Below are 72,089 nucleotides of genomic sequence, written 5' to 3'. Positions count from 1 at the left end.
TCGGATTTGCACTAAACCTGACCTCGGATAAATTTCTGTAATGAGAGGCTACATCCAAGAGAAAGGTCCGACCTCGGATCCCCACGTTACAGGTCTCGGATCCTAATGTGCAGTGAAGATAAAAATGAAGAAAAATGAGATCTAAGAGGTATTTTGAGCGATCTGACCTCAAATCTTGCCTCGGATCCCCAATTGCTGCTCTGCAGCTTGTGCTCCGTTCACACAAGCTTTCTAACCAATTTATCTGCAAGAAATCTAGCTAGAATTGAGGAAGCAAGTATATAGAATTCAAGAAGCATCTTTTGGTGATTCGAAGGAGCAATTTACATCAACTTTAACAACTCACCTTGATCTTGAATTTCTCTATAAATAGCAGCCTTGGAGGACATTTTCGTAACTTTTGGAAGGATACAGGAAATCACTAAAAATGTAGTCTTCACTAGTTTTTCTTAGTTCATTAGTTAGAGTAGATTAGTATAGTTAGTGTAGTTTATCCTTCTTGTATTTGTAGCTAGATTTGGACAAAGATTGAGGAACAAAGATGGAGAGATTGGTCTCATGTGACAAGGGTGATATCTCTTCTACTACTTTCTCTCTTGTATTGGATTTCATGTTTAGTTATAATACAAGTTTGGCTTTGTGTTTCTATTATGTTTACTAATTATAATTGTTGTAACTTTCTTAAGTAAAATGGTAAGTTTGAACAATTCACCTATTTACCATTTTATTTGTAAAGCTGATAATTTTTTAATAAAAACTTACCATTATTTGAGTTAAACTTACTAATTATAAAGTAGTAAGTTTCGTTGGAGAAGTAGTAACGTTCAGTATTTAAAGAGTAAATCTCATATCACACTTATAACTTACCAATTTTATTACCAAAGTTACCATATTACCACATGATGTTACTTTGAATATTGGAAACCTGAATCAATAGTTGTGCAATTGTCGCTAAATATACCAATCTTGGATGTAGGAACCACTATTAACTGGTTGTACTAGTATTTTAATTTAAATAATTCACAAGTTATGATGACGATCAGCACTATAGCATATCCGGAAATAATACTGTGTCCAGGGTGCTGATGGCGCGGGGCAAAGCCCCCATGCTGGTTGGGAAGGGAGGGCAGTGGAGGAAGGGTTAAAAAAAATAAAAAATGTATAACCATACAAATGACTTTTATCTTTTTAAAATTAGTAAATAATCATAGATCCACTGCAGTTGAAAAACTTGGTAAGGCTTGCACAGTGGGATATAATTAAGAAAAGCACCAAGGTTCCTTGCAGTCTTGCGAAGTGGATAAACATCCAAATCTAAGTGTTTTAATCCCCAAAACTGATTACACGCATAGAAATGATACGGTAGACTACTTTTTAATAGCTCACACACTGAGACGGATTGTCACGCCCCGAGCCCGCGCGTGCCCGTCACATGACATCCGCCGTACTCCCAAGTCCCACTCAGGAATACAAGGCTACATTAACTAATTAAACTTGACAATACTAAATAATTTAAACAGATAAAGTGCGGTTCGAATTACATATAAAAGGAAGTCTACGAATATTCAAGGCGTTCGTACATTTATTCTCCAATTGAAACAGTGGAAACAAAAGTAAATAGGATAACACTAGAAGTAGCTAGCCTGCCAACTTCTATGCACCTAAACTAATAAAAGTCATCCTCAGGGTCTTCTATGCAAACCAATTCATACTCTTCCGAATCTGCAAAAATGATAAGAAGTGGGTTGAGCGACACATCGCTCAGTAGGTAATATTTACCCCTCTGTTGGACCATGCACTCTTAATTTTATAGGTACACAAATATATAATTACAACTTAAATCATTTGCATATCATTCACATCCGTAATTTTGAAAGTAACGTTACTTATAAAGCAATCAGTAGTAAAGAATGACAAGCAATTTAAAAACATTTTATTGATAGTTGTACATAAGAAATCGTAAAGTCATAACTCATTTCGTCTCAAGTCACAAATCTCTTCATATCCACTCATAAATCGCTTCATTTCAGTTCATAAGTCTCATTTCAAATCAGTTCATAAATTCATTTCATACCGGCTCATAAATCATTCTTTCAGATCAGCTCATAACAAGTACATGTAATGACCGGCTACTGAGTACTCAGCCTAGAGATTAAACCCCTACTAGGTGGGCGACCAATAAGTTTCATGACTACCGATTGGTCTCATTCATATTTGGGTCAATTGGCCGGACTCTATACCAGGCTACCATGACGATAAGACAGGACTATAGCCCCTACCGTCTATTCCATGACCATTCTGAGCTTTACTGGTCAAAACTCATTTCGTATTTCATATACATAATTCCTTGCTTTCATAAAAGATTCAGCTCATTTTGTATATAAGAACATATCAAAACGTTTCAAATACGTCACATGGTCCATCTTTGTATAGTAAAATACAGCTTTCATAAATACCCAAGTAAAACATTTAATCAAACACATTTCGAGTCCACATAGCCAAGTAGGATTGAAAACGAGAGTTTCATTTACACATTTGAAAATCTCAGAAGGGTAAGTATCGCCTACCTCTGTTTGGCTGCTTGAGTGGAACTACCTTAGATCCTTGTATCGTACCTATCAAATGCATGAGTTCCCTAATTAGTTGTTACTTCCTATAGATGCATAAATATACAACCTCTAAGTAAGCATAAGATTCATACCTAGACCATTAAATGGACCCTAATAGCACCTCCCTCAAATTGGACGATTTCTATTTTTGAAAAGTTTCCTAATTTGGAAAGTTTCCCTTTTTGTAACGTTTCTTAATTTAAAAGAAAATAGTTACTCATAAGCATGTTTATTATCTTGACTGTTATCTTACTATACATATTAATAATTATTTATTATTATATTATTATCGTCCTTGTCGTCGCTACTTTATTTTATTACCACTTATATATATCTATTAATTAGTTATTATTACCTTTCACTTTATTTCTACCTTTGTGCGTGTGTAGGTGTTATTATTATTTATGTATATATAAACCTATATATATATTGTCTTGTTATTATAGTTATTGTCTTAACCTATTACACTTGTATTTGTATTTATATTTTCGTTTACATCCTTAATTTGTTTCATCCATATTATTATTACTATTATTATTATTTTAAGCATTTCGTTCCACAATCTAAAGCTTATCTTACATTGTACAACTTAATCTAATAAGGCTAGGTTAAAATGTTTTAGATTTCTATTTAAGTACTTTAGATTTAATTAATAAAGTAATATTTTACATGACTAACCCTCAATTCTAACAATTATATTAGATTGGGTCTTGAGTTTTAATATTCACAATATACTATAAAAATGGACTAGTTATATTTAAAATCTATTTATTAAATATTTACTAAATTTTTATACTATAGTTTGGTCCAAGTTTAAATTGCTCCCTTTCAACTTATTTATTTTTGTTTATTGTTATCATTATTTTTCATTTTATTTTATTTATTATTATTATTATTATTATCATTTTTTTTAATTTCTGGTGGGGCCCATGGTCGGCCAAATGGTCGCCAGACTCTATTTCCCTCGGCCAACCGTAATTGCTCCATTGTCGCCAGCACTTGCTAGCGACATCATCTCAATTTTTTTTTTTTTTTTTTTTTTAGTTTTGGTCTTGGGCCAACCTTGAAATTCCTTCCTTTGCCGTCAGCAACGGGGGCTCTTTTCCCCCTTGTTTTTTTTTTTTTTGCTTTTCCTCTTTTGTTGCGTTGCTTCTGCAACGCCTAGCAACAACAGGGCAGCAGCAGCCGCTGCTCTTTCCTCCTTTTTTTTTTTTCCTCTTTTAACAGATTGGGAAATCTATTCATCCCAAGATTATAGTCTATCACCCTATTCCTACTAATCCAAACATGAATCCTCCTAATCTCTTATAGAAACGCATATATCAACATGTATATAACAATAATATATATTCATAAAATATTTAGGATAAATAATTCGATTACTAGAATTTAAAGGAGAGGTTTCATGTGAATTTGGGACTTACATATTTAGGTGCCTAGTTGACGGATCGATTGATGGTGACGCCTTTTTCTCCTTTTCACCTCTCTGACGGCTCTTGCTCTAGGGAGGCAAACAAAAGAAAGGTAAGACTAGGGTTATCTCTCTGTCTAGGGTTTTAATAAAATCCTAAACCTAACCCTACTTATATTAGAACCCCTTATCCCATCCTATAGTTACTTTATTTATTTATTTTTTTTACATAGTAACTTTATCTTTTTAACTAATTGAGAAAATAAAATAATAAGGATAAAATAATAAAATTGGTGCCAAAAGTCGTGGGTTTCACACGGATACATTCACATACCTTTTAGTAGTTAAAACATTCAGTATAAAACTGAAAATTTCAAACATATTTATACTTTGAGTGCACCAGAAGATGAATTCCAATTAAGTAAATTCTGTTGTATGTGCGTTTTGAGTTAGTGCACATGCATTAAACAATTTAATTCTGATATTTTTGAATGTCGCATCAATACTCACCCTTTCCTGTACTTTTCAAACAACAATCAACGAATTCTTTCCACTTTGTGCGCTAAGGTATCTGCACAGATTGGAATATGTTCTCACTTAATGGTCATAATTCCAAGTGAAATTATGAAGGATGGAATACTTGCACAGATGAACGAATTGTTTCGAATTAAAGAGTGTGAAGTTCAAGTAAGTTAAAGATTTTGACTTTTATAGTCATTGCAGGCAGCCTGCACTGGTTCTCTATCTGATTTGATGTTAGAATTGATTGTATCATTAGTCATCGTAATAAATTTTTGTAAATTATTTAACTTTTCATTGAGTTCTTGCATGAACTCTATATGGTATTAAAATTGGCTTTTAATATTTGACGAAAACCCTTAATTTTATGAGTAAATCTTATATACATTGACAGTTTATATACCATCATCATTTGATTCATGATATGTGTAAAAATTAAATTTCAAATTCAAATTTTACATAGTTATCATTCATCCAACGCTAATAGAATAGGAAAGATTAATCCTAATTTTATTTGTTTTTCTTATGGATATGTCATCATGGTCACATCAAATAAAATTCATCCAAAACGTCAGGTCATCATGCATCTATCCTAAGGGCAATTATTATCGTTCTGCATTTGTTCAAATACAGTAATAATAGAAGAAAACTTTTTATTCTTGACGCTGACGTATGACGGGCGTCATCGATCGAAAGACTTCTCCAAAACATCCAAGACTTTGACATGTATTTTCTTTGCTCTAGGATGAGATTGTTAAGCAACAACTAGAAAGCATAAGCTTGCTTAGTGGATTGCTTTGGACATCTTGGTTGCCATAGGTCAAAGCCACCATGGAGAATATGCTTCTATTGCATTTCATTGCACAATAATTATTAGGCCAGACAATAGAAATCTTCTCATTTGCACTGTCATGAGCTGGAAAGAATGAGCTTGTTTTTCTCCAGGATGAAATGAAAAGAAGTTGAAGTGTATGCTCATTGCTTAGTCTCTGATGTGCTAAGATTTGTCCCATAGGAAAGAAAAACTTCAGTTAGGTCTATTCTTGTAGTATATCCCTTGATGTGCTATTGACTTCTTAGATGCCCATAACAAACATGATCGGTGGAGTTCCTGCCACATTATCTCACAGCCTTAATATTGATGGTCCCTGACCCCTCTAGGTATATATGGTCCTTTAGTTTTTGAAGGAAGAAGGCTCTTTAAAACTGCCCTTCATGGATGACAGTCTTTGCACCAGAAGAAGCGCGTCTGATCCTCAGCCCCCTTAAGGAGCCCCTTACCAAGCCTCACTCTAAAAATTTGACATTTGCAAACAATTTTTTTTTTCATAATAGGAGTAGTGATTTTTTAGAATTCCAAGTCAAATAAATCACAATTATTTGAGAGTGAATTTTCTGGAATTCCAAGTCAATCACAGATATTCAAATATAAAACAAAAGGTGTAAAGAGTAATGGAAAACATCAGATGTTGAGTTGAGAATAATTCTAATTATGGATTTACGGTTTATAGATTTTTGTTTGATGTGATTTCTCGTTGGTTGAATCATTGATACATTGACCGGGTTTCATAATAGGGCAAATTCCACTTTACCCCCCTGTGGTTTAGCGTTTTTTCACATAACCCCCTATGATTTCAAAAGCTATACATAACCCCCTTATAGTTTGGATTAAAGTGTCAAAGTAACGGAAATAGTCACTCGTAACGGCGTCACCTAAAATGTCAAAAATACCCTTATGTAAGGTTGAAATTTATGTATTAATCAAGGGGAGTTATGTGTATATTTTGAAAATCATAAGGGGGTTATATGGTAAAGTATTAAACCATAAGGGGGTTATATGGTGAAATATAAAAATCATAGGGGGTTAATGTGTCATGTATTTATAAGGGTAATTTCGACATTTTTAGAAGTTCCATTACGAGTGACTATTTCCGTTACTTTGACACTTTAATCCAAACCATGAGGGGGTTATGTATAGCTTTTGAAACCATAGGGGGGTTATGTAAAAAAAGGGTAAACCACAGGGGTAAAATGTAATTTACCCTTCATAATATTCAAGAGAGGGGAATGGCCAAATAGGTTTTGGAATAGAATTGAGTTAATAAAATCACATGAGTTGTTACATGTGTCAAATTTTTAGGGTGAGATTCAGTAAGAAGACTCCTTAAGGGGCTGAGGATCAGATGCGTAGAAGAAGTTTTATGATAGAAGATTGAGGAGAACTTTAGCGGCACCTAGGGATAGGATTGCACATCTACGTTAAAAAGGTTTTTTTTTTTTTGGGTTTAGTGGGGTGGTGGAATATATAAGGAACAGAGAAGTTTCAAAGATCAAAATAAAAGAAAGGATTAATATCCTGATTAAATACTATACTCTGTCTCTTAATTAGATAAATTAAAATTTCTTTTAATTCATTATTGATTCCACGAATCAATCAGCTCATACTTATAGATCAAGATTAGCATCTAACAATGCATCATGTCGACCCAAGTAATGCGAAAAGTTAAGTGGATGACTTCACCTTTCAGTGAACAATTACCATGTAATTAATATCCTTTTACTACACTTATTTCACATTAATCTTGGAATAAGTTATGCCCATTCCATTAATCAATTAACTCATACTTATAGATCAAGATTGACATTTAACAATGTATCATAACCACCCAAGTAACGAGAAAAGTCAAGTGGATAACTTCACCATTCAGTAAACATTTACCGTATAATTAATATCTTTTTACCACATTTATTTCACATTAATCTTGGAATAATTTATGCACATTCCATGATGTGATTAATGCTCATTTCTTGTACCAAATTATAACTCCAATGAAGCAGTACTTAGAAACACACTCTAAGAATCTTCCACTTAACGTTAAGAATTCCGAGTTATACTTTACAAGCGGTCAGACATGAGATGACCTCTCTTTTTATAAGAAATGGTAAATCTTCATATTCACTACCTTTTCGTACTTCAAGTATATACCCATTTGTTAATGATATGAGCATCATATAACAAACAAAGTGTATCTGTCCATACTCAAAATACCATGATAACCTTGAGTCTAAGGATCACTTACACAAACGTTACTTAAAAATTAATCCTTTGGCACTTAAAGAATATCTCTATACGGATCAATTTAGTAAAATTAATCATTCTATCAAGCATCCATATACTAGTTTAGGTGTCTCGCACACCATAGTAGATGAGGTATAGCACTTTTCATATTGAAGTGGTATAGTATATGTTAGTTTAATTGTATTAACATTACCCTTTCTTGGTAATACTTTAACTAGAAATATTTAAAAATAAACTTTATTTATAATCGAATGAATCTCACCATCATATATTTTATGATTTCATTGATAGATTTATTTTAAGAGGTTTATCATGCAAATATAAGTATATTTGCAATCAATATGATAAAGATGTCATTTATTATAATATAAATAATTCAAGTGCGTATTAAACTTTAGAGGTTGAATGACTTTGGGGCATATACACTTTAATCGCATCAAAATATATATACTATTCGTAAGATTACATGAAAACGCGTTTAATGGTAAATATTTCAGCCAGCCATGATCGTGAATTATTATTACTGTTAGGTTCTCTTGCCTAGTCCCGTGCTATAGGCTGAAATTCTTGGCACATGTCCTCATTTAGAACTACTAGTTTTTAAGCCCTGACTCCATGCGTCAGGTAGCTGAGACTCATTATTTTGTTGTTATATTTGTTTTTTTTTTCTTTGTTAGATATAGTAGTCATGTCACATGTGTGTGTGTGTGGTTTTTCCTAATTGCACAAATAAACATGACTTTAAAATCAGGTTATCTTACATTCTTAATATAGCATTAATCAGTAAGTAATGCCTAAAATTAAGCAAAACTAAAAGGCATGATTTTTTAACATTCTTAATGTAGCATTAATCAGTAAGTAATGCCTAAAATTAGGTAGAACTAAAAGGCGTATGGCTATACATGTCTCCTAATCAGGATTTCATATTGGATCCTATTCTTTTTGTTGCAATTCAGATGATTGTTTGATTGATAGATTAAAAGTGTTCAAGAATAACGGGAGCAACAATGGTTTCTTTGGACAGGACATCATTTATTGAAAATGAGTCTGGACTCTCAATATTGAACAATTTTAACTTGCAAGGGTGAATATGCATATTTTCTTATTTTTCTTTCGTTCTTCCCTTTTTTAGGCTGTCTATCTCTCTTTTTCTTTTTTCTTTTTTCTTTTTTTTTGGAGATTTTGATGATTTTGGTTTTGATAATTTGTATGGGAGGCAACACTTTATGTGGTAAGTACGAGGAGCATGGAAGAAGCTTTTTGAATTTTCACTAAGATAATGGCTTAGATATATACAATATCTAATAATTTTTTGAGCTTAAAATTTTTCTTTTCTACTTTCTAGGTTCTTTGGATTTATGATTCTTACTTATTTGATGTTTCTTTCTCTTACTTGGTTGATGATTTTTTTTTGGGTAATCTGTATCATAAGCTGCAAAATTATAGGTTATTTTGTGTTCTTAAATCATGTGCTAAAATAGGTGAGTTTCTCTTTTATTTTTCTTTTTAAATAAAAGTGGTATTCAAAATCAAGAGATAGTTGAAAACTTTAAATGGTGAATTCCAAATCAACTTGCGTTTAAGGATAGGTTAGAATAAAATGCTAAGAAATAACCGGTGGAACTATTCTACCAAATGGGGTAATAAACTCGTGTTTAAGGTTAGAAAATATGTATTTATTGAATCATTTTTTCATGCTCGAAAAGAAAAGAGTTGGGTCTACTGTAAAAGTTCAAAAACTATAATCCATTTGTTAAATTATACTTTTTTATGAAGAAAGTTTATTCTTTTGCAAAAAAGAAAAAAAAATGTTTACATGGGACCCTTATGTATATATATTTTCAAAACAGAAAGACCCTCTAACCATTTTAACTGAAGAAACAACCGGGTAGCAGCTTGCAGCAAAGTGCAAGGTTACATCGCCCACTCACCACTGATCTTAATTTGTGAAGCGGTCTTAATTTCCATGCAATAGACTTCGCAAGCGGAGTTAATTTAATTTTTTTTGTTAGTAAGAGGAGTTAATTTTAATTTGATGGTGCAAATTTGAATGTAATATGTTTCGTACAATGGGACAGTTAACCAGAAGCCAGCCTAATATTTACGAATTTTGCTCGCAAAAGGAAACCACACCTGAAGAAGGAAAGTAAACGTTTTCTTGCCCCACCAACAATACCAAATGCCCTCAAAGTTGGTGAAAATTACTGGATAACCGGTCCACTCACCACTCCAAGAGAGCCAGCGGACAGAAGCAAAATGCCAGCAGAGCCACTGCCACCCATCACCAAAAGACCAAAAAGCCTCTCAAGCTCACAAAAATAACGGCATAACCGGTCCATTCTGCACTGTTCACAAGCGATTCGTGCTTTATATATGTAAGATTAATAGGTAGGCGCCATTTTTTAGTTTTGAATCCTCCATCTCATTTTTGGTTTCAGTTGTTACCCCACTTTTCTATTGTTCAATTTTTTGTTTTAATCTCTATCTTGATTTTTTTTATCATGTTTAATTTTTCTTGCAACTCTATTTTGGTATATAATGGATATACCGGGTAATATACTCAGGCATGGCAAGAAAATAAAGGCAAAACAGAGACTGAAACCAGATATGGGATGAGGATTCAGAGCACATTTTCCGTCACTCGAAAATTGTATGAATATGAGAAGACATGACAAGACTTAGCAGGTACCAAACCTGCAAATGTTTCAATTATTTTGCAGCACTAACGTTCCCCGGCCCCAGTGGTCAGCCACAAAACCCACTTACCAGTTGGCTAGAAAGGCAAAAGAAGAATGGTAATGCAATTGTTAGTGAGAAACAAGGTAGCAGAGTTGACTGTTCCTGCAAAACCTACTCCCCAAGAATTGGCAAGAAATAAGACCACTTTCTGATATAGACGATCAAAAGTTCCACAGATTTCTTTTACCCATGACTATGTTTTTTTTTTTTTGGCTATAATCAATTCATGGATTAATTTGTGTCCACCAAAATAACACTCTTAACAGATGGTGTTTTGTAGGCATGACAGTCACAAAAATAACTTGATGTCTTGCTCCAAAAACCAACTAAAATTTTTTAAGTACACATCATGTTGGGCCGCGCTCCTCAAGAATCGTCAATCGCAATTATTTGAAATAATACTGAGTTTGTTTGGATAAGAGTTTATTTGAGATATTTACTGTAACGCTTTTTGTGATGTGATGTATGTGAGATAAAAAGGTGATTGAGAAGATAAAAAGATGATTGGGATTTGTGAAAATAAATTTTGCAAATCAAATTATCTTTGTCCAAACAAACTCACTGTGTCTGTTGGGGGCTTATGGCCAAAGGACTTTGCCCCCGCCTGCTGGTCGGGAGGGGGGTGGGCGGCGCCGTGGAGGAAGGGATAAAAAAATAAAAATATATAACCACACAAATGACTTTTATCTTTTTAAAATTACTAAATAATCATGGATCCACTGCAGTTGAAAAACTTGGTAAGGCTCACACACTGGGATATAACTAAGAAAAGCACCAAGGTTCCTTGCAGTCTTACGAAATCTAAGTGTTTTAATCCCCAAAACTCATTAAACACATAGAAGTAATATGTTAGAATACTTTTAATAGCTCACACACTGGGAAGGATACATTCAAATACTTTTTAGTAGTTCAAACATTCAGTATAAAACTGAAACTTTCAAACTTATTTATACTTTGAGTGCACCAGAAGATGAATTCCAACCATTAACTAAATTCTGGTGTATATGCGTTTTGAATTAGTGCACATGCATTAAAGAACTCAATTCTGATATTTTTGAATGTTGCATCAAGCCCATTTCCTGTACTTTTCAAACAACAATCAACGAATTCTTTCCACGTTCTGATCTAAGGTATCTGCACAGATTGAAATATGTTCTCACTTAAAGTTTTTTTTTTTTTTTTTGGTTTGGGAGGTGGTGGCATAGGTAAGGAACAGAGATGAATTAATATCCTGATTAAATACTATACTCTGTCTCAGAATCTATTCTTTTAGTCACGTGAAAATTTGTCCACACCTTTCAATAAATCTGTGTTAAAAGGATTGATTTTAGACCCATGATATAGTCACAAATATAGACGTAGTGAAGCAATAAGATCAGTAGCCAACAAGCTTTTAATAGAGTTTGGAGCTAGGACAAGCAAAAACTTTGTAGCCTGATTGCATCTTAAGAGCCTTAGTTTTTTATGGAAGAAGGCTTCTTAAAACTGCCCTTTATGGATTACAGTTTTTGCACCAGAAGAAGTTATAAGGTAGAAGATTGAGGAAAACTTTGGCGGCCACTAGAGATAGGATTGCACGTCTACATAAATCCCCATGAATAGTTAGAGATTTTAGAGATAAACGACAAAGGAATTTAGAGATTTTTTTTGTGTGTTGGGGAGGGGGAGGAGACAGATAAGGAAAAGAGAAGTTACAAATGTCAAAATAAAAGAAAGGATTAATATTGTGAATAAATACTGTCCTGTCGCAGAATCTATTCTTTTAACACTTTAATCACATAGAAATTTTGTCCACACCTTTCAATAAATCTGTGTCAACTAGTTTTCCTTAACCATATCCCCACGAATCTATATAGTGACTCATCATCTTGATATTCTGTTTAGCACAAAGACAATTGAAGTGATCTGCTTTTGATTAAATGGGACTTCCATTGCAATAATTAGTAGTTCAAAACAGTAACAATTTCACTCCCATTTCAAGCAAAGACTACTTGTAAAAAGTAAGTAATAATTCCTTTTATGCTTCTCTGCTATATAATTAGTCATCCACATTGTCCGTTTTCAAGTGTGGTTATCAACAAGGGTTAGGGCATTGTGTCAACAAAGAGAGCCGGAGGCCCCATGTCAGCTCCAACAACCAAGACTGAACCAAAGAGAAACCCCCCTGAAAGAGTCCCATACTCGAAGCCTCCCTTCACCATTGGTGATATCAAGAAAGCCATCCCCCCTCACTGCTTTAAGAGATCGCTTCTTCGCTCATTCGCCTATCTTGTTCATGACATGACCTTTGTCTCTCTATTCTACTACATTGCTACAACTTTTTTCCATCTCCTTCCTTCTCCATACAACTACCTTGCCTGGCCTGTTTATTGGTTTTTTCAGGGCTGTGTTTGCACTGGAGTTTGGGTCATCGCTCACGAATGCGGGCACCATGCATTCATCGACTACCAATGGGTGGATCACACAGTTGGTTTTATCCTCCATTCCGCACTTATGGTCCCCTACTTCTCGTGGAAGTACAGCCCCCGCCGCCACCACTCCAAATACTGCATCACTCGAACATGATGAAGTCTTTGTGCCGAAGCCAAAATCCAAAATAGAATGGTACTACAAGTACCTGAGCAACCCTCCAGGCAGAGCCATCACTCTCATGATTACGCTTGCATTGGGTTGGCCCTTGTACTTGGCCATCAATGCTTCAGGCAGACAATATGATCGTTTCGCATGCCATTATGATCCTTATAGTCCAATCTATAATGCTCGCGAGAGGCTTCCAATCTACATTTCTGATGTTGGTGTCTTTGTAACAACTTATCTGCTCTATCGTGTAGCACTCGCAAAAGGGCTAGCATGGCTTATATGCATCTACGGGCTACCGTTGCTCATTCTAAATGGCTTCACTGTTTTCATCACGTATCTACAGCACACTCACCCTTCATTGCCACACTATGATTCATCAGAGTGGGATTGGCTGAGGGGCGCGTTGGCAACAGTTGATAGAGATTATGGTGTCTTGAACAACGTTTTCCATAACATCACAAACACACATGTGCCTCATCATCTCTTTTCAGCAATGCCACATTATCATGCAGTGGAGGCAACTGAAGCAATGAAGCCAATTCTGGGGGAGTATTATCATTTTGATGGCACTCCTGTCTACAAGGCAATGTGGAGGGAGGCAAGAGAGTGTCTTTATGTTGAGCCAGATGATGGAAGCAAGGGTGTTTTTTGGTACAATAATAAGTTTTGATGGGATTATCTGATCCTGATCAGCTAATAGTGTGAACTGTTATTAGTGAAGGTGCATCTTTGGTGCCTTCTTTTGCTCTGGTGAAATGCATGTCTAAGTTTATGTAAAATTACCTTGTGCTAATAAACTCAGAAGTCATAGCCTACGTTTCTTGTAACTCGTATGCTTTTTGTTTATCTGTAGAAAAAGAATCAAAACTAGTCCATTTCACATACCAACAAGTCTCTTAATTATATTGCTTATTCATGAATAGGTTCCATAGGTTGGATCCGCAGTGGCAAGGTCATGACAATGAGAAAAAAGTCAGTTTCGGTCGGTTTGCTTCTTAGATAAAATTAGACTAATTAGACTAAGAAAAATAATAAGTATTCAAAGCATTCATGTTATGAATCTAAGTATGTTTAGACAGTTAAACAAAATTCCCATTCCTCACACGGTTTTGCAACTGGTTTTAAATTACTTGAGTAATCTGAAATCATCTCTAATTTATTAGATGCTCCTAGAAAACAGATTTTTTACTTTTCTTTTGTATCTAAACACTTTCAGAAGCAATCGAGTTAAGAAAAATCTCTGTCAAATTCTCAACATCAGGAGTACTTCTACCATAATTTTGCGTTGTCATTCTTTGTAAACTCAATGGATGTGTCCCGCATTCCTTTCTTAAAGTTTCTAGTTCCTAATTTAATTTTGAATGGTGATGGCAACAAATGCAAAAAATATTTAATAGTTGTTAGTTGTTACAACACTGATTTTCCCATAATAAAGCTAATAAATTCCATTTGCAACTCTTTACCACCACAAACTCTCCAAACGTATGCTGGAATATCTGATTCTAACTCTCAAAAGAATATTAATTTGGCTTAGCCCTTCAAGTCCACAAGGTAGAGGATTTTTTTTCCCCTTTTGTGGTATAAGAAAAAGATTCTTACAACTAGGAAGTTCTATACCCAACTGGAATGAAACAAAGAAATTTCTATATGTATTTGGAATGTTACTTTTGAAAGAATATGAGATTTAACTTCCTTTGAGGTTTATGACAATTGCAAAAAGTGTCCTTTATTTAAAAAATTACACCTACCTCCCCTCATAGCATAAAATGACATAAATAACCTTCATGAATTGCTCAATTTAACATCTCCGTGAAGTGAAGTAATGTATTTGTAGTATTAAAGTTGACAAATCATTAAAGAAAAGAGAAAATTAAACAAAGAAGAGCAAGAGTAATAGATTCTATCTTGTTCTAACCACCCAAATCACCTCATTCCAATCTTACTTAATACTATAGTTGATAAGTGACTAATTTACGTAATAAGTGTATGATATTTTATATTATTTTTAGTCACTTTAGTTATATTATTGGAAGAAATGAATCATTTTGGTTATAATTGGTGAAAAATGCTTTTAAGTGATTAAATGAGGTTTTTATCACTTTTTAGTGGGATTTTGTGTATTTTGACAGTTTTGACACATTTTCGTATTTCGGCTATAACTTGAGCTACAATGATCGGATTGGGATGATTCTTGAACCCATTTGAAGATAAGAGATAGATCTACAACTTTGGTGAAGACATCTGAATCCAGTTTGAAGGTTTTCTAGGTCAAAAAGCCGAAGTACAGAGTCAATTGCTATTGGTCGAAACTGGAACAAGGCATGGAGCAGGCAAGGGTATTCCAGTCATATCTCAGCCTACACAGATCCAAATGAAGTGATTCTTGATGCATTGGAAAGATAACTCAAAAGGCTACAACTTTCGTGTTTTAGACATGAGCTGGTTCAGCCTCTAACATCAAGAAAAGATCAGTTGAACTTGGGACAAAAATAGAGCAAGTGATCCACACTCGAATCCACTATTCATCCGAACCCTCGGCTGTTTCTGGGATAGTGGAACCGAGCTCGGATCCATACGGATCCGAGGTACTGTAGCAGCTCGGATCACTGTAGCAGCCCAGATTTACTGTAGCAATCCGGCCTGAATTTGGCCGGATTTGTGGCCGGATTCCTGGCCGAATTATGGTCAGAGAAGTCTGCTTTTTACGCGGAAAACTCAATTTCACCTCCACCAACTCACATGCGTTGCTAGACATGTGAGAAACATTACCAGCTGTAAGGAGAAAGTGTAAAGCTTCATTCCTTGACCACCTTTCATCATTAAATAGCCAAATTCATTGCAAGAGGAAGAGAAGGGAGTCCATAGCAGAGATACAGCAAGAGAGAGAGACATACGGGAGAAGCTTGGAAGAGCAGAAATGTAGTTTTTCCATTCTCTTAGTATTAGTTTAGCTTAGTATAGAGTAGTATAGTTCATCCATTCTTGTTTATTATCTAGATTAGGATGAAGATGGAGGATGAAGAAGGCAAGGAAGAAAGCACATGTGACAAGGGTTGTATTCCTTCCAAACTCTTTATCTTTTGTATTTGATTCCAAGTTTAGTTAATATACAAGTTCTGGATTTTGTGTGTAATATGTGTATCTAAAGTTTAAGCCTTGGGTTTGGTTGAACTTTCTATAATTGTTAGTGTTTATTATTTGGTTATTTGACTGCTATGATTTGAGCAAGTTATTTAGCACTTTGGCTTCTTAAATCATGATTAATCTGGTACCATTGATTGTGATTATCTAAGGTGTTGTTTCTGCAATGAAAATTGAGATTTAACACTAGTTCAAGAAGTGCTAAACATAGGGAGTACACTCATGAAAGTAGAGGTGCACTTATGTGGTTTTTAGTGATTCATTTCATGTAATTTCATTGAAGAAATGAACTTGTAGCTAATTTCATAACCATGAAAATAGGTATGGATTAGTTATGAGTATAGTTGATTCACTACGAAAGTAGGTTTCACATGTTTAAGGAAATTACACTATAACTAGCCTAGATGTAGTACTAAATGATCCAAATATAGCATTTGCATGAGTAGTTAGGGATACCACAACCTAAGGAGCTTTTATTTGTTATTTTGTATAATTTCAGTAGGTTAAATTTGTTATAATTCATTGATAGTCTAAATAATAGAGAAGCTTTAGTAATACCGGTAATTGTTCACTCTTCCCTATGGGATCGACCCGATATATACCCTAAACTACTAGTTGATCTGTATACTTGCAGTGAACGGGTGTAATTCGGTATTTTTTAACTTGCACGTATGTAAAATACCCGTCAAGTTTTTGGCGCCGTTGCCGGGAAAGATTTGGCAATATCGGTGTGAAGAGTAACTTTATTAGTTTAGACATATTATTAGTTATACTGTGACTGTTATTTTCTGTTATTTTTGTATTATATGTGTATGTGTTTTATCACCTATTCTTCTTACTAATCTTGCTTTTAAGTTGTTTAAAAGCAATTTTAGGTAATGAGGAGGGTAGGTCAATTTGGAGGACAATGCTTGAGAAATGGAAGATTGGCAATGGATGGTTACCAAGTGCAAAGCTCCTTCAATAGAGGTAACCAAGAAATTACTAGAGGTATGTCTTATGAAGATGGTTTGAAGTGTTTAACGGAAAAATTTGATGTAATCATGTTACAAGTTCAAATGGACACAATTATGCATGAAATTGAGCAAGGGAGGAATTTTAATGCTTTTAATTCTTATCATATGATTTGTGACTTGTGTGGAGGTTATCATGCAACTAATACATGTATGCAAGCACAAAATGTGGATTACTAAGATGAATTAGAGCATTACAATCCTTGTTTTGATCAATATAGTGCTAATTGGAGCAATTCTCCTGCTTATGGTTGGGATAATCAATTTACTTATAGTAATTCTTCATATTTTTATGATTACCAATCTGAATGTGTCCAATATGAATCAAAACCATCTTGGGAGTTGGCAATAGAAAAAGTAGCTAATGATTCTGACGGGTATTTTACATACGTGCAAGCTAAAAAATACCGAATTACACCCGTTCACTTCAAGTATACAGATCAACTAGTAGTTTAGGGTATATATCGGGTCGATCCCACAAGGAAGAGTGAACAATTACCGGTATTACTAAAGCTTCTCTATTATTTAGACTATCAATAAATTATAACAAGTAAAATCTACTGAACTTATGCAAGAAAATAACAAATAAAAGCTCCTTAGGTTGTGGTATCCCTAACTACTCATGCAAGTGCTACATTTGGATCATTGAATACTACATTTAGGCTAGTTATGGTGTAATTTCCTTAAACATGTGAAACCTACTTTCGTAGTGAATCAACTATACTCATAACTAATCCATACCTATTTTCATGGTTATGAAATTAGCTACAAGTTCATTTCTTCAATGAAATTACATGAAATGAATCACTAAAAACCACATAAGTGCACCTCTACTTTCGTGAGTGTACTCCCTATGTTTAGCACCTCTTGAACTAGTGTTAAATCTCAATTTTCATTGCAGAAACAACACCTTAGATAATCACAATCAATGGTACCAGATTAATCATGATTTAAAGAGCCAAAGTGCTAAATAACTTGCTTAAATCATAGCAGTCAAATAACCAAAGAATAAACACTCACAATCATAGAAAGTTCAACCAAACCCAAGGTATAAACTTTAAAGACACATATTAAACACAAAATCCAGAACTTGTATATTAGCTAAACTTGGAATCAAGTACAAAAGATAAAGAGTTTGGAAGGAATACAACCCTTGTCACATGAGCTTTCTTCCTTGCCTTCTTCATCCTCCATCTTCATCCTAATCTAGATAATAAACAAGAATGGAAAAGCTACACTACTCTATACTAAGCTAAACTAACACTAGGAAGATGAAAGAGCTACATTTCTGCAGCTTCAAGCTTTCTCCCGTAGCTCACTCTCTATTTTTCTGCTATGAACTCCAATCTCTCCTATCTCTTCTTGGATCCCCTTCAATCTTGCAATCTTGGCTATTTTATGATGAAATATGGTCAAGAAATGAGGCCTCCACCTTCCTTTTACAGCTGGAGATGTTTCTCACATGTCTAGCATCCCATGTGAGTTGGTGGAGGTGAAATTGAGTTTTCCGCGTAAAAAGCAGACCTCTCTGACCACAATCCGGCCAGAAATCCGGCCACAAATCCGGCCAAATTCCGGCCGGATTGCTACAGTGACCATTTGGTCACTTCTGGTTCAATTTCCAGCTCTGCTCCGATTTTGACTCAACTTCAACTGAACTTTTCTTGATGATAAAAGCTGATTTAGCTCTTGACCAAAACATAAATCTTGTAGCCCTTTGAGTTAGCTTTCCAATGCATCAAGAATCACCTCATTTGGATGTGTGTAGGTTGAGAAATGACCGAAATACCCTTACCTGCTCAATGCCCTGTTCCAGTTTCGACCAGTAGAAATTTGCTATTGTAATTCGGCATTTTGATCCGGAAAACCTTCAAACTGGATTTAGATGTCTTCACCAAAGTTGTAGATCTATCTCTTATCTTCAAATTGGTTCAAGAATCATCTTAATCCGATCACTGTAGCTCAAGTTATAGCCGAAATACGAAAATGTGTCAAAACTGTCAAAATACACAAAATCCAAGTAAAAAGTGATAAAAACCTCATTTAATCACTTAAAAGCATTTTTCACCAATTATAGCCAAAATGATTCATATTCTTCCAATAATATAACCAAAGTGACTAAAAATAATATAAAATATCATACAATTATTACGTAAATTAGTCACTTATCAAACTCCCCCACACTTAAATCATTGCTTGTCCTCAAGCAATCCACACATAATCAAATGCAATGATTCAAGAGGTGAAACAATATATGCACTTTGTCCAATTTAATTCCTCAAGACTTGGAAAATAATCATTATACAATTATTCAATTTACACTAAATACTCATAATATCAAGTAAAGGAAAGATAATTATACCCTAAATTCAACAAGTTAAACTTAATCTCTTACCCTAACTTAATTTTACAAATAAGTAAATCACATAGTCAATTTATAGCCTTCCTCCTCCTTATAATCATCTTTTTCTCAAAATTCTATAACTAAGAGGGATTTATTCACACAAATTTTACTTAAATAGTGAGAATGCCTTTTTACGCGAAAATCGACACTTTTAGGTGAAGATCCCCGGTTACTCAACATTTCACTTATTCAAGTTGCTAATGCATACTCTTAATTCAAGTACCTTTTTACGCGAATGTCGACATTTGTAGATGCCAACCCCCGGTTACTCGGTAGGTGAATCATTGGAGTAGAACAATTTTTATTTACTTTCTTTTCTTTTCTTTTTTTTTCTTTTTTTTTTCTTTATTTTTCCCTCATAGAAAAAAAAATATATATAGAAATAATCAAAGGAGGAGTATAACCTTTTATCAACTATATCAATCACTTATTTATAAAATTAAGTAAAGAGAAGAAATTTCATTAAACATGTAAAATTATAGGCGTAATTTTCCTCACTTTACCGAATATACTTTCTAAAATGTAAAAATCCTAATTGCATAATAACCATTTCCAAGTTAAATGAGGACTAAACTTTTCAAAATACATATAACATTTCAACAATTGGAAGAATTAAACACTTAAGGTTGGAATACTTTGGCCCTTTTTGAAATAAAAATGAAAAAATTGAAGAACTTTTGGGCCATAGCGAAATATTGGACATGATGTTAGAAAAATTTTGACGGAGTTTCCCCATATAAATGGAAGAAAACTCCCTGCCAACAAACCCAATTTCAATCAAATTATCCACATGGCAAATAATTCAAACACAATTCCAACATTTCTAAGCATTTAAATCCACAAAATATCATCACCTAGCAAGTAAATGCAAGTTCAATATTTTCCTCCCCCACACTTAAACTTCACATTGTCCTCAATGTGAGAAAAAGAAAATAAATAGAGTAAAAGAAAATACTGCTCAATTGAACTTGCGCAATCCGAATCCATGTCCAAGTGATGAATTTCCAACCGTATTTGAAAAAGAATGGAGAGTTCACTTATTGCACCCTGAAAAAGACAAAATCAAAACAAATAAATTTCTTAAAAATAAAAGGTTGCAATCAACAAAATCATGCAATTCAAGGAAAAAGGAAAAATGATCAAGCATGTGGAACCATACAATGTTCAAGGGATAAAAACATGAAATGAGCTAATCTTTGCTAATCAAATATATGCATTAGTATCCAAAGCAAAGGGAAGCTAATTTCACACCAAAAAATCCACAATCATGAACAAAATAAGTTCCATATATACATTTTGTCATCAATGATCAAATCCCCGCAAGTACAAAAGTAATCTCAAAATGGAGACAAACACACCAAACCAAAATATAGATGACCTTCTTGAGAATTCATGAAATACTAAAAACCATTGAACCACAAGGATTATAAGTGCATTTATGAATTTCATCAATTAAGGTCATCTTCAATTCACCTCTTCTTTTAGAATTACCTAAGAATTTACGAAATTATTCAACCAAGCACCTTTTCATTCATTAGGTAATCTAAATTACTCACATGAATATCATAAACTCCCACAAAACTAATTAAAATGCTACATTGGCCACTTAATATGCAACTTGATCACTAAGCCAAATTAAGCATAAAATTAGCAAAATTTCACCAAATAATGACAAACTCATGAGTTAAACATCACCAATAATCATCAATAAGCTCAATAAGCACAATGTAAAGCACCAAACTTCACAAAATGAAAAAAATTCGAAATTGCCCAAAAATAGAAAAAAAATAAAAATTGGCAAAATTCAAATAACAACATTTGGTGAAGATTTGTTACCTCAAACTTGTTGGTTGATGATTATGGATGCCAATGGTGATGAAACCCCCAAAAATTTCACTCCAATTCGGCCTCAAATGAAGAGTTCAAAAATTTGAAACCCTTGTTCTTGCTAAGCTAAAATCCGAATTTAGACTTGTTTTTGAAGAATTTTTAGCTATGAAATCATCTCTCAAGTAAAAGGGGAGTGTTTTGGTATAGTTGGTTTGAAGATTGGATGGTGAAAAGAGTGAGTTTAGTGAGTAGTGTGTGTTTGAGGTGTTAGTGTGTGAGTTGGGTTGAAGAAGAAGGAAGAAAAATTGTGAGGAATCCGTGAAATGGATTCATCTTACGCTGGTTACTGTTCACAATCCGGCCAGAAATTGGAGGGATTCGTGGAGGGATTCTGGGCAAAAAAAAAAAAAAAATTTTTGTTTTTTTTTTTTTTTTTTTTTTACTGTTGCATATCCGGCCAGTTTTTGGCCGGATTTCCGGCCGGATTATTGGCCGGATTTGCTACAGTGGATTTTTTTTTAATTAATTAATTTTTTTTTTTTTTTTTACAATCCGGCCAATTTCAGGCCGGATATTCGGCCGGATTCTGTCCAGAATGCTCGAAAAATTTTTCTTTTTTCCCCTGACTATCCGGCCTTCAATCCGGCCAACATTTGGCCGGATTTATGGCCGGATTTACTGCAGAAAAAGCTGTTTTCTGCAGTTTTTCCTCCAAATTTGCTTGGCCAACCTTCCACATTCAACCTACTTCATGTTCTTTGAATGAAATTCAAATTTAACATGATCATGCATGAATATAACTTAAACATGAAACACCTTAAATGCATGAAATGCAGCAATTGAACATGAAAACTCCCTTTTTGCCTTAATATAAACACCTTTGCAATTGAGATCATTTGCATGAACTCTTGTCATTGCCACCTACAAAACACACAAAAACATTAATCGAAGAACTAAAACTTACTAAAAACAAGAAATCGTTGGGTTGCCTCCCAATAAGCGCTTCTTTAAAGTCAATAGCTTGACTATTTCACCTCATTTTTCAAGGAGGCTTAGTTAACGAATAATCCACCATTTTTGGACGTGGTGGATCATTAAAAGGTGACTTTATAACAAAAGCCACAAGATCTAATGATGTGAGAAATAGAAATGACTTACCTATTCCAAGTGTTTCATAGATATTACCTTGAATATGCACCACTTGAGAATTCACCAAAGGAAATGTCATGAGAGTATCTTGGGCAGGAGTACCTTTAAAACCTGTACTTTTTATGCACTCCTCAAGAGGGGTGAAAATTGAGCCATTAAAACTCACCTCTTGAGGTTCAAAGTTAGTTCCAAAAATATTATCATGTGAAATGGATATTTGCTCATTAAAACACTCTTGAGATTCATCATTTTCATCAAAATGCAACCCATTTTCACATACAACATTTCCACCATTCATGCTAGGATCATTTTGCAAATTATTAGAAGAAATAACTTCACACAATACATTCAATTGCTCATGTATATCACCAAAGTGAGAAGCTAATTCATCTAACCTTTCCTCAATCCTATCAAAACGGTCAGAGGTTGCATTTGCTAGCTTTTCTATGGCTAAATCAAATTGATTAGAAAAATTTTCTACAGCTAGCTCCCAAGATGCATTAGAATCATTAGCTAATGGTTCACTTTCTAACTCCCAAGGCAGAGGTGCATTAGCTAACTTCTCTATTGCCAACTCCCAAGATGGTTTTGATTCATATTGGACACTTTCAGGTTGGTGATCATAAAAATATGAATTATCACTATAAGTACATTGATTATTCCAACCATAAGCAGGAGAATTGCTCCAATTAGCACTATATTGATCAAAACAAGGATTGTAATGCTCTAATTCATCATAATAATCCACATTTTGTGCTTGCATACAAGTATTAGTAGCATGATAACCTCCACACAAGTCACAAATCATATGATAAGAATTAAAAGTATTAACATTCCTCCCTTGCTCAATTTCATGCATAATTGTGTCCATTTGAACTTGTAACATGATTACATCAAATTTTGCCTTTAAGCACTTCAAACCATTTTCAAAAGACATACCTTCAGTAATTTCTTGGTTACCTCTGTTGAAGGAGCTTTGCACTTGGTAATCATCCGTTGCCAATCTTCCACTTCTCAAGCATTGTCCTCCAAATTGACCTACCCTTCTCATTACCTAAAATTGCTTTTAACCAACTTAAGAGCAAAATTAGTAAGAAGAATAGGTGATAAAACACATACACACATAAAACACAAAAATAACAGAAAATAACATTCACACTATAACTAATGAAATGTCTAAACTAATAAAGTTGCTCTTCACACCGATATTGCCAAATCTTCCCCGGCAGCGGCGCCAAAAACTTGACGGGTATTTTACATACGTGCAAGCTAAAAAATACCGAATTACACCCGTTCACTGCAAGTATACAGATCAACTAGTAGTTTAGGGTATATATCGGGTCGATCCCACAAGGAAGAGTGAACAATTACCGGTATTACTAAAGCTTCTCTATTATTTAGACTATCAATAAATTATAACAAGTAAAATCTACTGAACTTATGCAAGAAAATAACAAATAAAAGCTCCTTAGGTTGTGGTATCCCTAACTACTCATGCAAGTGCTACATTTGGATCATTGAATACTACATTTAGGCTAGTTATGGTGTAATTTCCTTAAACATGTGAAACCTACTTTCGTAGTGAATCAACTATACTCATAACTAATCCATACCTATTTTCATGGTTATGAAATTAGCTACAAGTTCATTTCTTCAATGAAATTACATGAAATGAATCACTAAAAACCACATAAGTGCACCTCTACTTTCGTGAGTGTACTCCCTATGTTTAGCACCTCTTGAACTAGTGTTAAATCTCAATTTTCATTGCAGAAACAACACCTTAGATAATCACAATCAATGGTACCAGATTAATCATGATTTAAAGAGCCAAAGTGCTAAATAACTTGCTTAAATCATAGCAGTCAAATAACCAAAGAATAAACACTCACAATCATAGAAAGTTCAACCAAACCCAAGGTATAAACTTTAAAGACACATATTAAACACAAAATCCAGAACTTGTATATTAGCTAAACTTGGAATCAAGTACAAAAGATAAAGAGTTTGGAAGGAATACAACCCTTGTCACATGAGCTTTCTTCCTTGCCTTCTTCATCCTCCATCTTCATCCTAATCTAGATAATAAACAAGAATGGAAAAGCTACACTACTCTATACTAAGCTAAACTAACACTAGGAAGATGAAAGAGCTACATTTCTGCAGCTTCAAGCTTTCTCCCGTAGCTCACTCTCTATTTTTCTGCTATGAACTCCAATCTCTCCTATCTCTTCTTGGATCCCCTTCAATCTTGCAATCTTGGCTATTTTATGATGAAATATGGTCAAGAAATGAGGCCTCCACCTTCCTTTTACAGCTGGAGATGTTTCTCACATGTCTAGCATCCCATGTGAGTTGGTGGAGGTGAAATTGAGTTTTCCGCGTAAAAAGCAGACCTCTCTGACCACAATCCGGCCAGAAATCCGGCCACAAATCCGGCCAAATTCCGGCCGGATTGCTACAGTGACCATTTGGTCACTTCTGGTTCAATTTCCAGCTCTGCTCCGATTTTGACTCAACTTCAACTGAACTTTTCTTGATGATAAAAGCTGATTTAGCTCTTGACCAAAACATAAATCTTGTAGCCCTTTGAGTTAGCTTTCCAATGCATCAAGAATCACCTCATTTGGATGTGTGTAGGTTGAGAAATGACCGAAATACCCTTACCTGCTCAATGCCCTGTTCCAGTTTCGACCAGTAGAAATTTGCTATTGTAATTCGGCATTTTGATCCGGAAAACCTTCAAACTGGATTTAGATGTCTTCACCAAAGTTGTAGATCTATCTCTTATCTTCAAATTGGTTCAAGAATCATCTTAATCCGATCACTGTAGCTCAAGTTATAGCCGAAATACGAAAATGTGTCAAAACTGTCAAAATACACAAAATCCAAGTAAAAAGTGATAAAAACCTCATTTAATCACTTAAAAGCATTTTTCACCAATTATAGCCAAAATGATTCATATTCTTCCAATAATATAACCAAAGTGACTAAAAATAATATAAAATATCATACAATTATTACGTAAATTAGTCACTTATCAAACTCCCCCACACTTAAATCATTGCTTGTCCTCAAGCAATCCACACATAATCAAATGCAATGATTCAAGAGGTGAAACAATATATGCACTTTGTCCAATTTAATTCCTCAAGACTTGGAAAATAATCATTATACAATTATTCAATTTACACTAAATACTCATAATATCAAGTAAAGGAAAGATAATTATACCCTAAATTCAACAAGTTAAACTTAATCTCTTACCCTAACTTAATTTTACAAATAAGTAAATCACATAGTCAATTTATAGCCTTCCTCCTCCTTATAATCATCTTTTTCTCAAAATTCTATAACTAAGAGGGATTTATTCACACAAATTTTACTTAAATAGTGAGAATGCCTTTTTACGCGAAAATCGACACTTTTAGGTGAAGATCCCCGGTTACTCAACATTTCACTTATTCAAGTTGCTAATGCATACTCTTAATTCAAGTACCTTTTTACGCGAATGTCGACATTTGTAGATGCCAACCCCCGGTTACTCGGTAGGTGAATCATTGGAGTAGAACAATTTTTATTTACTTTCTTTTCTTTTCTTTTTTTTTCTTTTTTTTTTCTTTATTTTTCCCTCATAGAAAAAAATATATATATAGAAATAATCAAAGGAGGAGTATAACCTTTTATCAACTATATCAATCACTTATTTATAAAATTAAGTAAAGAGAAGAAATTTCATTAAACATGTAAAATTATAGGCGTAATTTTCCTCACTTTACCGAATATACTTTCTAAAATGTAAAAATCCTAATTGCATAATAACCATTTCCAAGTTAAATGAGGACTAAACTTTTCAAAATACATATAACATTTCAACAATTGGAAGAATTAAACACTTAAGGTTGGAATACTTTGGCCCTTTTTGAAATAAAAATGAAAAAATTGAAGAACTTTTGGGCCATAGCGAAATATTGGACATGATGTTAGAAAAATTTTGACGGAGTTTCCCCATATAAATGGAAGAAAACTCCCTGCCAACAAACCCAATTTCAATCAAATTATCCACATGGCAAATAATTCAAACACAATTCCAACATTTCTAAGCATTTAAATCCACAAAATATCATCACCTAGCAAGTAAATGCAAGTTCAATATTTTCCTCCCCCACACTTAAACTTCACATTGTCCTCAATGTGAGAAAAAGAAAATAAATAGAGTAAAAGAAAATACTGCTCAATTGAACTTGCGCAATCCGAATCCATGTCCAAGTGATGAATTTCCAACCGTATTTGAAAAAGAATGGAGAGTTCACTTATTGCACCCTGAAAAAGACAAAATCAAAACAAATAAATTTCTTAAAAATAAAAGGTTGCAATCAACAAAATCATGCAATTCAAGGAAAAAGGAAAAATGATCAAGCATGTGGAACCATACAATGTTCAAGGGATAAAAACATGAAATGAGCTAATCTTTGCTAATCAAATATATGCATTAGTATCCAAAGCAAAGGGAAGCTAATTTCACACCAAAAAATCCACAATCATGAACAAAATAAGTTCCATATATACATTTTGTCATCAATGATCAAATCCCCGCAAGTACAAAAGTAATCTCAAAATGGAGACAAACACACCAAACCAAAATATAGATGACCTTCTTGAGAATTCATGAAATACTAAAAACCATTGAACCACAAGGATTATAAGTGCATTTATGAATTTCATCAATTAAGGTCATCTTCAATTCACCTCTTCTTTTAGAATTACCTAAGAATTTACGAAATTATTCAACCAAGCACCTTTTCATTCATTAGGTAATCTAAATTACTCACATGAATATCATAAACTCCCACAAAACTAATTAAAATGCTACATTGGCCACTTAATATGCAACTTGATCACTAAGCCAAATTAAGCATAAAATTAGCAAAATTTCACCAAATAATGACAAACTCATGAGTTAAACATCACCAATAATCATCAATAAGCTCAATAAGCACAATGTAAAGCACCAAACTTCACAAAATGAAAAAAATTCGAAATTGCCCAAAAATAGAAAAAAAATAAAAATTGGCAAAATTCAAATAACAACATTTGGTGAAGATTTGTTACCTCAAACTTGTTGGTTGATGATTATGGATGCCAATGGTGATGAAACCCCCAAAAATTTCACTCCAATTCGGCCTCAAATGAAGAGTTCGAAAATTTGAAACCCTTGTTCTTGCTAAGCTAAAATCCGAATTTAGACTTGTTTTTGAAGAATTTTTAGCTATGAAATCATCTCTCAAGTAAAAGGGGAGTGTTTTGGTATAGTTGGTTTGAAGATTGGATGGTGAAAAGAGTGAGTTTAGTGAGTAGTGTGTGTTTGAGGTGTTAGTGTGTGAGTTGGGTTGAAGAAGAAGGAAGAAAAATTGTGAGGAATCCGTGAAATGGATTCATCTTACGCTGGTTACTGTTCACAATCCGGCCAGAAATTGGAGGGATTCGTGGAGGGATTCTGGGCAAAAAAAAAAAAAAAATTTTTGTTTTTTTTTTTTTTTTTTTTTTACTGTTGCATATCCGGCCAGTTTTTGGCCGGATTTCCGGCCGGATTATTGGCCGGATTTGCTACAGTGGATTTTTTTTTAATTAATTAATTTTTTTTTTTTTTTTTTACAATCCGGCCAATTTCAGGCCGGATATTCGGCCGGATTCTGTCCAGAATGCTCGAAAAATTTTTCTTTTTTCCCCTGACTATCCGGCCTTCAATCCGGCCAACATTTGGCCGGATTTATGGCCGGATTTACTGCAGAAAAAGCTGTTTTCTGCAGTTTTTCCTCCAAATTTGCTTGGCCAACCTTCCACATTCAACCTACTTCATGTTCTTTGAATGAAATTCAAATTTAACATGATCATGCATGAATATAACTTAAACATGAAACACCTTAAATGCATGAAATGCAGCAATTGAACATGAAAACTCCCTTTTTGCCTTAATATAAACACCTTTGCAATTGAGATCATTTGCATGAACTCTTGTCATTGCCACCTACAAAACACACAAAAACATTAATCGAAGAACTAAAACTTACTAAAAACAAGAAATCGTTGGGTTGCCTCCCAATAAGCGCTTCTTTAAAGTCAATAGCTTGACTATTTCACCTCATTTTTCAAGGAGGCTTAGTTAACGAATAATCCACCATTTTTGGACGTGGTGGATCATTAAAAGGTGACTTTATAACAAAAGCCACAAGATCTAATGATGTGAGAAATAGAAATGACTTACCTATTCCAAGTGTTTCATAGATATTACCTTGAATATGCACCACTTGAGAATTCACCAAAGGAAATGTCATGAGAGTATCTTGGGCAGGAGTACCTTTAAAACCTGTACTTTTTATGCACTCCTCAAGAGGGGTGAAAATTGAGCCATTAAAACTCACCTCTTGAGGTTCAAAGTTAGTTCCAAAAATATTATCATGTGAAATGGATATTTGCTCATTAAAACACTCTTGAGATTCATCATTTTCATCAAAATGCAACCCATTTTCACATACAACATTTCCACCATTCATGCTAGGATCATTTTGCAAATTATTAGAAGAAATAACTTCACACAATACATTCAATTGCTCATGTATATCACCAAAGTGAGAAGCTAATTCATCTAACCTTTCCTCAATCCTATCAAAACGGTCAGAGGTTGCATTTGCTAGCTTTTCTATGGCTAAATCAAATTGATTAGAAAAATTTTCTACAGCTAGCTCCCAAGATGCATTAGAATCATTAGCTAATGGTTCACTTTCTAACTCCCAAGGCAGAGGTGCATTAGCTAACTTCTCTATTGCCAACTCCCAAGATGGTTTTGATTCATATTGGACACTTTCAGGTTGGTGATCATAAAAATATGAATTATCACTATAAGTACATTGATTATTCCAACCATAAGCAGGAGAATTGCTCCAATTAGCACTATATTGATCAAAACAAGGATTGTAATGCTCTAATTCATCATAATAATCCACATTTTGTGCTTGCATACAAGTATTAGTAGCATGATAACCTCCACACAAGTCACAAATCATATGATAAGAATTAAAAGTATTAACATTCCTCCCTTGCTCAATTTCATGCATAATTGTGTCCATTTGAACTTGTAACATGATTACATCAAATTTTGCCTTTAAGCACTTCAAACCATTTTCAAAAGACATACCTTCAGTAATTTCTTGGTTACCTCTGTTGAAGGAGCTTTGCACTTGGTAATCATCCGTTGCCAATCTTCCACTTCTCAAGCATTGTCCTCCAAATTGACCTACCCTTCTCATTACCTAAAATTGCTTTTAACCAACTTAAGAGCAAAATTAGTAAGAAGAATAGGTGATAAAACACATACACACATAAAACACAAAAATAACAGAAAATAACATTCACACTATAACTAATGAAATGTCTAAACTAATAAAGTTGCTCTTCACACCGATATTGCCAAATCTTCCCCGGCAGCGGCGCCAAAAACTTGACGGGTATTTTACATACGTGCAAGCTAAAAAATACCGAATTACACCCGTTCACTGCAAGTATACAGATCAACTAGTAGTTTAGGGTATATATCGGGTCGATCCCACAAGGAAGAGTGAACAATTACCGGTATTACTAAAGCTTCTCTATTATTTAGACTATCAATAAATTATAACAAGTAAAATCTACTGAACTTATGCAAGAAAATAACAAATAAAAGCTCCTTAGGTTGTGGTATCCCTAACTACTCATGCAAGTGCTACATTTGGATCATTGAATACTACATTTAGGCTAGTTATGGTGTAATTTCCTTAAACATGTGAAACCTACTTTCGTAGTGAATCAACTATACTCATAACTAATCCATACCTATTTTCATGGTTATGAAATTAGCTACAAGTTCATTTCTTCAATGAAATTACATGAAATGAATCACTAAAAACCACATAAGTGCACCTCTACTTTCGTGAGTGTACTCCCTATGTTTAGCACCTCTTGAACTAGTGTTAAATCTCAATTTTCATTGCAGAAACAACACCTTAGATAATCACAATCAATGGTACCAGATTAATCATGATTTAAAGAGCCAAAGTGCTAAATAACTTGCTTAAATCATAGCAGTCAAATAACCAAAGAATAAACACTCACAATCATAGAAAGTTCAACCAAACCCAAGGTATAAACTTTAAAGACACATATTAAACACAAAATCCAGAACTTGTATATTAGCTAAACTTGGAATCAAGTACAAAAGATAAAGAGTTTGGAAGGAATACAACCCTTGTCACATGAGCTTTCTTCCTTGCCTTCTTCATCCTCCATCTTCATCCTAATCTAGATAATAAACAAGAATGGAAAAGCTACACTACTCTATACTAAGCTAAACTAACACTAGGAAGATGAAAGAGCTACATTTCTGCAGCTTCAAGCTTTCTCCCGTAGCTCACTCTCTATTTTTCTGCTATGAACTCCAATCTCTCCTATCTCTTCTTGGATCCCCTTCAATCTTGCAATCTTGGCTATTTTATGATGAAATATGGTCAAGAAATGAGGCCTCCACCTTCCTTTTACAGCTGGAGATGTTTCTCACATGTCTAGCATCCCATGTGAGTTGGTGGAGGTGAAATTGAGTTTTCCGCGTAAAAAGCAGACCTCTCTGACCACAATCCGGCCAGAAATCCGGCCACAAATCCGGCCAAATTCCGGCCGGATTGCTACAGTGACCATTTGGTCACTTCTGGTTCAATTTCCAGCTCTGCTCCGATTTTGACTCAACTTCAACTGAACTTTTCTTGATGATAAAAGCTGATTTAGCTCTTGACCAAAACATAAATCTTGTAGCCCTTTGAGTTAGCTTTCCAATGCATCAAGAATCACCTCATTTGGATGTGTGTAGGTTGAGAAATGACCGAAATACCCTTACCTGCTCAATGCCCTGTTCCAGTTTCGACCAGTAGAAATTTGCTATTGTAATTCGGCATTTTGATCCGGAAAACCTTCAAACTGGATTTAGATGTCTTCACCAAAGTTGTAGATCTATCTCTTATCTTCAAATTGGTTCAAGAATCATCTTAATCCGATCACTGTAGCTCAAGTTATAGCCGAAATACGAAAATGTGTCAAAACTGTCAAAATACACAAAATCCAAGTAAAAAGTGATAAAAACCTCATTTAATCACTTAAAAGCATTTTTCACCAATTATAGCCAAAATGATTCATATTCTTCCAATAATATAACCAAAGTGACTAAAAATAATATAAAATATCATACAATTATTACGTAAATTAGTCACTTATCAAACTCCCCCACACTTAAATCATTGCTTGTCCTCAAGCAATCCACACATAATCAAATGCAATGATTCAAGAGGTGAAACAATATATGCACTTTGTCCAATTTAATTCCTCAAGACTTGGAAAATAATCATTATACAATTATTCAATTTACACTAAATACTCATAATATCAAGTAAAGGAAAGATAATTATACCCTAAATTCAACAAGTTAAACTTAATCTCTTACCCTAACTTAATTTTACAAATAAGTAAATCACATAGTCAATTTATAGCCTTCCTCCTCCTTATAATCATCTTTTTCTCAAAATTCTATAACTAAGAGGGATTTATTCACACAAATTTTACTTAAATAGTGAGAATGCCTTTTTACGCGAAAATCGACACTTTTAGGTGAAGATCCCCGGTTACTCAACATTTCACTTATTCAAGTTGCTAATGCATACTCTTAATTCAAGTACCTTTTTACGCGAATGTCGACATTTGTAGATGCCAACCCCCGGTTACTCGGTAGGTGAATCATTGGAGTAGAACAATTTTTATTTACTTTCTTTTCTTTTCTTTTTTTTTCTTTTTTTTTTCTTTATTTTTCCCTCATAGAAAAAAAATATATATAGAAATAATCAAAGGAGGAGTATAACCTTTTATCAACTATATCAATCACTTATTTATAAAATTAAGTAAAGAGAAGAAATTTCATTAAACATGTAAAATTATAGGCGTAATTTTCCTCACTTTACCGAATATACTTTCTAAAATGTAAAAATCCTAATTGCATAATAACCATTTCCAAGTTAAATGAGGACTAAACTTTTCAAAATACATATAACATTTCAACAATTGGAAGAATTAAACACTTAAGGTTGGAATACTTTGGCCCTTTTTGAAATAAAAATGAAAAAATTGAAGAACTTTTGGGCCATAGCGAAATATTGGACATGATGTTAGAAAAATTTTGACGGAGTTTCCCCATATAAATGGAAGAAAACTCCCTGCCAACAAACCCAATTTCAATCAAATTATCCACATGGCAAATAATTCAAACACAATTCCAACATTTCTAAGCATTTAAATCCACAAAATATCATCACCTAGCAAGTAAATGCAAGTTCAATATTTTCCTCCCCCACACTTAAACTTCACATTGTCCTCAATGTGAGAAAAAGAAAATAAATAGAGTAAAAGAAAATACTGCTCAATTGAACTTGCGCAATCCGAATCCATGTCCAAGTGATGAATTTCCAACCGTATTTGAAAAAGAATGGAGAGTTCACTTATTGCACCCTGAAAAAGACAAAATCAAAACAAATAAATTTCTTAAAAATAAAAGGTTGCAATCAACAAAATCATGCAATTCAAGGAAAAAGGAAAAATGATCAAGCATGTGGAACCATACAATGTTCAAGGGATAAAAACATGAAATGAGCTAATCTTTGCTAATCAAATATATGCATTAGTATCCAAAGCAAAGGGAAGCTAATTTCACACCAAAAAATCCACAATCATGAACAAAATAAGTTCCATATATACATTTTGTCATCAATGATCAAATCCCCGCAAGTACAAAAGTAATCTCAAAATGGAGACAAACACACCAAACCAAAATATAGATGACCTTCTTGAGAATTCATGAAATACTAAAAACCATTGAACCACAAGGATTATAAGTGCATTTATGAATTTCATCAATTAAGGTCATCTTCAATTCACCTCTTCTTTTAGAATTACCTAAGAATTTACGAAATTATTCAACCAAGCACCTTTTCATTCATTAGGTAATCTAAATTACTCACATGAATATCATAAACTCCCACAAAACTAATTAAAATGCTACATTGGCCACTTAATATGCAACTTGATCACTAAGCCAAATTAAGCATAAAATTAGCAAAATTTCACCAAATAATGACAAACTCATGAGTTAAACATCACCAATAATCATCAATAAGCTCAATAAGCACAATGTAAAGCACCAAACTTCACAAAATGAAAAAAATTCGAAATTGCCCAAAAATAGAAAAAAAATAAAAATTGGCAAAATTCAAATAACAACATTTGGTGAAGATTTGTTACCTCAAACTTGTTGGTTGATGATTATGGATGCCAATGGTGATGAAACCCCCAAAAATTTCACTCCAATTCGGCCTCAAATGAAGAGTTCAAAAATTTGAAACCCTTGTTCTTGCTAAGCTAAAATCCGAATTTAGACTTGTTTTTGAAGAATTTTTAGCTATGAAATCATCTCTCAAGTAAAAGGGGAGTGTTTTGGTATAGTTGGTTTGAAGATTGGATGGTGAAAAGAGTGAGTTTAGTGAGTAGTGTGTGTTTGAGGTGTTAGTGTGTGAGTTGGGTTGAAGAAGAAGGAAGAAAAATTGTGAGGAATCCGTGAAATGGATTCATCTTACGCTGGTTACTGTTCACAATCCGGCCAGAAATTGGAGGGATTCGTGGAGGGATTCTGGGCAAAAAAAAAAAAAAAATTTTTGTTTTTTTTTTTTTTTTTTTTTTACTGTTGCATATCCGGCCAGTTTTTGGCCGGATTTCCGGCCGGATTATTGGCCGGATTTGCTACAGTGGATTTTTTTTTAATTAATTAATTTTTTTTTTTTTTTTTACAATCCGGCCAATTTCAGGCCGGATATTCGGCCGGATTCTGTCCAGAATGCTCGAAAAATTTTTCTTTTTTCCCCTGACTATCCGGCCTTCAATCCGGCCAACATTTGGCCGGATTTATGGCCGGATTTACTGCAGAAAAAGCTGTTTTCTGCAGTTTTTCCTCCAAATTTGCTTGGCCAACCTTCCACATTCAACCTACTTCATGTTCTTTGAATGAAATTCAAATTTAACATGATCATGCATGAATATAACTTAAACATGAAACACCTTAAATGCATGAAATGCAGCAATTGAACATGAAAACTCCCTTTTTGCCTTAATATAAACACCTTTGCAATTGAGATCATTTGCATGAACTCTTGTCATTGCCACCTACAAAACACACAAAAACATTAATCGAAGAACTAAAACTTACTAAAAACAAGAAATCGTTGGGTTGCCTCCCAATAAGCGCTTCTTTAAAGTCAATAGCTTGACTATTTCACCTCATTTTTCAAGGAGGCTTAGTTAACGAATAATCCACCATTTTTGGACGTGGTGGATCATTAAAAGGTGACTTTATAACAAAAGCCACAAGATCTAATGATGTGAGAAATAGAAATGACTTACCTATTCCAAGTGTTTCATAGATATTACCTTGAATATGCACCACTTGAGAATTCACCAAAGGAAATGTCATGAGAGTATCTTGGGCAGGAGTACCTTTAAAACCTGTACTTTTTATGCACTCCTCAAGAGGGGTGAAAATTGAGCCATTAAAACTCACCTCTTGAGGTTCAAAGTTAGTTCCAAAAATATTATCATGTGAAATGGATATTTGCTCATTAAAACACTCTTGAGATTCATCATTTTCATCAAAATGCAACCCATTTTCACATACAACATTTCCACCATTCATGCTAGGATCATTTTGCAAATTATTAGAAGAAATAACTTCACACAATACATTCAATTGCTCATGTATATCACCAAAGTGAGAAGCTAATTCATCTAACCTTTCCTCAATCCTATCAAAACGGTCAGAGGTTGCATTTGCTAGCTTTTCTATGGCTAAATCAAATTGATTAGAAAAATTTTCTACAGCTAGCTCCCAAGATGCATTAGAATCATTAGCTAATGGTTCACTTTCTAACTCCCAAGGCAGAGGTGCATTAGCTAACTTCTCTATTGCCAACTCCCAAGATGGTTTTGATTCATATTGGACACTTTCAGGTTGGTGATCATAAAAATATGAATTATCACTATAAGTACATTGATTATTCCAACCATAAGCAGGAGAATTGCTCCAATTAGCACTATATTGATCAAAACAAGGATTGTAATGCTCTAATTCATCATAATAATCCACATTTTGTGCTTGCATACAAGTATTAGTAGCATGATAACCTCCACACAAGTCACAAATCATATGATAAGAATTAAAAGTATTAACATTCCTCCCTTGCTCAATTTCATGCATAATTGTGTCCATTTGAACTTGTAACATGATTACATCAAATTTTGCCTTTAAGCACTTCAAACCATTTTCAAAAGACATACCTTCAGTAATTTCTTGGTTACCTCTGTTGAAGGAGCTTTGCACTTGGTAATCATCCGTTGCCAATCTTCCACTTCTCAAGCATTGTCCTCCAAATTGACCTACCCTTCTCATTACCTAAAATTGCTTTTAACCAACTTAAGAGCAAAATTAGTAAGAAGAATAGGTGATAAAACACATACACACATAAAACACAAAAATAACAGAAAATAACATTCACACTATAACTAATGAAATGTCTAAACTAATAAAGTTGCTCTTCACACCGATATTGCCAAATCTTCCCCGGCAGCGGCGCCAAAAACTTGACGGGTATTTTACATACGTGCAAGCTAAAAAATACCGAATTACACCCGTTCACTGCAAGTATACAGATCAACTAGTAGTTTAGGGTATATATCGGGTCGATCCCACAAGGAAGAGTGAACAATTACCGGTATTACTAAAGCTTCTCTATTATTTAGACTATCAATAAATTATAACAAGTAAAATCTACTGAACTTATGCAAGAAAATAACAAATAAAAGCTCCTTAGGTTGTGGTATCCCTAACTACTCATGCAAGTGCTACATTTGGATCATTGAATACTACATTTAGGCTAGTTATGGTGTAATTTCCTTAAACATGTGAAACCTACTTTCGTAGTGAATCAACTATACTCATAACTAATCCATACCTATTTTCATGGTTATGAAATTAGCTACAAGTTCATTTCTTCAATGAAATTACATGAAATGAATCACTAAAAACCACATAAGTGCACCTCTACTTTCGTGAGTGTACTCCCTATGTTTAGCACCTCTTGAACTAGTGTTAAATCTCAATTTTCATTGCAGAAACAACACCTTAGATAATCACAATCAATGGTACCAGATTAATCATGATTTAAAGAGCCAAAGTGCTAAATAACTTGCTTAAATCATAGCAGTCAAATAACCAAAGAATAAACACTCACAATCATAGAAAGTTCAACCAAACCCAAGGTATAAACTTTAAAGACACATATTAAACACAAAATCCAGAACTTGTATATTAGCTAAACTTGGAATCAAGTACAAAAGATAAAGAGTTTGGAAGGAATACAACCCTTGTCACATGAGCTTTCTTCCTTGCCTTCTTCATCCTCCATCTTCATCCTAATCTAGATAATAAACAAGAATGGAAAAGCTACACTACTCTATACTAAGCTAAACTAACACTAGGAAGATGAAAGAGCTACATTTCTGCAGCTTCAAGCTTTCTCCTGTAGCTCACTCTCTATTTTTCTGCTATGAACTCCAATCTCTCCTATCTCTTCTTGGATCCCCTTCAATCTTGCAATCTTGGCTATTTTATGATGAAATATGGTCAAGAAATGAGGCCTCCACCTTCCTTTTACAGCTGGAGATGTTTCTCACATGTCTAGCATCCCATGTGAGTTGGTGGAGGTGAAATTGAGTTTTCCGCGTAAAAATCAGACCTCTCTGACCACAATCCGGCCAGAAATCCGGCCACAAATCCGGCCAAATTCCGGCCGGATTGCTACAGTGACCATTTGGTCACTTCTGGTTCAATTTCCAGCTCTGCTCCGATTTTGACTCAACTTCAACTGAACTTTTCTTGATGATAAAAGCTGATTTAGCTCTTGACCAAAACATAAATCTTGTAGCCCTTTGAGTTAGCTTTCCAATGCATCAATAATCACCTCATTTGGATGTGTGTAGGTTGAGAAATGACCGAAATACCCTTACCTGCTCAATGCCCTGTTCCAGTTTCGACCAGTAGAAATTTGCTATTGTAATTCGGCATTTTGATCCGGAAAACCTTCAAACTGGATTTAGATGTCTTCACCAAAGTTGTAGATCTATCTCTTATCTTCAAATTGGTTCAAGAATCATCTTAATCCGATCACTGTAGCTCAAGTTATAGCCGAAATACGAAAATGTGTCAAAACTGTCAAAATACACAAAATCCAAGTAAAAAGTGATAAAAACCTCATTTAATCACTTAAAAGCATTTTTCACCAATTATAGCCAAAATGATTCATATTCTTCCAATAATATAACCAAAGTGACTAAAAATAATATAAAATATCATACAATTATTACGTAAATTAGTCACTTATCAGATTCTAAGCCATCTTGGGAGTTAGCTATAGAAAAATTAGCTAATATGACTTTCGACCGTTTTGATAGGATTGAGGATAGAATAGATGAATTAGCTTCTCACTTTGGTCGAATACATGAGCAATTGAGTGCATTGTGTGAAGTTATTTCCTCTAATAATGTACAAAATGATCCTAGCATGAATGGTGGGAATGTTGTATGTGAAAATGGGTTGCATTTTGATGAAAATGATGAATTTCAATTGTGTTTTAATGAGCAAATATCCATTTCACATGATAATATCTTTGGAACTAACTTTGAGCCTCAAGAGGTGAGTTTTAATGACTCATTTTTCACCCCTCTTGAGGAGTGCATTGAAAGTATAGGTTCTAAGGGTATTGTTGCCCAAGATAGTCTCATGACATTTCCTTTGGTAAATTCTCAAGTGGTGCATATTCAAGGTAATATCTATGAAACACTTGGAATATGTAAGTCACTTCCATCTCTCAGATCATTAGATCATGTGGCTTTTTCTATTAAGTCACCCTACAATGATCCACCAAGGCCTAAAATGGTGGATTATTCGTTAACTAAACCTCCTTGAAAAATGAGGTTAAATAGTCAAGCTATTGACTTTAAAGAAGCGCTTATTGGGAGGCAACCCAATATTTGTTTAAGTTGGTGTTACTTTGGAGTGATTTTATGTTTAAAGTATAAGTTGATTAATTTTGTTGTTTTTCATTTGTAGGTTTTGAAAAAGTGACCAAATGAGGTGAAAAGGGCGAAGTTTGATCAAAGATCTCAATACCTCAAATTCAGTAATTATGGTTTTTGATGCATTAAAGAGGTTTAGAATGCATGTTTAGATCATTTTACATGTGCGTGAATGGTTTATTTTGACATAGAAATGATCTAGGGTGTATTTTGAAGAATTGAGGTCAAACTGAAAATTGCAAAAATTCTGCAATAAGTGCAGATTCAATGGATCCGAGCTCGGATCCATATGGATCCAAGGCCTCGGATCCACTTCTGCAATCAGAGAAAAACTTTGAGCTTCTTGATCCGAGCTCAATCATCATGATCCGACCTCGGATCCTTTTAAAAACGAAGGCTTGGATCACTTTTCAACTCCACTTTTCTTCATGTCGGCTTGTTTTTAGTAAGTTTTAGTTGTTCGATTAATGTTTTTGTGTGTTTTGTAGGTGGCAATGACAAGAGTTCATGCAAATGATCTCAATTGCAAAGGTGTTTATATTAAGGCAAAAAGGGAGTTTTCATGTTCAATTGCTGCATTTCATGCATTTAAGGTGTTTCATGTTTAAGTTATATTCATGCATGATCATGTTAAATTTGAATTTTATTCAAAGAACATGAAGTAGGTTGAATGTGGAAGGTTGGCCAAGCAAATTTGGAGGAAAAACTGCAGAAAATAGCTTTTTCTGCAGCAAATCCGGCCATAAATCCGGCCAAATGTTGGCCGGATTGAAGGCCGGATAGTCAGGGGAGAAAAGAAACTTTTTTCGAGCATTCTGGACAGAATCCGGCCTGAAATCCGGCCAAAAACTGGCCGGATTGTAAAAAAAAAAAAAAAAAAAAATTTTGCCCAGAATCCCTCCAGCAATCCCTCCACGAATCCCTCCAATTTTTGGCCGGATTGTGAATAGTAACCAGCGTAAGATGAATTCGTTTCACGGATTCCTCACAATTTTTCTCCTTTCTTTTTCAACCAAACTCACACACTAACACCTCAAACACACACCACTCACTAAAACACCACTTTTCACCATTTAATCTTCAAATAACCTTCACCAAATCACTTTCTCCCATCCTCTAGAGTGAATTTCATAGTTCATATTTTTTCAAAAACAACTCTAAAGTGATTTCAAGCTTACCATTAGTTAGGGTTTTACCTTCTTGAAATCACTCAATTGAGGTCAAATTGGAGTAAATTTTTTGGGGGTTTTCACATCATATTCATCTCTAAACATCACCAAACCACCTTGAGGTAACAATTCTTCACCTAACTTTGTTATTTGAATTTTGTCATGATTGAATATTTTCTATTTTTAGGCAATTTTTAATATGTGAAGTTAGGTCATTTCTTTGAGCTTATTGATGCTATTGGTGATTGTTAGTGATGACTATATTTTGTGATTTGCATTTATGGTACTTATTTGGTGAATTCTTGCTAGTTTTATGCTTAATTTGGCTTGATGACGAAGTTGCATATTAAGTAGCCAAATGTAGCATTTTAATTAGCTTAGTGGGAGTTTTTTTTTTATATTTATGTGAGTAATTTAGATTATCTAAGGAATGAAAAGGTGCTTGATTGAATGATTTCGTGAATTCTTAGGTAATTCTAAAAGAAGGGGTGAATTGAAGATGACCTTAATTGATGAAATTCATAAATGCACTTATAATCCTTGTGGTTCAATGGTTTTTAGTATTTCATGAATTCTCAAGAAGGTCATTTATATTTTGACTTGGTGTGTTTGCCTCCATTTTGAGATTACTTTTGTACTTGAGGGGATTTGATCATTGATGACAAAATGTATAATTGGAACTTATTTTGTTCATAATTGTGGATTTTTTGTGTGAAATTAGCTTCCCTTTGCTTTGGATACTAATGCATATATTTGATTAGCAAAGATTAGCTCATTTCATGTTTTTTGAACATTGTATGGTTCCACATGCTTGATCATTTTTCCTTTTTCCTTGAATTGCATGATTTTGTTGATTGCAACCTTTTATTTTTAAGAAATTTATTTGTTTTGATTTTGTCTTTTTCAGGGTGCAATAAGTGAACTCTCCATTCTTTCTCAAATACGGTTGGAAATTCATCACTTGGACATGGATTCTGATTACGCAAGTTCAATTGAGCAGTATTTTCTTTTACTCTTTATTTATTTTCCTTTTCTCACATTGAGGACAATGTGAAGTTTAAGTGTGGGGGAGGAAAGTATTGAACTTGCATTTACTTGCTAGGTGATGATATTTTGTGGATTTAAATGCTTAGAAATGTTGGAATTATGTTTGAATTATTTGCCATGTGGATAATTTTATTGAAATAGGTTTGTTGGCAGGGAGTTTTCTTCCATTTATAAGGAGGAACTCTGTAAAAATTTTTCTAAAACTTTTCCAATATTTCACTATGGCCCAAAAGTTCTTCAAATTCTTGCATTTTCATTCAAAAAGGGCCAATTTGTTCCAACCTTAAGTGTTTAATTCTTCCAATTGTTGAAATGTATATGTATTTTGGAAGGTTTAGTCCTCATTTAACTTGGAAATGGTTATTATGCACTTAGGATTTTTACATTTTAGAAAATATATTCGGTAAAGTGAGGAAAATTATGCCTATAATTTTACAGGTTTAATGAGATTTCTTCTCTTTACTTAATTTTGTAAGTAAGTGATTGATATAGTCGATAAAGGTTATACTCCTCTTTTGATTATTTCTATATATTTTCTATGAGAAAAAAAAAGAAAAGAAAAAAAATAAACAAATGAAAAAAAAAAGAAAAGAAAAGAAAGTAAATAAAAAGAGTTCTACTCCAATGATTCTCGTATCGAGTAACCGGGGGTTGGCATCTACAAATGTCGGCATTCGCGTAAAAAGGTATTTGAATTAAGAGTATGCATAGCAACTTGAATAAGTGAAATGTTGAGTAACCGGAGATCTTCACCTAAAAGTGTCGATTTTCGCGTCAAAAGGTATTTTCACTATTTAAGTAAAATTAGTATGAATAAATCCCTCTTAGTTATAGAATTTTGAGAAAAAGATGATTATAGGAGGAGGAAAGCTATAAATTGACTATGTGATTTGCTTATTTGTAAAATTAAGTTAGGGTAAGAGATTAAGTTTAACTTGTTGAATTTAGGGTATAATTATCTTTCCTTTACTTGATATTATGAGTATTTAGTGTAAATTGAATAATTGTATAATGATTATTTTCCAAGTCTTGAGGAATTAAATTGGACAAAGTGCATATATTGTTTCACCTCTTGAATCATTGCATTTGAGTATGTGTGAATTGCTTGAGGACAAGCAATGATTTAAGTGTGGGGGAGTTTGATAAGTGACTAATTTACGTAATAAGTGTATGATATTTTATATTATTTTTAGTCAATTTAGTTATATTATTGGAAGAAATGAATCATTTTGGTTATAATTGGTGAAAAATGCTTTTAAGTGATTAAATGAGGTTTTTATCACTTTTTAGTGGGATTTTGTGTATTTTGACAGTTTTGACACATTTTCGTATTTCGGCTATAACTTGAGCTACAATGATCGGATTGGGATGATTCTTGAACCCATTTGAAGATAAGCGATAGATCTACAACTTTGGTGAAGACATCTGAATCCAGTTTGAAGGTTTTCCAGGTCAAAAAGCCGAAGTACAGAGTTAATTGCTATTGGTCGAAACTGGAACAAGGCATGGAGCAGGCAAGGGTATTCCAGTCATATCTCAGCCTACACAGATCCAAATGAGGTGATTCTTGATGCATTGGAAAGATAACTCAAAAAGCTACAACTTTCATGTTTTAGACATGAGCTGGTTCAGCCTCTAACATCAAGAAAAGATCGGTTGAAGTTGGGACAAAAATAGAGCAAGTGATCCACACTCGAATCCACTATTCATCCGAACCCTCGGCTGTTTCTGGGATAGTGGAACCGAGCTCGGATCCATACGGATCCGAGGTACTGTAGCAGCTCGGATCACTGTAGCAGCCCAGATTTACTGTAGCAATCCGGCCTGAATTTGGCCGGATTTGTGGCCGGATTTCTGGCCGGATTGTGGTCAGAGAAGTCTGCTTTTTACGCGGAAAACTCAATTTCACCTCCACCAACTCACATGCGTTGCTAGACATGTGAGAAACATTACCAGCTGTAAGGAGAAAGTGTAAAGCTTCATTCCTTGACCACCTTTCATCATTAAATAGCCAAATTCATTGCAAGAGGAAGAGAAGGGAGTCCATAGCAGAGATAGAGCAAGAGAGAGAGACATACGGGAGAAGCTTGGAAGAGCAGAAATGTAGTTTTTCCATTCTCTTAGTATTAGTTTAGCTTAGTATAGAGTAGTATAGTTCATCCATTCTTGTTTATTATCTAGATTAGGATGAAGATGGAGGATGAAGAAGGCAAGGAAGAAAGCTCATGTGACAAGGGTTGTATTCCTTCCAAACTCTTTATCTTTTGTATTTGATTCCAAGTTTAGTTAATATACAAGTTCTGGATTTTGTGTGTAATATGTGTATCTAAAGTTTAAGCCTTGGGTTTGGTTGAACTTTCTATAATTGTTAGTGTTTATTATTTGGTTATTTGACTGCTATGATTTGAGCAAGTTATTTAGCACTTTGGCTTCTTAAATCATGATTAATCTGGTACCATTGATTGTGATTATCTAAGGTGTTGTTTCTGCAATGAAAATTGAGATTTAACACTAGTTCAAGAAGTGCTAAACATAGGGAGTACACTCATGAAAGTAGAGGTGCACTTATGTGGTTTTTAGTGATTCATTTCATGTAATTTCATTGAAGAAATGAACTTGTAGCTAATTTCATAACCATGAAAATAGGTATGGATTAGTTATGAGTATAGTTGATTCACTACGAAAGTAGGTTTCACATGTTTAAGGAAATTACACTATAACTAGCCTAGATGTAGTACTAAATGATCCAAATATAGCATTTGCATAAGTAGTTAGGGATACCACAACCTAAGGAGCTTTTATTTGTTATTTTGTATAATTTCAGTAGGTTAAATTTGTTATAATTCATTGATAGTCTAAATAATAGAGAAGCTTTAGTAATACCGGTAATTGTTCAGTCTTCCCTGTGGGATCGACCCGATATATACCCTAAACTACTAGTTGATCTGTATACTTGCAGTGAACGGGTGTAATTCGGTATTTTTTAACTTGCACGTATGTAAAATACCCGCCAATAGTAATTTGAAAAAAATTCTAGATTCCTACAAAAATAGGTTGCTAACTCCACTGGTATCCAAGAATTTTTTTTTTTTTGGTTTGTCCATGCGAATCTTTTTTTATCTGATGGAAGAGAAACGAATATGATAGATAGTTTTCTTAAAGCACGTGACAATATATATTGAGTTTAAAATTACGAAGGAACTTTTTTTCTATGGAGAAAAATCACCTAAAGGGCCATATAAAACTACCAACTGGTATAGTTTGTTTTGATCAGTAAAGTGAGCCCCAAACTATTTTTTAAAGAAGGTTTCTGTAATTTTTTAAATCTAGAAGTCACTTCATGCAATCATCACAAACCCCAAAAGAGGTTTGTGAAATTATCCCATTTAACTTTGAGGGAATCCTGGGTGGGATTGGAGATGTTTTTATTAGAACATTGTATTGATCATGATGCACTTAGTACGCAGGCATTCTCAACTCAATAGGTGAAAATTGCAAATTGAATTAGAGTTCAGAAAAATCACAAAAATAGGCCAGCACATTTGAGATGTGCACTTTTTTACTTCCTCTGTTCTAGAGTTAAGTAATTTGGTTCCTTCCTTACACATAGGAATGGCAATTTCAGGTATGGCACAGTGACACTAACAAGAACACGATATGAAAATATTTGTGTTATAATTAGACGGCTCAATTATAACCCAGGCACGTAACACAATGCACTTATGACTTTAATGATCAGCCATATCAGGGAGTTCTTATTTCTCTATTTCTTTATGAGTTTGTGTTCCCACCAAAATTTACACAAAACTTTTCAAATAAAAACAATTAATTTACAAGAAAATTTTTTTTGATTTTCTTTGATATTTGTACCAAAATTCTTTCTATTCTCTTTTAGATCTATAGTTCAAATAGTTTGGTATGGATTTTTTATCTAAATATGTTGTTAGAGCCAAAGGTTAAAGGTAAGGCTTTTAAGAATTCACAATGAATATTTTAAGCAAAAAAAATTTAACAAAAAAATGCAATAATTGGAGTCCATTGTATGTTGATTTATAGTAATTTTTATTCCCTCCTATATTTATCTTGATAAAAGTCTAAACTATTTGTTCTTTCCAAAGTAGAGTATTGGAATTAGATCTTTTTATGAACCCTTATGGAGCATTGAAACTCTTTAAGAAATCACACAAAATTTCAAACAATAATAGTTTCAATTCCCTCCTAGCAATTGCTCGGAACATGAAGTGCGTTGCCTAATATTTCATTAGTAATTTTTTTATATTTTGTGGTGTTTTATTAGTTTTTTTTTTTTTTTTTTTTTTTGAAAGAAGACTTGTTTGCATTAAACATCACAAGCAAAAGTAAATCATGAATGAAAATGAACAGGAAATAAAGTTCCCGGCTGCAGGTATTTAGTTAAATCTATCTAGAAGAACATCAAAAGCATCATCCTGAACTGTAATCCACTGTCAATCATATCACAAAATTTGGCTTAACAAAGAAGTTTTTCCAAGCTAATGGAAGATAACACGGCACTCCTTAGACAGCTTATGAATATCTGCTACCCAAAAAGATCCAAGTCATCTCCTTGAGCCTAGGCCACAAGGGTGCTGGCAGTAGTAGATTCATATTTCCAGTTGGGAGGGAGCTTCTTGGTCTTCTTGTAGTAGCGAGCGAGACGGTGAATCCTGCTCTCCACCAGAATCAATCTGAACTTGGAATCCTTGTCCTTCCTGTTCCTCTCCAAATGCTTCCTGATTGCGACGGCCTTCTTGATCAGATGGTACAGATCCTCCGGAATCTCAGGTGCAAGCCCGTGAGCCTTGAGGATACGCAAGATCTTGCTGCCAGTGACACTCTTAACCTGCGCTATACCATGAGAGTCACGAAGAATCACACCGATCTGAGACGGTGTCATTCCCCTCTTTGCAAACTTGCAGATGTTATCGTCAACATCCTGGGAGGAGATCTTCAGCCAGCTTGGGGGAGTTCTCTTGTAAGGGAGAGCCGATGCAGAAATACCCTTACCGCGACTATGCATACGACCCATTGTGACGGAGTGTGGCGCTGGTAGCGGAGGCGCGATGTGCTCAACGACCGACTTTTACCTTCGAATGGCCACAAACCCTAGCACTCCTCTAAAGTCTAAACTCGGTGTTTTATTAGTTACTTTCATCTAAAAGATTAAATGTGTCAAACAAGTTATAACACAACGACACCATGTTTATAAATAGGTTACGATACGAACATGACCCATATTTTAAATTTTTTTAATCTAAGTCAGTAGCACTAAAACTAAGATAGCTCTTGCTTTCAAATGTTAATAATATTAAAACTTCAAATGTTAACAATAATATTTATTTTAATTATTTCTCATGAAACTATTGTTGAAAATGAGTTTTAGGATGAAACTAGAATGTTTCGATTATGTGAGGCACACTCATTATTTTTTATATTAAAATTGACGGTTAAAATGTTTTCCCACTAGGTTTTTGCACAAATTGCTCTCATAGTGGTAAAAATTAGTTAATAAATAGGTTTTTTGTGACAATGAACAGTATGGGTCTATAATTTATCGGTAAGAGAAAGTGATAATTGTTTTAGGTAATTAAAGTGATAATTATCCCTTGTAACATATACTTCCAAATTGGCCAATTGGTGCTGCAATTGTACATTGGACATTTGTCTTGTACTTCTTCCTTCCAGAAGTAATTGTGATTTAGTGGAATCTAACTTTCTAAGGAGACATGTAATCATATTATTTATATTAGCTGGCTTGGCATAAATTAACAAATATCACCAATTAATTCAAAATAATTCACTCATTAAGAGTACATGGAGATGCCAAAAAGTTATATTTTAGAAGGAAAAATTTAGGAATTAACTTAAATCATTTGCTGACTTTGGAGAAATGACTCTTATTTCGAAACAATAAAAACAAGAAAAAATATAATATTACTAATGACATGAAAAATGCATGCATTTGGCACATCTAGGATGACACGATTGATCATTTAGCTACCTTTAGAGGCATCATTAATATTGCTATTTGTCCCTGACATAAATGTTTTCAAAGATTTGGCAAGCTTTTCCATTATGGTTCAAAGCATCAAGAACTTATTTTGATATTTTTGGACTTTGCTTCAATACTCATCCTTTCCTATACTTTTCAAAAAACAATATAGCTGTTAGGTTCCCTTCCCTTATCCTGTGCTATAGGCTGAGCCCACTTTGATTTATACTAGCCAGGCGTACTTGTGAAGTTAACTTTCCACACTCAAAACGCCGAAAGTTGTTATTTGATAGTGAGACAATTGTACATTTTATTTGATGGTATTTGGTCTCAATTTTGGCCACTTATTATGCAAAGTAACAGTCTTCTGCCCATAATTGGTATTTATGTCAGTTGCAAGCAATTGGTGTCAAAAGTGATGAAAAGAAGCCAATTTTCAGAAGACTATTCATTTCAAAGCGTGCTCACGCCAGAGATCGTAGAGTGACGTCCAAAAGACGGACCGCGGGACTTATCCCTAGAAGCTGTCGCCATTCTTGGGAGACGTGTTTTGAAGCTGCGTGGGATTAGGAAACATCTTCAGAGAATACCTTTGGCAACAACTCAAGGAGGAAAATAAGAGAAGCTATCCTTTATAGGAACAAACTCTTTGTTAGCTAAAGAGACGGCGGCGGAAACACTTTAAATAGGGTAGCAACAGACTAATAATCGCATCTTTTTCCCTTTTTCTTCCTAACGTGAGTCAGACATTAGTCATTCTACTTTCTTTTCATCAACGAAATTCCATTAAAACGTCGGATTGCGTCAACAGCATGAAGTCAAGCTAAATTCCTTTATCTAATTGAGGAATAATCAAGGCCTGGTGCACGGACAATTGTGAGATCTTTTTAATTGTTCTGCACTATTCTAAATTCTGCGTTCGTGGGTATTTAATTATTCTTTGTTTTAATAGAATATTATTGTTTGGATTTATTGGATCAATGTGGCCCGTTGTTCAATTGTCTGAATAGTATACTGCCAGTTAGGACGAGGGTGCGTATCACTTAATTGTCTTAAATTAGTAGCAAACTGCACAATTTCATCGCCTCGCAAGTGGTTTAATCTGTGTTGTAGGAATAGTTAAGCTAGTTTAAATGAACCCACATGTGTTTTTGTTAACTAGAATTGGATCTCTCTAATTCCTAAAACTATGAATACATTAAATCCTACGAGCGTCTCTGAGGTTGTCTATTTTGCAAGGGAGTAGTTTAAGAGCGTCTCTGGATTACCTTATAATTAAGGAGAGATTGGTAGTTTGGCGGTTGTCAAATTATTAGAACTAATTTACTTACGAACGTGTGAATTATTCCAGGTATCTATGATCAATTGCGTGAGCCAGTGCCCAAATTATTTGCTTGACTAAACTATGTGAATTAATTGTTTATTATATTCTTTAGCTACTGCACTTTTTGCAAATTGGAAATTCAGTACCCTTACATCTTTAATTTATTCTTTATATCTCCCTTCCTAAAACCCCCCAAATTATCTGTGTAATAAATCTGCCTGTTCCCTGAGGAGACGACCCTACTCACCACTATACTCATTTAGTTTTGAGAGTAGGTATTGATATAAATTTTATTTTTGGTAGTTTGACAACCACCATTATTCTAGCCTGGTGTACTTGTGAAGCTAATTCCGTGTTCAACTATGCATGTTCCAATTCCGTGGCTTTTTTTGTTGTTCGATTTTTTGCTTCAACCCTTGTCATATTTTTACTTTGTTTTCCATCACGTTTATCTATTTCTTGCAACACTAATTTGGTATATTGGATATACCACGTAACATACTCACACAGGTAACAAAATAAAGAGTGAAATAGAGATTCGAACCAGAAATAGGAGAGAGAATTTGGTGCAAATTCTCCTTCTCTCACTCAGGAATAGAATAAATATGAGAATGCGTAACAAGTCTTGGCAGGTACCAAACCTTCAAAAGTTTCAAACCCTTTTTTTATTTTTTTTGGCAGTAACGCCCTCCTACACCCTTTCCAAGCCACCTCACAAAAGGAAAAGAAAAATGGCAATGCAATTTCGAGTGAGACACAAGGAAGCAGAGTTGATTGTTCCTGCAAAAACTACCCCCCAAGAAATAAGACCACTTTCTGATATAGACGATCAAAAGGGCCACAGATTTCATTTACCCATGATTATGTTTTATAGCTATAATCAGTGCATGGACGAAAAGAACCCTGTTGGGGTGATTAGGGATGCAGTAGCTAAAGCACTTGTTTATTACTATCCCTATGCCGGCAGGCTCATTGAAGGGCCTACAGGTGCAGGTAAGATTTTTGTCAACTGCACAGCTGAAGGGGCGGTGTTTAGAGAAGCCATTGCGGAGGTTATGCTCGAGCAACTTCGTGACTTCATCCGGCCACCTAGGCCTGTCAACGGGTCGGGTCTAGACCCGGATCCGGACCGGATCCGTGAAATTATTGCGGGTATGGGTAGGGATTTAATTCCGTTTTCCGGATCCGGATCCGGATCCGTTTTGTCAAACAAAAAAACGGGTCGGATACGGAATATAGTATTCCGGCCCATATTAGACCCGGATCCGGATATAAATGAATTAATAATTTTAAATATATATATTTATCAATATAATTTGATTAGAGTGATGTATTTTAATAAAGTTAATTTGATTTCTTTTCTTATTTGATTTTTTCTTTGCATTAGTTAAAAATTAGTTTACAAATATATTTTTTTTCATTTTTATTAGAAATTATAAATTTTGCTAAATTTGTTCGGGTAGACCCGGATCCGGATCCGGGACCCGCCGGACCCGGATCCGGAACATAGAATAAAAGACCCGTCGGGTAAACGGGTCGGGTCCGGGTCCGGCATAGTAATTCGGGTCCGGGTCCGGAATAATGAATTCCGGCCCGGACCCGGCCCGTTGACAGCCCTACGGCCACCATGTCCTTTCTCAAAGGAGTTCTTAGTGGATTCTTTTGGCTCTACAGAGATCTTGGATAGTCCATTGATGTTGATTCAAGTGAGCCAAACATTCCGGTTAACTTTTGTCTCTTCATCTTCCAGCCAAATTGAATATCTCTATTTGATTATTTATTAATTGTATAGATAAGTTGAAAATAGAGTAAATTACAAATAACCACTCTGTGGTTTAACAAATTGTGACGTGAACATCCAACGTTTCAAAATATCCACATAATAAATAATGGATGGAAAGCACCTCCTATTGCAAAGATTGACCCAACATATCCACATAATCACTTTATAGTTTATAGTTGTATCCAACATGGTTTCACGCTAGGTCTATTTTGTACTTAAACAAGAATAATTCTAGCATTTCAATTAATGACATTACAAAGATCATTTTTCATCAAATTTTTACTTTATATACAAGTACAAATTGTCGCGCCCCATTTTTAAACGAAAAATAAGGTGTTTATAAAAATGATTTTTTGGATTTATTTTTGAGTGAAAAAATGAATTTTTAATTAGAAAATAAATAAAGAAATGATTGTTGATTAATTTTGACTGAAAAAATGACTTTTTGATTTTAGGAAATAAATAAAGAAAATGGGTACAAATGGGACTTTAAAAGTGCGATGGTTTGACCCAAAATAATAGTTTAAAAAGCGTTTTTAATGAAAAATATGAGTCGCCACTTGGTATTGAGTTAAGGCGTGCCAAGTTACCTAAAATGAATTTTTAAAGAAAAAGTAGAGAAAACCCTTTTTAAACGATTCCAAATTTGCGAAAATCAAGAGAAAAGGGGTCGGGAGTCACATTTGAAGAAAGGGAAGGCAAAGATAAGATCCAATGCACTCTTTCAGCCTAACCAAGGCTAGTTGCGTGATTTAGTAAAAATTTGCTTATTTTAACCTAAGAATTAATCACATTTGGTCACTATATGAATACAAAACCAAAACTTAGGAGGATATCGGGGAGTCGAAATATCTCTACAAAGTTTAATTGGTGCAAATCACATTAATTGTGATGCCCAAGAGTGACTCTTTGAAGAGGTCACGAATATGCAAGAATATGAGGCTCGAAGGAAAGAAAAGAAAATAATAATTATACAAATATACATTACCTAAAGGAATGCATCATAACGGGTGCGGGGGGGATAAAATTCGTGACTTTAATCTTCCCTTTAATAGAGGGAATACGAGCGTGCTATGGATAGAGAGTCATACTCGTCCATATCCCATATTCGAGAGGTATTTCTCCTATCTAATCAAGCAAATGATCTAACTTAGTTTTAATTTCCTTAAATGAAATGCAAGTTTAATATTATGTCTCACACATAGGGATAAGGAATATACATATAAGGGAAATATGGGATAAGGAATATACATATAGTGGGAATATGGGATAAGGGATATACATATAAGGAAAATGTCATGCAAAATGATAAGGATCCTAAAAAATGAAAAAATATGCATGAAATATAGTGATTTGTCACACAAACATGATCTAACATGTGGACGGTCCCTAAGGGTTTAGCGTTAGACTAACCCATATCTACATGTTCTCACTAGCATTGGACTAACGTGAAATCAGAACAAAGGGCCACAACTAGTGTTGGACTAGTGTGGTGTCGGAAAAAAATACCACAACTAGCGTTGGACTAGTGTGGTTACGTCATGCATTTATTATAATCAAACAAATCATATAAACATAATAAAAGCGAGTAAATACATAATATCACATAAAACACATAGCACATAAGCATGATATCTAGATGCAAGCCCTAAGAAAGTGAATAACACGTAAACACACAAGCATGCAAAACACACAAAGCAAATAAAACGAATAAAGAACTAACTATTACATTTGGGGGCCATAACTACAATCTAAAAGGGGAAAGAATGAAGTGAAATGAAATAATAACCTAACTATTATAATTTGGCATTTAAATGCCTCTCAAATAACTAAAAATAAAATAAATTAAAATAAATATTCAAAAATTAAAATAAATAAAGTAAATAAATAGAATAATAAAAAATTCAAGAAAAAGCATGCAATTACACACATAAAATCACATAGGAACACATAACGTCAAATAAAATCAAAATAAAGGAGTAGAGTGTACCTTCCTTGAATTGGTTGTCTAATGAAATGCAATTTTCTTATTTACCCTCCAAAACAATAAAATAGTCAAGGCATCACTTTAATTAACAAATAATCACAAGAAACGAAAATAAACACGAAATTGAATCAATCAAATTGTTCAAATAAAAATAAACAACCCATTTTTGATAAATTAAAACAAACAAGGACCCAATTGAAATAATTAAAGAAGTTTGAGGGGTCAAATTATTATTATTACAAATATTAGGGATCTAAATTAAAATAAATTAAAATTAATGGCTTAAAATGAAACCTACCAAAACAAAACTAAAATTCACAAAAAAATAAATGAAAAACCATTTGTTACAATTAAAAAATAAAAATACCCAAAATTTCACTAAAAATCCAAATCAAAATCATAAATCTCTCAAAAACTATTAAACCTCAAATTTCATCCGAAAATTCACTAAAAATCTATCCAAAAATTACATTAAATCATATCAAAATTGATATGTTATTAAAAATAATAACATGTTAAAGGGACAAAATTGATTAATTTTCCAATTTTCTGGGCTATAGTGACAATATTTGAAACTTGAGGGGCCAAAACGCAATTTTTAAAACCTTTCACGCAAAGCTTTGAAGAAGCTATTCTTCTTTTGAAGCTTTCCTGCAACTGTATCATCACCATCCGGAAACCCATTTACCCAAAGTTACTCCAAACTTGTTTCCAAGTTTCGGTTTGAGCATAAGAGGCTACATGGCCTTCTAACAAGATCACCAAGCATCAACTTGGCTTTCCAACTTACGGCAAGAAAGCAGATCTTTGGACAGAATGAAACGGGCGAAGGGGAAGGAGAAAAAAATCAGAAAAAGCCACCATGTGCAGCTAAAGGAAATTCAGCCCTAATCAAATTCTTTACATGTTTTGTCTCTCCTTACTTTATAATAACAAAGAAAGAGTAAGTCACCAGAACACGACTTTGACTATCCTAGAAATAACACAACGCATATTGCAATTAACCGAAGAAAATAATAAGAGAACTGATTAACCGAAGAACAACAGCATCTCTTTGACTTCAATGGGAGTTTATCATGCCTATGGTCAGTCATTATCAAGCATAACAAAAACTGATGAAACTAGAAAATGAAGCTGACAGCAAAACAACAAGAATTCATGTCCGATGATCTTCAATCATCATAAAACGTTAAACTAACAAGGGAAGAAGTTGCAGTTTAGCTGTGGATGTTTGCACAGTTGAATGGAGGTGAAATTATCCCCACGGAGTGCTTGTTATTTGCTGGAATGAAGCAAAGAGAAGCTTGTTGCCGAAATTTCAGCACTGATGAACCCAAAACTTGGAGCTTCGAGTTGGCCTTCATAGAATGGTTTTCCTTAAATGATTTCTACACAAAAATTCTTCCAATACGTCTCAAGATGGTGCAGAAGTAAAGAGATTCTCCTAACAGCTAGAAATTTGGTCGGAATTCCACCCTGGACACGGCTGCTCCGCCAGCCTGGTTGTGGGTTTTGCAGAAAAATCTTCTGCACTCTCTCTCAATTTCCACTGGTTTCCTTTTCTTTTCCCGCTGTTTTTCTTTCTCTTTGTTCCTCCGATTCTCCCCAGATGCTTTCCCAGACAGATCCTCCTTGCTCCTTTTCTTTCCTCCCCCCTTGTCTCTTTTTCTTCCTCCTCCTTTCTCCCGTGAAACCCTTTCTGGTTCTTTCCTTGCTCTTCTACCCGAAGCTTCCTCCCTCGGTTCTCCTTTCCCCGCAACTTCTTTTCCTTCCTTTTGCTTCCTTTTTTCAGCCCGTCGCCTTCCTCCTGTTTTCTTGTCCTTCCCAGATTTCCCTAAGCTCCTGGTTTCCTCTATCCAAAGCTTCCCCTCTAGTTTTCCTTTTCTTGCTTTTTGTTCCTTTCCCGCAGCCTCTCCTCTCTCTTTTCAGCCCAGAAAAACCCTCTTTTGTTCCTTTTTCTTGCCCGTAGCCTCCCTCACTCACTCCTCCCTCTCTCAGTTCTTCTCTCTCCCAAAACCTCCCCCTTTCCACAGCCGAAGCCCTTCCTTCTTCTTTTTCTTCCCTCCGTTCCCTTTTCTTTTCTTTGCCTTTGTATCTTTCTCTGGTTTCCTACCCTCTTCCCGAAACCCTTGTTCTTTTTTCTTTTTCCTCAGTTTTTTCCTTTTCCCTCAGCCCGTAGCTTCCCTTGTTTTTTCTTGTTTTCAGTTTCCTTCTTCTTCCCAAAGCTCCACCGCCAGCTCTCGTAGCCTTTTTCCTCTAACCCCCAACTGCCAAGCCTTTCTCTCTTTTTCTTTTCTGGTATTTTCCCCAAGCCTGTCGCTCTCTCTTTTTTTTTTTTCTTTGCTTTTTTGTTTCCAAAATTTCAAGGTTTTTAAGTGTCTTGCCATCTACCCCCTCCCTTTTTTGTGGTGTCCAAAGAAAAATAGGGGCACTTGCCCTTTTGCATGCACCCTACTTGGCCCTATTGCATGTTGTGCCACACATATTTTTTTATTTTGTATTTTTCTTTTCCAAAACCAATTTATGGTAAATAAATGCTAATTTCTAATTACCTTACAAAATGTCACTTCACCTAGCAAAAACTGAGTTTGACAAAGATAAAAAATGGATTTTTATTGAGAATTTCCTTTTTCTTCTTCTCTTTCTTTTTTTAGAAATTTGATAATAATAATAATAATAATAATAATAAAATGTTTTTTTAAAAAAAAAGAGAATGATGAACCTAATTTGCTACTACCAATTTAATCAACTAAAATAAATAAAATAAAACAAGAATAAATAAATAAATAAAGCTCAAATTTAACTAAATTAAACTGAAATTTTGGTGTCTATACACGCATGTTATGTGCATATTTTGAAATGATAAAGGGATTATATGATAACATACAAAACCATAAGCGATTATCAGTAACTTACCCTTGAAAATATTGATAGTTAAATAGTTATGGGGCACTATTGGAATCTGTCGATAGATTAATTGAGTAAATATACGGAAACAATCCAAAATATGTGAAGCCATAAGGTTTTGTTAATATTTACATTTTAGGACAAAAAATTCCACTTCCAGTGTATTATTGGAATGTTACACTTTTGGTTATTCAACTAGTTTTTATTTCAAAATGGCAATGAACTCACAAAATCAAATCAGTTACTAGTGGCTATTTTGTACAATTAAAGAACTTAGTGACTATGTTGAGGAATTTTTGCTTGAAAGTGATAAGTGACTAATTTACGTAATAAATGTATGATATTTTATATTACTTTTAGTCACTTTAGTTATATTATTGGAAGAAAATGAATCATTTTGGCTATAATTGATGAAAAATGCTTTTAAGTGATTAAATGAGGTTTTTATCACTTTTTAGTGGGATTTTGTGTATTTTGACAGTTTTGACACATTTTCGTATTTCGGCTATAACTTGAGTTACAATGATCGGATTGGGATGATTCTTGAACCCATTTGAAGATAAGAGATAGATATACAACTTTGGTGAAGACATCTGAATCCAGTTTGAAGGTTTTCCAGGTCAAAAAGCCGAAGTACAGAGTCAATTGCTATTGGTCGAAACTGGAACAAGGCATGGAGCAGGCAAGGGTATTTAGGTCATATCTCAGCCTACACAGATCCAAATGAGGTGAATCTTGATGCATTGGAAAGATAACTCAAAAGGCTACAACTTTCGTGTTTTAGACATGAGCTGGTTCAGCCTCTAATATCAAGAAAAGATCGGTTGAAGTTGGGCCAAAAACAGAGCAAGTGATCCACACTCGGATCCACTATTCATCCGAACCCTCGGCTGTTTCTGGGTTAGTGGAACCGAGCTCGGATCACTGTAGCAGCCCAGATTTACTGTAGCAATCCGGCCGGAATTTGGCCGGATTTGTGGCCGGATTCCTGGCCGGATTGTGGTCAGAGAAGTCTGCTTTTTACGCGGAAAACTCAATTTCACCTCCACCAACTCACATGCGTTGCTAGACATGTGAGAAACATCTCCAACTGTAAAAGGAAAGTGTAAAGCTTCATTCCTTGACCACCTTTCATCATTAAATAGCCAAATTCATTGCAAGAGGAAAAGGAAGGGAGTTCATAGCAGAAAAAAATAGGAGAGAAGATACGGGAGAAGCTTGGAGTCTGCAGAAATGTAGCTCTTTCATCTTCCTAGTGTTAGTTTAGCTTAGTATAGAGTAGTGTAGCTTTTCCATTCTTGTTTATTATCTAGATTAGGATGAAGATGGAGGATGAAGAAGGCAAGGAAGAAAGCTCATGTGACAAGGGTTGTATTCCTTCCAAACTCTTTATCTTTTGTATTTGATTCCAAGTTTAGTTAATATACAAGTTCTGGATTTTGTGTTCATTATGTGTTTCTAAAGTTTATACCTTGGGTTTGGTTGAACTTTCTATAATTGTTAGTGTTTATTATTTGGTTATTTGACTGCTATGATTTGAGCAAGTTATTTAGCACTTTGGCTCTTTAAATCATGATTAATCTGGTACCATTGATTGTGATTATCTAAGGTGTTGTTTCTGCAATGAAAATTGAGATTTAACACTAGTTCAAGAAGTGCTAAACATAGGGAGTACACTCACGAAAGTAGAGGTGCACTTATGTGGTTTTTAGTGATTCATTTCATGTAATTTCATTGAAGAAATGAACTTGTAGCTAATTTCATAACCATGAAAATAGGTATGGATTAGTTATGAGTATAGTTGATTCACTACGAAAGTAGGTTTCACATGTTTAAGGAAATTACACTATAACTAGCCTAGATGTAGTACTAAATGATCCAAATATAGCACTTGCATGAGTAGTTAGGGATACCACAACCTAAGGAGCCTTTATTTGTTATTTTGTATAATTCCAGTAGGTTAAATTTATTATAATTCATTGATAGTCTAAATAATAGAGAAGCTTTAGTAATACCGGTAATTGTTCACTCTTCCTTGTGGGATTGACCCGATATATACCTAAACTACTAGTTGACCTGTATACTTGCAGTGAACGGGTGTAATTCGGTTTTTTAACTTGCATGTATGTAAAATACCCGTCAGAAAGCTCCAATTGTACTTTCCAAGATTCCTACTTATTTACAAACTTTACTTGAAAACTTTCTTATTGTCATTTTCTTTTTTTTTTTGGGGTCATAATGCTGATGTCCCGCTTGATCTGTGGTGGACTTGTCCTTGCTATTCGCATAAACCACGCAATTAGTGATGGAATTGGCTTAGTCCAGTTTCTGATTGCAGTAAGCCAAATGTCCAAAGATCCATCATCAGCACCTTCTCCATTACCTGTGTGGCAAAGATGGCTCTTAAGTGCAAGAAATCCACCATACGTCACATGTGTGCATAATGAGTTCGAGGTGGAGAAAAACAGTAATAGTTGCACTGAGCCTACAATATTGGACTCGCTCTCAACCTTGTACGCAAAGGCTTCTTTTTTGGAGCACAACAGATAAAAGCCATCAAGAAATATCTTCCACCAAACATTCCTTATGCATCAAAATTTGATTTGGTAACTGCACTTGTATGGAGATCAAGAACAATAGCCTTGCAATTGGATCCTGAAGAAATTGTTACCCTTACCTGCACGGTCAATGTTCGTGGTAAAAATAAACCAAAGTTGCCTAGTGGTTATTATGGCAACGGATTTGTCTCTTCTGCAGCAGTGTCAAAGGCCAACCAGTTGTGCAACAATTCATTTGTCTATGCCTTAGAGCTAGTGAAGAAAGCAAAACATCAAGGAACTGAGGATTTCATCAAATCAGCCATTGATTATAGTGTTTTGCATGGAAAATCGGGGTATTCTACGTTGTTAAAGGATTTGTTTATTGCGGATGCATCAAGAACTGGAATTGATGGGGTAGATTTTGGCTGGGGAAAGCCAATTTATGGTGGAACTATGGATGGAGGGGCAACTTTTAATACAACAGTTTATTCGCGATTTCGAAATAACCAAGGAGATGATGGTTTGGTCGTTCCAGTGTGCTTGCCTGTTGCAGCCATGGAAAAGTTTCAGAAGGAGATGGAGAAAATGATCGAGGGGCCAGTGGACGGATGCAGCAAGTTTGGGCATGCTAGGGTTACACTGCGGGAGGACTTTCTGGAAATTATGTCTACTGGACTTTTCTTGAAAATTTTGAATTTTATTTCTTATATTAAGCTTGTAATTTTTCTTTTCCTTTTTTTTTTGTTTCTTGTTAGCAACATTGAAATTCTTATAATAAAATGAAATGAAATCCATTGAGACCAGGATAGGTGGGGAATCATTATTAATTCTTTTTAAATACCAAAAAAGAAATCCATTGAGACCAACTGGTGCACAGCAAAGTGGAAAATTCCTTGTCATGCTCAAGAATAAACCCAGTTAATATAAGCAATTTTATGACTAAATTCTATTATGACTTCTAAGTTCTACCATCAAAATTTATGTGCCATTGAAATTACATTTTCTCCAAATGGCGTGGACTTAATTTGAAATAAGAAGATTAGTGCCTTCTGTTAATTAATTGTTAAATAGCTTCTAACTTCAATAACATCAGTTTATTATTCAGTTTATTATTTACCTTAATAACTTCAATGAATATAAGTTTTTCCTTCCACAAATATGTAGCCTATTTATATGCACAACTATACCCTTTAATTGTTAGCCTAAGGTCATGCTACAATATTCATTTTCTTTATTAGTTTTCATCACTGTTTTCTTCAAAATTGAGAACTTTAGATACCTTTTTTTTGGGAATTTCTGTAATTTTTTCATAGATCAAGAATTGAAGTACACACTAGTGAGGTTTACTAGTTCACGGCATAAATTTACGGAGGGAGCAGCGAAATACAAACAATAGAATCTAGGTTACCAAAATAGAAGCCAGAGCTTGATTACTTGAAGTAGGTACCAAATTTGTTTTCGTTACAACTTTGGGATCTTCAGTGCATTCCCCAAACTTTGATTATGACTAGGCCTACAATTCTTTCTAGGCAAATTTAGGCTAACTTGGCTGGTAAGTTTGCTTAATTGTTGCCCTTGCTGCAGACATGGCCATTTCTACTATAGGAAAAAGGATTCGAGCTTTTTGGAATATAGAGCGAAATTTGCTATCTTAGTTAGACTTCCTTTAAACACGAAAAGATATTCACATTTGCGGTTCTAGGTGATTTTGTTCTTCCTTTTTGTCCAAGGGATATCAAGTATTCTTTTTGATTTTTGGATAAATAGAAGGATTATAGACCCATTATATAGTCACAAATCTAGGCGTAGTGAAGCAATAAGATTAGTTGCCAACAAATTTTTAACAGAGTTGATGGGGTTTTGATATACGTACAAGTTAAAATCCGATTTACATCCGTTTGACTACAAGCATACAGGTCAAATTAGTAGTTTAGGGCGTGTATCAGGTCGATCCCACGAGGAAGATTGAACGATTACCGGTGTTACTAAAACTTCTCTATTATTTAGACTATTAATGAAATATAAGAAATGAAATCTACTGAACTTGTGCAAAATAACAATTGAAAGCTCCTTAGGTTATGATATCCCTAACTACTCATGCAAGTGCTATATTTGGATCATTGAGAACTACTATCTTGGCTAGCTATGGTATAATTTCCTTATGCATATGAAACCTACTTTCGTAGTGAATCAACTATACTCATAACTAATCCATACCTATTCTCATGGTTATGAAATCAGTTACAAGTTCATTTTTTCAATGAAATTACATGAAGTTAATCACTAAAACCATGTAGGTGCACATCTACTCTCGTAAATGTACTCTCTATGTTTAGCACTTCTTGAACCAGTGTTAAATCTCAATTTTCATTGCAGAAACAACACTTTAGATAATCACAATTAATGGTACCAGATTAATCATGATTTAAAGAGCTAAAGTGCTAAAAAACTTGCTCAAAATAATGGCATCAAATAGCCAAATAATAAACACTAGCAATCATAGAAAGTTCAACCAAACCCAAGGCATAATCTTTAGAAACACATAATAACATATAAATCCATAACTTGTATATTAACTAAACTTAAAATCAAGTACAAAAGATAAAGAGTTGGAGAAGAGATAATCCTTGTCACATGAGCTTCAACTCCTCCTTCTTCATCCCAATCTTCATCCTAATCTAGCTAATATGCAAGAATGGATGAGCTCTACTACTTTATACTGAACTAATCTAACACACAGAAAATGGAAGAGCTATATTTCTGCAGACTCCAAGCTTTTCCCGTATGTCTCCTCGTTAATCTTGCAAGTTTTTGGCTATTTCAAGACAAATGTGGTCAAGGAATGAGGCTTACACCTCTCTTTTACAGCTGCAAAGTGCTTGTCACATATCTGGCACTACATGTGACTTGTTGGAGGTGAAATTGAGTTTTTTCCGTAAAGAACAGCCTTCTCTGACCAGAAATCCGGCCAAGTTCCGGCCGGATTGCTACAGTGACATTTTGTGTAGTTTCTGTTCAAACTTCACTGCTGCTCTGATTTTGCTTTAAATTCAACTACACCTTTCTTGATGATAGAAGCTGATTTAGCTCTTGACCAAAACATAAAACTTGTAGCCCTTTGAGTTAGCTTTCCGATGCATTAAGAATCACCTCAATTGGATTTGTGTAGGCTGAGAAATGACTGAAATACCCTTGACTACTTAATGTCTTGTTTCAGCTTCGACTAATAGGAATTAGCCACTGTAATTAGGGATGGCAATGGGGCGGGGATGGGACGGGGGTTCCTTCCCCCATCCCCTGCCCCATTGTCAAATAACTCTCCCCATCCCCCGCCCCATTCCGCGTCCCTTGTCCCCCATCCCCCGCCCCATTTCCCCCGCGGTCCCCCGCGGTCCCCCGCAAGAAAAAAAGTCAACTTATCATAAAATGTTCATTTACAATAATTTACTGAATTTTTTATTAGGTTGCACTTGATTGTTCCTCTATGTATATTTGACTTTTCAGTTACCAGCCCATCTCCTGACTGAAATATATCATTTGGAGTTATTTCAACATTATACATATATCCATGGCTATCTTTTTTTTTATAATACTAAAATCTTAAACCATTTAATTGCCGTAAAACGAGTATTAGTACATAAGATTCCAGAGATTCATATCCAAAATCACAGCATAGCTTTACAACAACATAGAGTTTTTCCTATTAAGTAATAGCATTCACAAGTCTCCTGAACTAATTAGCTAAAGATGACCCCCACCATAATAAGTTATATCCATGGCTATTTAAAAGGATTGAACAACTCAAAAATTTATGCACACAAAAGCCTAGTACATGAAGCAAAAAAAAAAAATCAAAAGCAAGCCTATACGAAAAGCAAAACTCTCCTCGTATGTCCAAGCATTTTTTAGAACTAATAGGAGAGAGGAAGAATTCCCAAATACTAACAAAAAATACCTTGAACAGTTAGGGATTTTGTTACTTTTGTGTATTTATATATATTTTTTATGCGGGGGACGGGGCAGGGGATGGGGCGGGTGTATGTTGCCCCATCCCCCGCCCCGTTTTAAGGCGGGGGTAAATAGTTTGCCCCCGCCCCCGCCCCACCCCATTTGTACCCCCGCGGGTGCCCGCTCCCATTGCCATCCTTAACTGTAATTTGGCTTTTTTGACCCAGAAAACCTTCAAATTGGATTTGACATCTTCACCAAAGTTGTAGGTTTATCTCTTATCTTCAAATTGGTTGAAAAATCATCTTAATCCGATCACTGTAGCTCAAGTTATAGCCAAAATACTAAAATGTGTCAAAGCTGTCAAAATACACAAAATACAATAAAAAGTGATAAAAACCTCATTTAATTGAGCAAAAGCATTTTACACCAATTATAGCCAAAATGATTCATTTTCTTCCAATAATATAACCAAAGTAACTAAAAATAATGTAAAATGTCATATAATTATTACATAAATTAGTCACTTATCAGTAAGTTTGCTTAATTGTTGCCCTTGCTGCAGACATGGCCATTTCTGCTATAGGAAAAAGGATTCGAGCTTTTTGGAATTTAGAGCGAAATTTGCTATCTTAGATAGACTTCCTTTAAACACGAAAAGATATTCACATTTGCAGTTCTAGGTGATTTTGTTCTTCCTTTTTGTCCAAGGGATATCAAGTATTCTTTTTGATTTTTGGATAAATAGAAGGATTATAGACCCATTATATATGATAAGTGACTAATTTACGTAATAATTGTATGACATTTTATATTATTTTTAGTCACTTTGGGTATATAATTGGAAGAATATGAATCATTTTGGCTATAATTGGTGAAAAATGCTTTTAAGTGATTAAATGAGGTTTTTATCACTTTTTACTTGGATTTTGTGTATTTTGACAGTTTTGACACATTTTCGTATTTCGGCTATAACTTGAGCTACAATGATTGGATTGGGATGATTCTTGAACCCATTTGAAGATAAGAGATAGATCTACAACTTTGGTGAAGATATCCGAATCCAGTTTGAAGGTTTTCCAGGTCAAAAAAAGCCGAAGTACAGAGTCAATTGCTATTGGTCGAAACTGGAACAAGGCATGGAGCAGGCAAGGGTATTTCAGTCACATCTCAGCCTACACAGATCCAAATGAGGTGATTCTTGATGCATTGGAAAGATAACTCAAAAGGCTACAACTTTCATGTTTTAGACATGAGCTGGTTCAGTCTCTAACATCAAGAAAAGATCGGTTGACGTTGGGCCAAAAACAGAGCAAGTGATCCACACTCGGATCCACTATTCATCCGAACCCTCGGTTGTTTCTGGGTTAGTGGATCCGAGGCACTGTAGCAGCCCAGATTTATTGTAGCAATCCGGCCGGAATTTGGCCGGATTTGTGGCCGGATTCCTGACCGGATTGTGGTCAGAGAAGTCTGCTTTTTACGCGGAAAACTCAATTTCACCTCCACCAACTCACATGGGATGCTAGACATGTGAGAAACATTACCAGCTGTAAGGAGAAAGTGTAAAGCTTCATTCCTTGACCATTTTCATCATTAAAAAGAGCCAAATTCATTGCAAGAGAAGATAGAGAGGAGATAGAGCAAGAGGAGGAGTTCATAGCAGAAAAATAGAGAGTGAGCTACGGGAGAAAGCTTGAAGCTGCAGAAATGTAGCTCTTTCATCTCCCTAGTATTAGTTTAGCTTAGTATAGAGTAGTGTAACTTTTTCATTCTTGTTTATTATCTAGATTAGGATGAAGATGAAGGATGAAGAAGGCAAGGAAGAAAGCTCATGTGACAAGGGTTGTATTCCTTCCAAATTCTTTATCTTTTGTATTTGATTCCAAGTTTAGTTAATATACAAGTTCTGGATTTTGTGTTTAATATGTGTATCTAAAGTTTAAGCCTTGGGTTTGGTTGAACTTTCTATGATTGTTAGTGTTTATTATTTGGTTATTTGATTGCTATGATTTGAGCAAGTTATTTAGCACTTTGGCTTCTTAAATCATGATTAATCTGGTACCATTGATTGTGATTATCTAAGGTGTTGTTTCTGCAATGAAAATTGAGATTTAACACTAGTTCAAGAGGTGCTAAACATAGGGAGTACACTCACGAAAGTAGAGGTGCACTTATGTGGTTTTTAGTGATTCATATCATGTAATTTCATTGAAAAAATGAACTTGTAGCTAATTTCATAACCATGAAAATAGGTATGGATTAGTTATATAAGTATAATTGATTCACTACGAAAGTAGGATTCAATTGCATAAGGAAATTACACCATAATTAGCCTAAATGTAGTAATTAATGATCCAAATATAGCACTTGCATGAGTAGTTAGGGATACCACAACCTAAGGAGCTTTTATTTGCTATTTTGTATAATTTGAGTAGGTTAAATTTGTTATAATTCATTGATAGTCTAAATAATAGAGAAGCTTGAGTAATACCGGTAATTGCAATCTTCCTTGTGGGATCGACCCTTAATACCCTATACTCGCTCACGATTCGTATACTTGCGATAAATCGCGTGTGGGGTGTTTAGGAGTTTATAAATGTAAAACTTGATTAGAATGAGGTTAAATTGATATGTATACCCTGCGCACGTCAATATAGTCACAAATCTAGGCGTAGTGAAGCAATAAGATTAGTTGCCAACAAATTTTTAACAGAGTTTGGAGGGCAAACAAAGACATTGGGTGTATTTGATAAAACTAAAATATGAAATTTGAATCAATTATATTATTAAATATTAAATCTAATATATTTGAATGCATATCATATTCAGTGATAAGTAAATAAATAACTTATCACTTAATTTTGAAAACAAATTTTGTTTAGAAAATTCAGTGCCACTTAATTAATTTAGATGTTCAATTTTTTGTTATGCAACAATCTGAGTATATTAAGATCTGAATTCATTAAATTTTAATGTTAAACTGGGTTATCAAACAGGGTCTTTGTAGCCTAATTGCATCTTAATGGTCAGTATTTCTGTTTCCTTCTCTCCATTCATACAGCAATTGACAGTCCCATTGCAACAGTGACATCAAGTTCATCCTCCTATCAATATGTAGGGTTGTGCATCGAAATCAAAATCGGTAAATCGAAAGTTTGAAATCGAAATTTTTCGAAATTTTGACATGAATTTTCCCGACCGAATTCGATTTCGAAATGGCCAATTCCGATTTCGAATTCGACACCAAATTGAATTCAGAATTCGGTGAATTCCAAATTCACCGAATTCAAACCTGTTCCTTTTTTTTCTTGTTCAAAAATGGAAAAAACCTGTTCGAATTTAATGACTTCCCCAGGTGCAGTCCCCTTGGATTCCACAAGTTGGCTGTTTATCTTACTCAAATTCAAGAGGAAAGGATAAAGGATGAAGCTGATAACATAAAAATTATAGCCTATACAAACGTCCTAGCAGAGTTTGAAATGCAGAAAGGAGGTGGAGGGCTTGGAGGAAGAGGAGGAGTAGAGGGATTTAAGGGTGGCGGCACTGGAGGAGGAGGAGGTGGAGGGGCGGCGAGAAGAGCAGGAAGGATTGGAAGAGGATTGGTCGAGAGTGGTGAGGCGCTCGCAGAGGCAGGAGGAGGCAGAGGTGCTGGGTCAGCAGCAGTGGGATTCATAACCGGTGGTGGCAGTGCGAAATGTCCCCCAGTCCAGTGCTGCTCATACTACTATTTGTCACTGCTTACGTTCACATAAATTCGCTAGATCTAACTCTGGAAATTAAGAGAATGTTTTTGGTTAGGATTCCTGGGTCTCTGCCTGTATTTGTGCGTGTGAATGCGAATGTTGTGTTTGCCCTTCTTTCTTTTCTTTTTTGTTTCTTTCTTTTCTACGTTTGTTTTTGTTAATTGTTAGATGTATCAGTAGGTATTAACTTATTATGTTATATAATATATATTATATATGTATTGTTAAAAAAATTATATTATATTATATATAAATATTATTATTCAAAATCGAAATCATAGTTTCGATTTCGAATTCCTATTTCAAAAATTATACCTTCGAATTCGATTCGATTTCAACCAATTCGAAATCGAATTATCGAATTCCATTCTGAATTACCAAAATTCCGAATTCAATTCGAAATTGGTCAATAAATCGAAATTTTTCTACTTTGCACACCCCTATCAATACGTATGTTTTTTAGGTCTTTAATAACGAAGTGCCACCTTGATATTTTGAAGTCTGTCGTATATACTATAGAAGACCTTATAGAATCACAACCAGATAATGGTAACAAACAAAAGTTTTCAAGTTGGATTAATTTTTATCCTAACAATTTAAAAGTGAGATTGGCTATTCACAGTGATTCTCATCCTCTGTGCATGTTAGAAATTTTGGTATTTGAAGAGCTAAAATTAATTAACAATTCAAGCTGGACTGGTCAGGGGAGCTTGACAAGTTTTATCGGTGTAGCTGCTGCTATCGTTTACAGTCGTTCCATCCATAGCAGTAGATACACTTGGTACAACGCATGGCTAGGGAAGGTGGGGGGCAGAGTTGTGAGAGAAGCGCTTTTTTTTTTTAAATTTAGTTTTTTTTACTCCATAGGAAGTTCACTTTTTGTCTTTTACAAGATAATTTCATTTGAATAAAGCTGCATTAATGAATACAACAATAAAGTAGATGGGAGGAATTTCCTTCTAATCTGAAAATTCAACAAAGGTGGCACATTGTCACTCCAAAATATCTTGTGGTAAAACTCTACAGCCCCTGATTCAACTCAAATAGAAACTTTAGATTTGTCACAAAGAATATGAGAAATTTGAGATTTGATAGCACATATTTGAGAAATTTCAAATTTGACAAACAGACCTTGGAGAGTCCAAATTTAACAAGAAAAAAAAAAAAAGCAAATGAACACTCTTATTCTTCCCAACAATCTTTTCCAAATTTCCCACAATTTCTGGCAACACTAACATCGGAAGTTTTTCTTCTTATCTTAAATTATTTTGCCATTTTTCAATATGATAATAGAAACCTATACTAAAGCATGACAGCCCTTTTTGGCTTTGTCACTAGTGCAATTTCTTTTTGCACAAATAAAGAAGGGACAAAATTGACCAAACAAACCACGGGATAAAGCTGGATGGTTGTAGCCAAATACTACTACGTTGAAAAGATCAAACGAGCCCTTCTTTAGTGCTTGATGACTTTCATTACCATATAGTACAGAGGAAATGGAAAGCAGATGGAATCAGCTGTAGCTTTCAAAAACTCTTTATTAGTCTTTTTAGGCCATGTATGTTATCAGAATCTGGGGCAAAATATCTCCAATCATACGTTGGATATATATATTAGATTAGGTATATTGCATCAATCTGTGTAGCAGCCCCTTTTTTCTTAGCCTGGCATTGGGTCGCGTTTTGTCACCATAGTGTTCGTGTCAAAAAATCTCAACTTAGATGTAATCTTTTAGAATTTGGCATTATGACATGTCATGTCATAACCTACTTGAAGAATGGTTGCAATATGAATCAATGTAATACATCATTGAAGAATCATTAATTATCATGACCTACAAATTAATCCTTTTAACATATTTAGTTTTTTACACGATAAAAATTGTTGCAATATGAATCACAGTTTTACAAGATTAACTGTTTAATCTAAAATTAATTTGAAAAACCCCAAATCCGTTAACCATATGCTTTACTGCATTCATTAATGTGACCTGTTGACTCCTGCTGTTGAAGGATGAAAGACAAAATACAATTATACACCATAAACCCTTTAAACCATAAAACAAGGTCCAAAACTTCAATTCTTAGAACTTTTAACAAAAACAAAAACCACTACTACTGTACATAATGAAAAACAGATCTTAGAGTCTTCAAAGTTTTCAAAGACGTACGACATAAAATTTTCAAAGCAGAAAACAAGCTTTAAGGCTTCAACTGTTGGATAGAAACAAATTTTATTTCCTCACATAATAGACATACAACTTAGCCTTCAAAGCCTCCAACTAAAATGTTCATGCCAAATTTGCAGGCCTATGCAAAATCTATCATACAAGCCTTCTTTTTTCAACAACCTTTTTACCATCTAAGCAGTGCAATTGGAAATTTAATTTCATCTTTAATTATAAAATTGCTATTTTTATTGGGTTTGCATGTCAACTTGCAAATTAACCGAAACCCAACTTGTTTTGCACTCGTGTAATTAACCGTCTGACCCAACAAATATCTGATTAAATTTGAGTTTAGTTTATCACTGTTGTGCCATCCTGCGTGTTGTGTCCTGCTGTTCTGTCATACCACAAACTGCAATTGTTGATTTACCAGAAATTTTTTTGCATGTTTGAATCCTGCTGTCTGTGATGCAGAGACTAAAATTAATTAATACTAGTTGATTTTTCGTATTTGAAGGGATAAGATATTTTCTGTGCCCAGATTTTGCACTAAACTGATTGAGAAGATAATATCATAATTCCATACTAGATTGAGAGTAATATGGAAAGGATAGCCAATTACATTTTAACGTGTTTAAAAGAGAAAAGAGCTAATTATGGGGAAAGAAGAAAAAGAAATTTTTTTAATTACAAAATATATCTTAGAATATTTCTTTCTTTGCTAAATTTGAATTACCCTGTACTATTACTCTTTTATTTGGTTGATTTATCAACTCACTTTTGGATGATTTGTAATTATGTAACTTATTTGGGTTTGAAGACACTGCAATTTAATACTTACTAATTATGCATATAATTTTGTAAAACACTAATATTAGTTATTCAACTAACTAAAAAAGGAGTGAAAATGCTAATTTTAATTTTTGCTTTTCAAGGAAACACATACAAGGGAATTTCAATAGATAACTTTGGGTAGTTTGAAAATTTTATTAGCCGCATCCGATTTTCTAAGGTTAATCACTTTAAACTAACGATCAATTAATAATACAATACATTATAGTTACCCATTCGACCAGCATAATTGTTTTGAACCTTACGATTGTGCCTTCGACTTTAGGTTCTGGTTTCACCACTATTTGAAATCATACTCTAATTTTAGATTCGGGCTCCGCCACTATTTAAAACCAGATGGGGTGGCAAAGAACCACAATCACTTGCAAGGAAGAAAAAAAACACTTCACTAGAGATGAGCGAGCGAGGCCCAACCAACACAAATTATGATGTTGGCTTAACCAACTTGAGGAGACCATAGGCAGTAGGGGCGGGAATGGGGGGGGCGGACACCTCCCCCAACCCCCGCCCCGTTGCATTTTAATTCCCTCCGCCCCCGCCCCGCCCCACTTCCCCTGCGGAGGCATCCGTGGGATTAAAAAATTTTATTATAATTAAATTTGAGCAAATAATCAAGTACTAAAATATCAACATATCACTAAATTATTATTCATTGTAACTTCACAATTGAAACTTATAAAAATAATTAAACAAAGGTTATTTGAATACAATCAAATATGATAAAACAAATATAACTAAAATAATCAAGTTTTCACTTCTGATACAAATACAATCACTAAATTAATATTGTGTTTTTTTAGAAAAAAAAGTGTTATTGTATTAAGTGTAGTTAGGAATTTAACATAAATGTATTAATAAATTTAGTATAAATAATTAATAATTTTTATTAATAGACATGTATAATTAGTAGTATAATTGATAATATCATTATATATATATATAATTATGTATATATATATATATATAGATTTTTTTTTTCAAACGGGTGGCGGGGCGGGAGAGTATACCCCCACCCCCCACCCCGTTTCTAAACGGGGGGAAAAAAATTCCCCCCGCCCCTGCCCCAATGACCCCCCGCGGGGCGGGTGTCCGCGGGTGCCTGCCCCCGTTGCCATCCTAATAGGCAGGCACCCCTCCTATGTGCAACAAATGTTGCCAAACTAAGCCATGAGCTTTATTGAACATCCATCGACCCGTCCAAGTAAGGCCTCGTTTGGGATGCAATGCTTTTAGGAAAAAACACACTTTTTGGTACTAAAAATGATTTGGAGATATTTTGTGGATATCATCCCATAAAATTAGGAATTAACTTTTTAGTGCTAAAAGCACTTTTAGCAAAAGTTCGAATTTAATGCTTTGAGAATAGATTTTGTATTTTAAAAGAATAAAACATTAGATTAAACCATTTTTTCCCTATATTATGAACTAAATAAAGAGATAAATGCATTTAAAAATTTTTAAATTACACATTATCTAATACACTAAGAAAGTATTAGGTTTATTAACTAAATGAGGGAATTACTTATCTTCAAACTACTCATCCAGGGTTGAGTCATTCTTGGATGAGTAATTTTATTATCCAGTATTTGGTTGGTTTTATATTAGATGGTATGTTGTTAGAAAATAACATAATTTTGTGTTTGATTAGAGATAGGATCAGATGGGATTACATAGTTATAGACCAAAATACCCTTTTGTTAAACCAATAATTAGGAGTGTTAATCAAGCTTTGATAAACCTAAACTCAGCTTGTAAAGAGTAGAATTTTGAATTTTGGGTTTTGGCCCAACACTATGAATCCATACTCGAGTCATAAATATGTTGGATGTTTTAGCTTAGTTTAGATTTGGCCCAAACTCCCAAGTCTCAATTGACATGTCTAATCTTTTTTGAACTAAAATTGGCCAAGCAAATATGGTTTTGCTTTTAGTAGGGCAAGTTAGTCTAAAACTTTTAGTAAGGGCAAATTAGCCATAATATTAATTTTATTAATAGTAGGAGCAAATTAATCCAAAATTTAGTTATTTCATTAATATGGGCAAATTACATAAGTTTTTTTTGGTATGGACAAATTTGTCCAAAATTTTAATTATTTCATTAATATGGATAAATGAATAAAAAAATAATTGTGTTAATAGTTTGGGCAAATCAGTCCAACATTACATTAATGTGTGTAAATTAGTCCAAGATTTAACTTTTTATAGGTAAGGACAGAATTGTCCAAAATTTTTTATGTCATTGATAGGGGCAAATTAGTCCAAAATTCATATTATATTATAGCGAGAGAGTTGAGTTATATAATTTTTATAATAAAGCATTATTCTATTAGCAAAAATAAATTAGTCCAATTTGGTATTATCCTATCTCAATAAATATGTAGTTCAAATTGGTATTATCCAAATTTATCTCTTTATTTAGTTCGTGTTCCTATGTATTTATCTCTATTAAGAAAGTGTTTGGTTTACTAACTAGATGAGGGGATTACTTATAAAGATAAATAAGTCCAAATTGGTATTATCCATTCGGTCCATGGTTCATAGACAGATACAGAATCGGATTATTAATCCTGTGTAGGAAGATGAATCCATCACTTCTAGTAATAAAAGTTAAAACTTTTACTTCTTAATTAACATTTTTGAGGAAACAAAAATTACAAATTTTATGTTTTAGAACAACATGTTGATTTTTATCTCGAATTCACCCCATAATGCCGAATCCTAGCTCCACCACTATACAAACTTACAACAAAGAAGAAGCTAGTTGACAATGCACCTTCATGTCTATGAAACCAACAAAGAATAACCAGAGAAGAATTTGGAACTAGAGATGGGCAGGGGCCGCGCGAACGCAGGCCCCGCTACCACAAATTATGACGTTGGCTCTCCCGCTTGGGGAGACCATAGGCAGGCACCCCTCCCAAGTGCAATGGAGGTCACCAACCTAAGCCATGAGCCTTCTTGATCGCCCATCGACCCCGTCCAGGTAAGTATGTTTCAGGTTTCATGAAGCTGAGTATTTATACAACTTCTGGTGGCACTTTTTCTCTGATGCTTTCGATGTGGGACAAAAGAGGCGAGCAAGTAATAACCGGTCATTAGTCAATGCCCGTTAGAAGTTGGAAATTGGAATCCCCTAAATATTCTGTCCGTTTGTTATACGTTCAGAATAGAATGTAGAATCCCAATAGGAGGTATAATAGAAAAATGTTAGAATCCTGTATAAGTGAAATTTTAGCCTTTTTTTTTAGTTATCGAATATACTAGAAACTTAAAAAAATGATATTAACTAATTATGTGGGCTGCAGAGGATGGTTGATCTTTCCTTATTCAACTATAACCATACAACATTACAACAACTAACCACAAATAACCGAATGAAGGCTAAACCAATGACTTATCATTTTGGTGTTTCAGTATGTACACCGATTCTGTAAGTGTTTGTATATAATTGCTTGTGTATGTAGTGCCCTAATTGCAATGAGCGTGTATAAAACTTGCTTGTGCATGTACAAAGCTTCGAAACGGATATCCGAAAACGGTTGGAGCCACTAATCTGCGAGGTAATTCCCAAATATTAGTAGATTTTGAAAGACGCTCTCAGATAGTGAGAGTTTTGAAAATCCATATTTAGCAAATGAGTTGTTTAAGAAACGAATTAATGCTTAGACAAATAAAATAACACATTCTGTAAGTGTGTTTTTTACGAAAATATTGCTCCATTGAATGCACTTTTTACACCTTGGGAAGAGTACTGAAAAATACCACCCTTTGGGAATATTTTTCTAAAAAGTCCCACATTTTGGGAATTTCTTCAAAAATCTAAGCCCGTGTCTTTTAGTTTACACAAATTTTTTTAGGAATTTACTTAAAGATCACAGCATTTTCTTTTAG

The 72,089-nt window shown here is 34.3% G+C and overlaps 1 non-coding gene and 2 pseudogenes across 1 annotated transcript; 1 reads left to right on the top strand and 2 right to left on the bottom strand.

Moving 5' to 3' along the window:
• The first annotated feature begins 12,478 nt into the window (after window positions 1-12,478).
• On the top strand, window positions 12,479-13,819 carry LOC113736810 (delta(12)-acyl-lipid-desaturase-like; annotated as a pseudogene).
• A 31,486-nt stretch (window positions 13,820-45,305) lies between these two features.
• Window positions 45,306-46,092, bottom strand: LOC113706299 (small ribosomal subunit protein uS15 pseudogene; annotated as a pseudogene).
• A 24,937-nt stretch (window positions 46,093-71,029) lies between these two features.
• LOC113743839 (U1 spliceosomal RNA) lies at window positions 71,030-71,189 on the bottom strand. Its single transcript, XR_003461218.1, has one exon. It is a non-coding gene; the product is annotated as a U1 spliceosomal RNA (small nuclear RNA).
• Between the last annotated feature and the right edge of the window lie 900 nt (window positions 71,190-72,089).

The sequence above is a fragment of the Coffea arabica genome, chromosome 1c (genome assembly GCF_036785885.1).
Source record: "Coffea arabica cultivar ET-39 chromosome 1c, Coffea Arabica ET-39 HiFi, whole genome shotgun sequence".
NCBI classification, from domain to species: domain Eukaryota; kingdom Viridiplantae; phylum Streptophyta; class Magnoliopsida; order Gentianales; family Rubiaceae; genus Coffea; species Coffea arabica.
This window is presented reverse-complemented; position numbering and strand designations above follow the sequence as displayed.